The following is a 72,089-nucleotide window of genomic DNA, read 5'->3' on the forward strand; positions in this document are numbered from 1 at the left end:
GGAGTCAGAGTTGATAGAAATCAAATATGGCAGTCCCCTTTTGTGCGACTTCCATGCCAAGGAATAAAGAAGCCCTAATTTGGAACGGACAGATCCAAGTTTTCATTACCTGTACCTGTAAGAGTGCTCTGGAATGGGTTCCAGGCAGGTTCCGCTGAGGCTAAGAGAAGACTGGATGTGGAACTGGTAAACTGGGGGACCAGCAGTGGTGGGCTGAGGACTAAACAACAATCTCAGAGTTCTGTTCTGCTCACAAAGCGCTTCACAGCTTTTGCTGTTGTCCCTACCACCTGTAGTTCATTCACATAGTGTTAGGGAGACATCTGAGACCAACCCTGGGCTACAGTGCTTTGGAAGTGTTGTCTCTTTCCTGTCTTTGTAGCTCAGACTGAGACTGTAAAGGAGAAAGGAAAGGAGATGCCTGGCCAATGTCAGGGCTCTGCTTGCTAAAGTCTCTGGGTCCATTTGCCAACCCCCCCATTTTTTTTTTTAAGATTTTATTTATTTATTTGACAGAGATAGAGACAGCCAGCGAGAGAGGCAACACAAGCAGGGGGAGTGGGAGAGGAAGAAGCAGGCTCATAGCAGAGGAGCCTGATGTGGGGCTCAATCCCATAACGCCAGGATCACGCCCTGAGCTGAAGGCAGACGCTTAACCGCTGTGCCACCCAGGCACCCCAACCCCCCCCCCCATTTTAGTCAAAGAGAAAGCTAAAAGGAGTGTGAGAAGAATACATTCTCTTAAGAATTATCCTACTCTCCGACCATGCTTTCAGCCATCCTTCCTTCCTCTGTACCGCAGCCCTCTCTGCTCCCCACTCCTGCATCAACCCACCTGGTCACAAGTGTGCTCATTAAGCCTAAGTTCCATTCTGCGTGGTTAATACCATGTACAGCCCCTGTCTAAAATGCTCTCAGGAAGCCTAACATCTTGGTGCAAGCTGCAGTACTGGGAAGGTGCAATATTATATTAATATAAAATATAAAGTGCTCCTACAGTATTGTCTCTCGTATGTGGACTTCTACAGAAATAGAAACCAGGGTATTAGAGTGGTCATTTACATCTAACACTGCTTTGTTGGGTGTTTATACTCAAGCTAATTACTTCCTAGTAACCAGGTTTTAGAAGCAGTGGTAAGACTGCTTCTACAGTGGCCTATAGACTCATTCTCATTGGTTTATGGTTGGATCCTCTGTGTGGAAATGAGATTGAAAGACCTTCTTAGAGCTGCAGAGTTTAGGCCCTTGCATCCTATAATAATAGGTAACACGTCCTGAATTTGAGGAAAGGTAGGCAGTCTTCCAAGTGCTGTTCATACTTCATCTCTTTTAATCATCACAGCAATCCAGTAACTTCGATGCCATTCTAGTCGCTGGCCTTTTACAGATAAGAAAACTCATTCAACTACAGGCCCAGTTGCCTAGCTCCTAAATGGCAGAACTGGGATTCAAACCCAGGTTTCTTGCTCCCAGAGTCCCCTCAACCACTGCCATAGAGCCTCTCCTCAACTGTACTCCTTGTGGTTTCTAACAGCCGTGCTCACTGTCTATAAGAACTCTTCATCTGAGGACTGACGTCCACTGTGGGCCCCAGATGAACGCACAGTGGAGGCAGGCAATTTTAAACACTCTCATATTCTCATTTAATAGGACTTAGTATTAGCTTCCACACCACATTCAAGCTCTGGGTGTGCACTGAAGACCCCTGAGCTGCCTGACCCCTCACTGAAGCCCAAGTCTCCTTTTCCACAAGGGAGGACCACAGAGCCTTGCCATGTCCTCGGCATCCTTGTTGATGACCATACTCTGCCTTTATTCCACAGAGGACCTCAGGCCCCATTCCCCTTCATGGGCCCTGACATTCCTCTCGGCCATTAGCATATACACTCCTTAGGAGAGGGACCTACTAGACTCAGTTACCATTGCAGCATCAGTACTGAGCACGCTGCTTGGCACAGAGGAGGCACGCACCACACATTTGTTTGCTGAATGAATTAATATGAAGACTTTCTATCTTCTGTTTCACCTTACAGGGTGTATCTTGGGCCAGGCTCCATCTCCTCCACCTTCACTATTTGCTCCTTAGCACTGAGAATTAACCATCTCTCTTGGACCTAAGTTTTAATACATGACAACTGATAGAATGTGCCAACATTTAAACCTTCCCATTTACCCAGACGACGCAGAGACTAAGGGTCTACTCCCCTGATCAGATGCCTTCATGTTTTAAATATGTGATCTACCTGATTTTATGCAATGCATAAACAGACATCAGAATGACATTAACGATGACATTTACATAAACAGCCTATCAATATTAAACTAACATGATGAAATCTTTAAATGTAACATTAATTGGAAACCTGAACTAATTCTGTTATTAGTCATTAAAACCCTAAGGACATCATCATACTTCCTGAAATGCTGAAAGTTCATGGTATTTTTTTCTGTGCAGAGTAACATGAAAATTTCATAACATAAGGCAATAGTTGACTTTTGAATTTATGCTTTATTTAAAGCAATCACCTCTTTCACTTGGTCATTTTGAATGGCATTTTAAGGCATTATTTACCTAACATAAAATTCACTTGTTTTTTGTGTACACCTCAAGGATTTTTAATAAATTTACAGTTGTGGAATTTTATCACATTCTAAATTCAGAATACAGCATGTCATTCTTAATGTACTTCACACACAAGGTAGTTGCTTATTTTAATTTCTCAATTCATTTTCAGACGTGGTGGTACAAACCACAAAAAGGACACTGAAGATACTGTAAACTAGTGATGAAGAAATTGAACAAAGAACCAGCCCTAGGTATTAGCTAGTACAACCAATACATTGACTTGCTGTGGGGAAACCTCCCTTCTATCATCTTTTCGTTTGCAATTGGGAAGCAAGTGCCTGGTCAGTTTCATTTGCTAGCACCTCAACGGACAATGTCCAAGCAGAGGAAAAGCTGGGGAGGGGAACGGATGGGCAAATTCTTCAAAAATGGTGCCTTTTCAGGTTTTGAGACTCACAGAGAACTTTGCTAAAGGGCAGAACCCGTTTTATGTGCTCATTCCTGATGGTAAAACCTACTCGAAAGGAATGCGGTCTTTTGCAATAGGGAGCAAAGGGTTGTGCCAGACCTTTGTGATAAGAATACTGTGTTGGAAGAAGCTAGATTATGCTACAGAAACAAACGAGCCATAGGTCTCAGATGTTTACAAAAATAAAGCAACGTGATTTTCCTCAGATTACAAATCTAATTACCAGAAAGTAATTTATGTGACTTTCCCCCTTAATCCACTGGTAATTGGCAACATGACCACATAAAATTTCAAGAGGGCAGAGAAGTCCTCCCCTATGTCCAGAAAGAGAGGACAATCGAAAATCAATGAATGGCAGGAAAGATTGTCACGTATATAGTACTATTTCATAAAATGAGGGAAAAGAGGGTCAAGAGACCAGAATTGTAGCATCAGAATTCCTTTTAGTGAGAGAACTCTTCTCACTTGGGAAAAAATTTTGATAAACGTTTTAAGGTGAGGATAGAGAACTACATAATCTGGCAAGAGAAGATTATCCTCAAATCACTCTGAAGGTGATAGGTTTCAGAATTTGCTCTGGTTACAAGAGGAAGAAGAGAAAAGAACAGAAAAAGAATGAAGTGACAGAACTCAGCAAGATGGACAGACTGAGACAAGGTGAGTGAAAGACAGGTGAAAATCTTTAAACCCATAAGTACAGGGACTGGAGTATTTTTAGAATGCTCATGCCTACGGTCCCATTACATAATTTCACATGGTTCTAATTTAACTTCCTCCTTCACCTCTGGCCTCCATTTTCAGTAAATCTATGTTCATTAATGCGTTGCGTGCATAGATTCTTTTCTGTGAAAAAAATGGAGAGTCTTTTCTGGTTTAATATGATGCTACGTGAAGATAGTTTACATGGAAGGAGAACCTGGAGTCAGACATCTTCCTACTCGTTCTGTCCTTTCTGTTCCTAAGAAAACTGTCAAAATAAAGGGAAGACTTTGGATTTTCATAGGCCATAGAATGTAGGGTTAAAGCCCAGTATCTCAGGGGCCAGGAAACCCTCAGTTGGTTCTATCAGCATAGCATCCAGGATTTTTAGCAGATATCTGGGTGTTTAAGAAAGTTCTTTATTGCATTTATTGAGATTATTTGAATGTAGTCCTCAAAACTGGAAATGTAACTTTGTCTTATGGGTTTTAGTTCTTTTGAATTTTTCCATTCTCTTACACTTTTTTTTATTGTTCCTTCTTCATTTCACATGAAGAGACACCAGCTCAGATTTGTGTGAGTGTAGTGTGGTCAGTGGAGGATACAGGAGTTTATGCCACCAATTTTCATTCCTACTTCTGGAACCTTGGGAAATATGAATATTTAGGAATTTATTTTCAGCTCAAGGAAAAAATTCACCAAATATTCTTATGAATGGAGATGTGCATGAGAAACCGGTGACATCAATGGGTGGCACTGTGGAGAGTAGGGGACACCTCTCAGCAATGGCTCTTGATGCTTGGGAAACCAGCATGGCTAGGATGTTCGGAAATGCAAAGACTTGCCAGGTGGTTGTGCCCTCTTCTAACATCAGCTGCAATTATAAGGCTGATAAAATGGAAAAATAAATATTTGTGCAGTGACTGGGAAAAGCCAATTAGTTTTGCACCAATGAGAAATAATACAGAGCTCCTCATGTCCTATAATAAATTGGCTCTCTCCACATATATTTTTAAACGCATATATACTGTCCAAGTGTACTTCGAAGCTTAAATAGCACTAGAATAAAGTATATTCTAGAAGTTTAGTAAGAGAAATAAGCAATAAAGTTTCTGTATTTTAAGAAGATAAAATAAAGTAGCATCTAGTTGTGTGATATTTTAACTAGTAAGTGTCAGGGTTGTCTTTTTTGCTTCCATAATGTGTTGGCTTGCATGATCTTCTCCTCTCTCTTGCTTCTTTTTTCCCCTTCAAGGAAGCATAGATAAAGCTAAGACATGCCAGTTAGCAATGCAATTTCAAGGTTAATACCCCTGCCAACTCCAAATTTTTTTTAAAGGGCAAAAAATCCAGTCTATTATAGTTTTTCTCCTTATAAGTTGACTTGACAACTAGATCTAAAAGTACTTGGTGATTTTTTCCCCATATTTGATGAGGCAGAATTGCCTGTAGGCTGGCTTTATATATGAAGTATTAACATGGATATCCTTTATTTATTTAAGCAGTTACTATTAGGTTTATATGTGAAATGAATCTTACATAAATTACTGCAGTTAATCTTTATAACTATGAGAAAAATATAATTATTCTGATTTTACAGGAAAGAAAACAGAAGGTTCAGAAAGGTTATGATGACCCTGCTGGCAAGTAGATTGATACCCAAGTCTCCATGACTTCAAATGGTTTACCCTGAAATCACTATGTAATACTTCTCGCCAGTATTTTCCATCCGTCCATCCATTCAGCCATTCATTCCTTCATTCATTGATTAAAAAAATGTGTATTAATAACTCATGACATAACACACACTCTATACCCCAAACTGAGGATAGAACAGTGTGGAACAGCAGAACTCGTTCCCACCAAGAGCTTACATCGCACAAGAGCAGATGAAACCAGAAACAAAAACATAGTGAGGGTAACACAGATAGTGATAAGGTCTCTGAAGGAAATGAAGAGTGCAGCGTAGTGTGAAACTAGATGTGGCTGAGATCACATTGCTTTTCACAGGAAGACCTGAGAAGGGCTCCCTGAGGCGGTGATATCTGAGGTGAGACCTTAAGATGAGAAGGTGACATCTGTGTGTGCAGCCAGAGTGAGAAGGGGTATTCCAGAAGGAGGAGGCAGTATTGGGGAAGTATCTAAGAGGGCCATTTCCAGGTGGGAGAAGCTTACTTTTTTGAATGCCTATTCTAAAAAGAAGGTGACTATGATTCTAAAAAGAAGGTAACTAATGATTATACACATGCTACTCTCTAGAAGAGAGGCCGCTGAACATGTCCTCTGGTTTTTTGTTGATTACATTAAGGCCACCATTACATCCTCAGGTGTTCAGTTTAGATAAACAACTCTAAAGTCTGTTTATCATCTGTACCACATTTATTTTTGAAACCTAGGAGGAAGAAGTCTCATGTGGAAGTTCTTAGGGAAAATGATGGGCAAGTCACACTTCTAATTAGTATTTTCACATTAATGTCTTAGTTAAATTACTTTTTTTTGGTAGCCTTCCCATTTCTTCTCATCTACTGAATAATAAGTTGTTGAGTGTTTGTAAACATTATGCTGAAGAGCAAGAGCTAAAACTCTCTGTAAAAGAGATATGCAGTGTAGAGCGACGAGGATGATTTTGCCCTTAGAGTGTTAGAAGAGGTATTATTTCTTGGGCACTGTCATTACTTTCACAATTAGGCTAAGCCAGGAAAGAGTCACCTTCTTGTGACATTTCCCTGAAAGACAGGAAAATATTTGGATTCATGTGACAAAGTAAATGTTTCATTTTAAGTTGTCTAACTCTTCAGAACAATGTTAAAGCCTTCAGTGTCTGTAATTTCAGGCCTTGGAGAGTGAAATTTTCTTTTTAAAGCTGCGAGAAACCATACGATAATGTGTGATGTGTAATGTTTTTGATTGACAGAGCCAGATCTAATAACCCACGGGTCTAAGATAGGAGTTTCTAATTTCTAGTGTTGGCGTTTGAAGGTAACTGGGCTGGGATAGTCACTTTCATCCTCACTCTCTGCTCAGGTTTTGTGAATGAATGCTATATACTTAAGTATAAATACATTGGCAGTACTGTGACATATTTGTTAGTTTGTGATTACTATGATATGTCACCCAGTACCAAATGGATTGCTTTTCAAAGGCAGTCTTCCTTTAGATTATAAATTCTCAGACAGCAGCAATTATGTCTGTCTAAATCACTAGAGCTTAGCATACTCTTAAAGCTTAGCTATTAAAAGTGGGAATCTTATCAAGGCTTGGGAGGAAGAGGAGGATGGGTTGATATGCCAGTTGTTGGGTTGAACAATGGAGCTGAGTTGCCTCTTAGGGCTTCTTGCCTTCTTCTTCACTTCTTTCCCAGGGAAAGCAACTTCTGTGAATTTTAGCCTGTTCAATTTGCTCGTAAACAAGTCATGAGTTGGACGTGGAAGTGTAGTGCTGCTGACTCGTGGGGGAGTTACGGACCAGCAGCCACAACCATCAACTCTTCTTGCTCCAGTAGGTAGAGGACAGGCCTGGGAGTCTCCCAGCAAAAGCAAAGGAAGGAAACTAGCTTCATTATGGATGCTTACCTTAACATTCACTAAACAGCAGCCTCGTAAAACTGGACAAATCTGGTTTAAGAAAGTGCCTGTGAGTGAATTTTAGGGCAGCGAAACGACTGCGCAGGACACTGTAACGGTAGATACGTGTCATTATATGCTTATCCAAACCATGGAACGTACAGCACCAAGAGTGAACCCTAACGTGAACCACGGACGCTGGATGATAATGACGTGTCCATGTAGGTTCATCAGTTGTAACAAACGTACCACTCTGGTGCGGGAACTGAGGTTGTGCATGTGTGGGGACATGGGGTATGTGGAAATCTCTGCACCTTCCACTTAATTTTTCTGTAAACCAAAAACTGTTGTAGAAAATATAGTCTATTAATAATTAAAAATGACATGTAAGTAATTAACTGTTGACAGGCTCATAAGTTATTCCTAAAATATACATTGAATTGGACTGCAAAAGAAAAAAAAAGTGTGTGTGTGTATGTATGTATGTGTGTGTATCCATAAACGCACAAAGAATTCCATGAAGATATTCAGGATATTCTTAAAACTGATTTATTCCCTGGATCTTAGTCTAGGATCCTAGGTGGAAGACATATTGTCCATTGTCTATCTTTCTTTTGAATTTTCAGTGTGTTTTTACTGTGTATATATTTTACTTTTTTAACTAACCATATGTTTAAAATTTTACTTATGTGGTATTTACCTTATGGTACATTTTATTTATTTTATCCATAAATGACTTCTCAAATTTTAATGTGAGTATTTAACAATATTAAATACTTGGAAATAGTTTTGTTACTTTTGAAGGATGATGGGGATTATTTTTACTCACAAGTCTTCTGAGGTAGCTCAGTACTGTCATTCAAAATTTTCTGGTTAGGAAATTGGGGCAGAAAGAAGCAAACTTACTTATTGATTGACATACTGAAAATCAGCAAAAGGAACAGACTTAGATCTTACATCCCCCAAATTTACTAACTGGGTGCACTCAGCGTGATAGCAGTAGTATCAGTTAAAATGGGGGGCTGGACTTGATTCAGGTGTCAAATATGATAGTTCTGAGGAGAAATATCCTCAGAGGAGAATTTAATATGTGGAAGTATACCATATTGCCTGAGCCATTGGGTAGAATTAAATAATCACATCTACCCGACGAAGACTTTGAATTAGTAGCTCATGATCACAGGGGTTAGAGTGGAATGCTCAAAGGCCTATAATCTGGTCAGTCAACAGTGGCAAGGAAATATACAAACAGACAATGAATCCAATGTGTTCAAATCTTAGGATTAATCAGTATATTTCCCTTCAGCTGGGGGGCTAGTCTTTATTAATAAGTGAAGGTAGAAATGGCTACGTAGTATAAAGCAGATTAAAAAGAACAATTCTTCATTTGCTGACAGCAACATCCATAATAATGATGACTCCAATAAGTAATGAAGAATTAATATTCATTGGGACATTACATTAATCATCGAACCAATTTCTCCTTCTGTTTCCTTCAGGAGAAAATGGCCAAGGGGCATCTGACATTACTTATTTACCAGCTTTCTTAGAAACTAACTTGTGAATAGGAAATGCAAGCTATGCCAAATCCCACGCTAACCAACTTCTATCAAACACTGTTCATACTGTTTTGTCATATTGATTTTTGTTGCATAAATAATATTTAAAATATGAGGACACTGTCACTGTGCCTTGGATTTTATTTTTTGTGGCAGTTTAATCTGGGCATTGATAATGTTTAAAATGAAATTTTTATTTCATGAATGATGAATTATCACGATTCTATTGAAGACTGAGAGAAAAATCTTAGTTTTAAATTCTGAAGGGTAAAGGGGACTAATACCCTAGGTATTTAAAGCTTAAAGTAATCCATTATGAAATGTAATACTTTCAATAATGCATTCCATATTTGTCCATGACAATTAAATACATATTTTTGTTCTCTTTTGGAGTCAGCTGCCTTTGAAGGAAATGCAAGCTCCCATCACCCGCTCACTAACCAATATCTGAGTGATTGAGTAGGGAATTTAGGATTGCAAAAGGTAATATGATACCTCACTCATGTGCACTGGATGCAAATTCAAAGAACGCATCCCCTGATGGTGGGAGAGAGACTCGCTGCAATTGGATTGGCGGCATTTTAAAGTGTAGACTCACGGGAAGCAAATCTGCTAATACCCAAAGAAGAGACGAATTAGTTAGCAGTGCCTTGTGGATGTGCTTCCAAGCAGAAAACCCACCTGCCGTCCCTTGATGCATTTTGGGTTTGACGTGAAAAGCAATGGCTGAGTCTTTCAGGGGAAAGCTTCCAGGCGGCTTTTGTCTTGTCTTCTGGACTATCTCCTGAGAGGCAGTCTTGTCAGCCTCGAGTCAAATAAATCCCGACTTCGAGATTCAGAGGAGAAGATGAGCTATGTCTTTGCTCTCCTGGCATTCATCTGGGGACTTGCTGTGAAAATCCTTCTCCTAAGACGAAAGGCCCCTCAAGGCCTTTCACTAAAGGAAAGTAAACTGTCCTCATAAAAATTAAATGGTAGCATTCCAGATAATGACAAGGGGCTCTCTCTCTCTCTCTTTTTAATTCAGGAATTCAGTGCTTTGGCTTTCAGTGATGCTCTGTGCACATATAGACCAAGGAGCTGGAATATTAGAAAGTATGCTTTTGTCTACCTTCTTTTTTTTTTAAGATTCAAATACGGAAGTCATTTTCCAGATAGACCAACACAAGTGTTGTCAGCCACAATAAAAATGCTCAGATAATAGTATCAAACATCCAAGAAACGTCCAAAAGCAATAATAACAGAAATAAAACTCTGGTGAATTGACAAAACAGACCAATGGGATTGTTGTCTTGAAGCCAAAAACAGAATAAAACCTAGCTCGACTGACATTTTCTATGTAAACTGAAACAGACTGACTTTTGGCAGCGGCGTCAGAGACAAATACTCTTCAGCTACTCTGAGGAGCCCCCTCCATAAGCTCCTTCCTTGACAACCAGATACCGTAGTTCCAAGCTCTGTGCCTCCGCTTCTAACACTGTAGAGACAGGCCCAGGGAAAACGAAGTGCAGATGGGTAAGAGATAATCACAAAGTCTCCTGAAAACGTTTGCAAAACTTAATCTGCCAGACACAAGAGCAAAGGGCTGCATGGGCAGAAACTACTTCTAGGTGACACTGCGTATGTCTCCACTAGATGCAAGAAGCAATCAGCGAGGGAAAGAAAAACTAATTAGATGAAAAGGACCAGCTGAAATGACAGAGAAGTGACCCTTCTGGACACGAAGGTCGCTGGCCAGCCATGCACCAGGATCCTCCTCTCAATGCAGAGCTCTTAAGGATCAGCATCCTCAAGACCCTGCCAGCTCACCGCCTCGGGGAGGCTCCCCTGGTAGCCTTGAGTGTTCTCCTTCCCACACCTTCCCCTGGGATTCGAGCTGTTAGTCTTGGTCTCCCTACTGGCAGGGCAGTTCGTTGCAGGGAATTGTGGATCTGTAATCATTCTAGGGAAGAGACTGCTGTGTTTATTAAATCCATCAGTTCTTGGCACAGAGCCTAGCTAAATAAATTCACACACACACACTTCCTGAGATTGTGCCTTTTATCTTCTGTTCTCTAGAGCTTAGTAAGATGCCTGGCATGTAGCAGTCACTTGATACCTTCTAAATAAAATCAAACTATGAATCATGCTAAAGGTCCAATTTTATTTATTTGTTTGTTTATTTAAAATTTATTTATCTCTTGCAAAAAGGCAGTCAAATGATGTATTTTTTCCCTCTGCTAGCCCCCCAAAAAAACATAATAATCTCCTGCCTCACAGAAGTTTGAAATTATAATGGTTTTTCTCAAGTATTTCAATTATATTTTTTCTTTCTGATTAAATTTTTGTCATCCAATGATGATAACTTCAAGCTGATTGGATAAGGATATTTACTATTTTTGCCATTAACACCCTAAATTATCTTTAATTCATCTGCAATCGAACTAGACAGCTAATTCCTTGACCTCCTCAAATGGTATCCCTACATGGTACACATATGCCAAAATGATTGCTAATGTCATTGCTTTTTCTTTGCCATTTTTCAAAAGAAATTACATTTTTTTTTCATCGTTTCCAAGAAACCAGGTGATAACAATTTGGAGGAATATTTAAGGGCGCTTTCTTTTTAAAAATTTTTAAAAATATATTTGAACTAAAAAATAAAAATAGTTCATCCATTTTTCCCAGCTCTGGCAACCACCAATCTGTCCTCTGTATCTATGAACTTAGATTTTTGTATATATATATAAACTTATATATATACATATTTTATTTTATTCCACATACAAGATAGATCATATTATATTTGTCTTTCTCTGACTTATTTCACTCAACATAATGCCCTTGAGTACCATCCATATTGTTACAAATGGCAAGACCTCCTTTTTATGGCTAAATAATATTTCATTGTGTACATATACCACAATTTCTTTATCCATTCACCCACTGATGGACACTTGCATTGTTTTCATAGCTTGGCTATTGTAAGCAATGCTACAAGGAACATGGGGGTGCGCATATCTTTTTGAATTACTATTCCTGCTTTCTTTGGATAAATACCTAAAAGTGAAATTGCTGGACAATAGGTAGTTCTATTTAAAATTTCTTAAGGAACCTCCATACTTTTTTCCGTGGTAGCTGTACCAGTTTGCATTCCCAACAACACTACACAAGAGTTCCTTTTACTCCTACGTTCTTGCCAACACTTGATATTTCTAATCTTTTTGATAATAACCATCTTAACAGGTGTGAGGTGATACTTCACTGTGGCTTTGATTTGCATTTTCTTGATGATTAATGATGTAGAACATCTTTTCATGTACCTGTTGTCCATCTCTATGTCTTCTATGGAAAAATGCCATTCAGATCTTCTACCCATTTTTTAATGATGATGATGATGATGATGATTTTGCTATGGAGTTGCATGATTTCTTTATTCCCTTAGCAGATACATAATGTGCTAATACCTTCTCCCATTCAGCAGGTTGCCTTTTCATTTTGTTGATGGTGTCCTTTGCTGTGCAGTAGGTTTTAAGTCTGATGCAGTCTCGCTTGTTTATTTTTACTTTTGTTCCTTTTGCTTTTGGTGACCAAGACCTATGTCAAAGAGCTTACTGGTTCTGTGTTCTTCTAGGAGTTTCATGGTTTCAGGTCTTTTGTGCAAGTCTGTAATCTATTTTGAGTTAATTTTGTATATAATTTCAGATAGGGGTCCAGTTTCATTCTTTTGCATGTGGCTGTCCAGTTCTCTCTGCACCATTTATTGAAGAGACTGTCTTTTCTCCACTGTATATTCTTGGCTCCTTTGTTGTAAATTAATTGACCATGTATGTGTGGGTTTAATTCTGAACTCTCTATTCTGTTCTACTCTTCTATGTGTCTGTTTTTATGCCAATGCCACAGTATTTTAATTACTATAGATTTATAATGCAGTTTGAGATCTGTATTAGATAGAGTCTAATCTCTATTAGATGAGTGTGATGCCTCCAGCTTTGTTCTTTTTTCTCAAGATGGCTTTAGCTACCTGGAATCTTTTGTGGTTCCAATCAAAGTTTAGGATTTTTTGTTCCATTTCTGTGAAAAATGCCACTGGAATTTTGATAGGGATTATGTCAACTAGATTGCAGTAGGTAGTATGGACATTTTAGCAATATTAATGCTTCCAATCCTTGAGAATGGAATATTTTTTTCATTTATTTGTGTCCTTAATTTCTTTCATTAATGTCTTATAGTTTTCAATATACTGGTCTTCCACCTCCTTGGTTAATTTTTATTCCTGTTGATGCAGTTGTAAATAGGATTTTTTTTAAATTTATTTTTCTGATAGTTCATTATTGGTATATAGGAATACAAAAGATTTTTGTGTAGTGATTCTATATTCTACAACTTTATTGAATTTGTTTATTAGTTCTAACAGTGTTTTTAAAATAAGATTTTTATTTATTTATTTGAGAGACAGAGAGAGCACACAGGGGAAGAGTGAGACGGGAAAGCATACTCCCCTCTGAGCAGGGAGCCCAATGCGAGGTTCAATCCTAGGACCCCTGAGATCATGACCTGAGCTGAAGGCAGATGCTTAACTGACTGAGCCACCCAGATGCCCCAGTTCTAACAGTTTTTTGATGGAGTCTTTAAGATTTTCTATATATAATATCAGGTCCTTTGTAAATAGTGACAGTTTTACTTCTTCCTTTACAATTTAAACGCCTTTTTTTCTTGCCTGATTGCTCTGGTAAGGACTTCCGATACTATGTTGAATAAAAGTGGCAAAGTGAGCATTCTTGTCTTGTTCCTGATCTTAGAGGAATAGCTTTCAGCTTTTCACCACTAATGGGATTATTATATGTGGTCTTTATTATGTTGAGATACAGTCTATGTCCATGTTTTTGAGATTTTTTTTAAATAATATTTTTTATTATATAATGTTAGTCACCATACAGTACATACCTAGTTTTTGATGTAAAGTTGCATGATTCATTACTTGCGTATAACACCCAGTGCACCATGCGATACGTGCCCTCCTTAATACCCATAATACCTATCCCATTCCCCCACCCCCTCCCCTCTGAAGCCCTCAGTTTGTTTCCCAGAGTCCATAGTCTGTCAGAGTTTTTAATCATAAATAGATGTTAAATTTTGTCAAATGCTTTTTCTGAATCTATTAAGATAATCATGATTTTTCCTTTCTTATTCTTTCTTAGAATGCCTTTCTTATTCTAATGCCTTAAATCATGGCTTGGGTCCTTAGAACCCTCTCTTGCTTGTCAAAGTAAATAAAATAAAAAAGAGAGACATATATAGTTGTGAGAATGTGAAGCTAGCAGATAACTACTTTGGAGTTTGCAAGACGAAGTCAACTGTATCTATCTTGGAGAGTGCATTTAAGGGTTAATTAATTTAAGTTTGCAGAGTGCCTGTAAAAGGAATTGTGGAACATGGAGGCTAAGCAATAAAATATATACTTCATAAACATTTTAACCACCTAGTCCCAATATTCCCCCCTACCAAAACAGTGCTAGTTTATTTTTGTATTATTTATTTGCATCAATCAGGCTTAATGAAGTATTTCTTTTATTGTTTTAGTATCAATATTTTATCAAGTGTTTTTTCAACAAATACAAATTGCATTTGCACTGAAACATTTCTATAGCTCAATCTTTTTAAAAATAAAAATGGCAAAAGAAAGAGTTATATAGTCTCAATTTATCAAGGAGAAAATAAAACTCAGATGGCTCAGTCCATTCTCACATAAAGTATGAAATATCAGGAAATGGTTTGTGTTTTATACATGTTTACTTTAGATTAAAATGAAATTCTCACAACGTTCTTTAAAATACAATCCAATTAAATTTTCAATGTCTTTGTTTTCACATTCTGGATGGAACTTTTGAAAAACTCACACTGTAGTAATAACCATAAAACCACCTTGCTAAGGAAATGCCACTGAGCTTAGAAATAATATCTTTATAGTCTGTGTGGGAATACTAAAGTCCAGAATCTTCAGCAGGTGATTACACTGATTGAGTCTCATTTCTTTCCTGTTTGTCCTCTTTACAGAGGACACATTCTGAATGGTACTCGACTGCTTAGCAGGTAGAATGAGGCAGGCACGAGTCCATCTGCGCAATCACAGATCACAGATTATTTGAGAACACTGGACCTAGGGAGCTTGAGGGATTTACCTGAAGTCGTATAGCTGATGGTGGGTTCAAGTCCCCAGGTCTTCTATGCAATAACTTCTACTTCCTTGATGGATTCTTCCATTCATGGGTAATTCTTAGCCTTCTGCTAAGACTGGGGTCAATTTCTCTGGGATAGCCAGGACATTTTATTTAGACATGGCCAAATCCACAGCAACTCACTTCTATAGAACTCTGAATATATGCCAGATGCTAGACTAAGAACTTTTACACACATCATCTCTTTTACTCTTCACAAGCACTCTATAGTGAGGGACTCCATTAATGCACCATTTTACAGACGAGAAATTGAAAACCACAGAGGCCAGGTAACTTGTTCAAGGTCACACATGTAAGGAAATGGTCAAACCAGAAACTGAAATTAAGTCTATTTGATTTGAAAGCCCATGCATTAAGCCACTTTACTATACTGCCTCCCCACACAAACAAGAAAAAGCCAAACAGAATGAAAATCCACATTATTATTTTAAAACAAACACACTTTCATGTATCTTTTTAAAAGATGGCTACATGCAAACAATGGCAATATGAAGTGTTTCTGAAGTATAAGTTTAAATTTTGGGAATGCAAATCTTGAGAACTAAGTACTTTAGTGTCTAGGGATGACCTTGGTGGTTTTCCATAAACACATCCCTTCTGCAAGTAAAATATTAAATAATGTGTAAAACACCTGTGTAAATTAGTTTTGCACAAGTATTAGTTACTGTTTGTAAAATCTTATTAATAAACTATTGCCAACAAAAGCTAGCAGTGGGGAGCTGAACCAGTTCTTTGGTCATGTCAGCGATGTTCTTGTGGCTGACGGGAATATTTATTCCCAGACGTAACTGTTATAAATTTCATTTTGCCCCTTCAGTTGCTACAAGCTTGTGATGGTGAGTGGGCGGAGAGGACAACCTGTAATTCAGGATGGTTTAGAAGCTGGTTGCCTAGGAAACTGGAAAAAGCAGCATAATGCCCACCAAAACCAACTGTCAAAAAGAGAAAGGATTTTCTTTTTTTCGATCCGTGTTGCTCTCCAAGTACATATTTTGTGAATTTTGCCAGACTGATTAAGGCCATTGGTTCTTGCTGGGTGGTGCATGCTGGAGTGGGCCAAAGGTCAGTCAGAGGGGACGGGAAATTCTTCATAAACATTGTACTGACAGAATACTGCGGGGAAGGGGATAATGCTGTAGTTAAAATGAATTTATAAGATGACAAAGTTATCAACAGGTGAACATTTCACACAATATGATGTGCAGATGATTCTTAATCATAATTTATCTACATTTAAATTTATAGCAGCAAAGCTAATTTTTTTAACATAAAAGTTTTATTTGCTGTAATCTCCTCTTTGCTACTCTTACGCTACTTACACCGGAAGTTTTGGGTTATATTAGAGTAGTTATTTTCAAGGGTAGCACTTAGAAATTCATCAAAGTAATTTCTTAATACTTTAAAAATATACATATTTAATTTTTTTATTTTTATATGTGTCACACATATACACATATACATTTTATAGGTTTGTATATATATGTGCACATATATTTAAGTAAATCATAGGAAATTGCTGATTTTAGACTATATTAGGTCTATAAAAATGGCAGTTTTATATATTTCAACTTAAAAATGAATAGCAGAAATCACAGAATACATGTTTTTCTTTTTCTTTGCTGGGGTACCCAGTCCCTCTTTTCTTATCTCCACCTCACCGTATTCTGTATCAGTTCTACCCTACAGTTCCCATATATCCTCACTCTCTTCTTGCCTCACAGGCAATTCACATCAACCACCTAGTATGTATCTCTGTGCTCACAGAATCATGAACAGATGTAAATATGTCTGCGCATCCGTATATGTATTAGTGACAAAACTCATGGTGGAGAATCTCAAACTTCCAGACTTGTTTTTTTCCTGTTGATAGCTATAACTATATATTCTCTTTCCTGCATTTGAATATGGCTTATCTTCTCTTCTTTGCACTTATCCCTAATGGATTTCAGCCTAAGTCCCTTTTCAGCATTCATTCACTTGAGTGTGATTTCTCTCCTATGTGCTACAAACAACTCACGAATGATTCAAGCTGCAAAGTGCTGCAACTCGTCGCACAGATGGATTAGTAATTCTTTTCTGGTTTCCTACTTTGCATCCACAGAATAACCTATTATTTTGTAAAGTTAAGAGTAAGGACATATGCAAAGGAAATGCTTTGGATTATTCTAGTAACTCTAGACCCAGAATTTCTCCTGCGAGGAAAAATGGCTTCCCAGAGCCATTTCTCTGGTTTCCATCAGTCAGAACCAAGTTAATGATTGTTTAGGCAATGGAGTCATATGGAAAGACTTTAGAACTTATGTTATGGATGAGACTGTTTGAAATCCTAAACATGAGGCACAGGTTCAGGGCAGATGTGGTAGGACACCTGATGCTCTCACTGTTAACCAAAGGTGACTTCTGTCACTGCTACTGAAATTGCCATTGAATCCTATTTTCTTCTTCAGAGACAATATTTATCCTATTAGGCCATTGTGGCAGACTTCTGCTCAGTACAATGGGCAGATTCCCAAGATGCTGGGCAACTGGGTTATGCCAGGACTACACTACTCTGTCTGAGTTTTCTCACTAGAAGTGAGTGTTGACAGAGGGAGAAGGAAATGAGGTCTCAGTGGTCAGAGATTTATGGCCTCTTCTCCAGTCTGCACTCATTCCCAACCCCCACGTGCATCTGTACAGGTCTTGGATGCTCTTTGGCCTCCCCACAAATGCCTACCGCAAAGGGCTGCTGCCCTCGGGCTATAGTCCCTTCTCTTATTTGGAAAGGAAAATGCTTTATAATGAAATAAAATGTGAATTCCTAGGAGTTTGGGGGTTGGAGGTTCCTTGGGACCAACTCAGAAGATGCCATTCCTGAATTGTGATTTGTTTGTCTGATAGGGTTTCCTTGGGTGAGTCTTTCATCCTCAGCAGAGGATACCCTAGCCAGGGAGAATATAGATCATCCCAGTTCTTGTAGGTATGACTGAGGGCTGTAATTTATTTAGAAGGTGAGTCTGCCCTTTTCCTAACCTGTCAAAAGGGCTTCAAAGCTGCCACACCAGGAACAGTTTCAGATTACAGACTTGAGCAACTAATAACCTAGTCCTCCCTTCAGTAGTGAAATTCCAAAGTGATCCTAAGAGAGTAAATCCTGACAGCTGCTTAGAGGTCATCTTAGGACTAGATCTCAGGAGAAATGTTTTTAGGTTGAGAGAGAGAATCCCCCACCCCCCTGAAAAAGGAAAGGAAAAGAAAGAGAAAGCATGAGACTAGTGCCCAGAGGCTGTCTGCAGCTCACCCAGGTGTGTTCTGAAGACCAAACCTCTACATCAGCAGTTAGCAGGAAACCCCTGAGCTCCTCTACCTCTCAGGAAACAGTGGAATCAGATAGCATCGGAAGCACACACACACACACACTCTCTCTCTCTCTCTCTCTCCACCTGATCCTTCCTGCAGGTCTCTGTAGGAGGCGAGTTTCTGTGGGTGAGAGAATGAGACCAGGTGATAGTCCAAGGAGGCTGTAATTTTAGCAGAACTACCAAGAACATTTATGTAGGAGGCTCGTTATTCTAAATCCTGGAAACCTTTTTATTTTTTTCTTTGGAAAGTACGTGAATGATTGTAATGCTGCTTTGCTTCCCAAACTGGGCACTGAGGTAAACAGCAGAAGCCACAACAACCACAAACAACAGCAGAAGGTCTTATCCTGACCATGGAGTTCCTTGAAAGAACCTACCTTGTGAATGACAGAGCCACGAAGATGTATGCCTTCACCCTAGACAGGTAACAGACATCTGCTTCTGCCTCACAACTTTCTGTGTCTTGACTATTCAATAAATCCTTAGACCCTACTGCTTCAAAATTGGAAGCTTTTGCTGTGCAACTCAGGGGCATTTTGTAAAATTTGATTAACTGTTGACTGACCTGTATAATTTGTATCCTGAAAAATGCAGGATTTGATTCCTTAAATATCCTAAGTGCACAAAGGATACATTTTATTAATACATTTTCATCTGTAGTTCATCTTCCAGAAAATAGGCATATACGATCTAATCTGTTTACCTTTCTTTTCCTCAATTATTCCCATTTTTAAAGTTCTATGGAAATTTTATTGAATTATATTTAGAAAAAAATTAAGGCTTTTCAACTATGTGACAGAATTGGGGTTACCTTGATTTTTAAACCAACTGCAGTTTTCTTGATCATAAAATCCCATAATCAAATGTACACAACTATAATGAATATAGCTGAGTTTAACGTTCTACGTAGTTCCGTTTACTATCTCCATAGTACCACATGCACAATGCCACATCCATTCATCTTCCCATTATTGAACTATTATTGATGGAACACGCCTGGATATATAACAGGAAAAAAATGCCTACTTTCAGATCTCTGTCCTCTTGAAAATTTGCATCTAATGTGGAATGCACAGAGAAAATAGGCAATTACAAAATAGCATAGAAGTGTTACTCTGGAGGTGTTCAATGAGATCTCAAAGGAACCTAGGCCTTAGCTAGACTTTAGGGGTCAAAGAAAGCATTTCAGAAGTTATAGAGTAAGAACTGAAAAATGAAAAGGAGTTAGAGCAAGGTTAGGAAAACTCCACATAGAAAATACAGGTAGGGGACATTTTCCAGACTGAGATAATTGCCTGGTAAAAACAGAGACATGTAGGGATAAGAGTTTGGTGAGTTTGGGGAATTCAGTCTGAATGAGGAACAAAGAGAAACATGCTTAGTATGTACAGAAGAATGAATAAAAATCTGAAATGATTTCATGGTAGAAGCAGAGCTTAAGGGACTACACACCCATTAATAGTATATGTAATGTTTGTGTTTGTTTCATGGAACCAAATTCATATTTCAAAGAGTAGCAACATTGTGTTTGATAGCACCAAATGTTTGAACAACTGTAAAGGTACTTTTTTTTATAGGATCTTATGATTTTGCTTTAAAATTATATGATAGAATCTAGCACATCAATTATCTCACATTATAAGAATTAGTTTCTATTAGATGTGATTTATTAAGACCACAAATAACAAAACATCATGTTAGGTCAGGCAGAAATTTTAGACAATGACTTATTATTACTATAGACACTATAATAGAGCATCTCTAAATTATTAAAATAACAGTATTTCCCTTTCATTAAAAGAGACCACTAACACTCTGCTACACAAATAAAGTCAACCATTTATAGTTATAGGGTCTCATTCTCTTCCTGAATGAGTATGGTTTTCAGAATATGGTGATAGAAACTATCAAACTCAATTTTATTTTATTTTCACACAAAAACAGTTAAACTGGGGAGAAATGATTTGTGCTAATGCCTCATTTTCACAGTTAGGAACCCGAATGCCAAAGAGAGGAATTACCTTTCTTAAGGTCAGATGTCTAATTACGACAGAGTTGGGATCTGAACCCATGCCTTCTGTTGGCAAATTTAGTGTCTGCTTCCTCCTCCTCCACTTTCCTGCACACACACTTTCATCTTGTGGCCTCCTGAATCCTTCATCTATTTCTCCCTGAGGTCACATGGACCTTGATTTCCTCACTTGTGTACTACTTTTTTATCATCTTCCCCAACCTCCTTTCTCATGTATTTTCTTTTGTCTCTATTTCCCAGACAACTCTGCCTTCTGATATTCCTTCTCTTTTCTCCTTCCTTCTCTCTTTTCTACTATAATCAGCTTTCAATTTACATTGTTACGAGCTATTGAGAAACGTTACCTGAAGGAATCTTTATTCTCTAATTCCACAAAAGGAGTGTTTCATTTATCTACTGCTGGGCTACAAACCAATCTCAGAATGTTGTAGCTTCAACAGCAATCATTTTATGATTCACAATTCTAGGGTCAGTGACGTTTGCTCATGCGGCTGCATTCTGCTGGTGTCTGGGCTGTGCCAAAAGTTCCAAGATGGCTTTACTCACATATCTGGGAGCTTTGTACCAGCTTTTGGCTATTCTTCATTCTCTTTCCCATGGCCTCAAATATTTCCCCCTTAAAGGAGCCTGCTATGGACTGAGTATTTGTGTCCCTCCTTTCCAAATTCATATTTTAGAGCCCAAACTTCCATGTGACTATGCTGGAGATAGAACCTTTAAAAATGTGATTAAGGTTAATTGAAGTCATAAGGATGGAGCCCTGATATGGTAGAATTGGTGTCCCCATAAAAGAGGAAAAGACACCAGAGATCTCTCTCCACCATGTGAGAATACAGCAAGGCAGCCATCTACAGACCAGGAAGAGAGCTTTTGCCAGAAACTGAATTTTCCAGCACCTTAATCATGGACTTCCAGCCTCCAGAACCATGGGAACATAAACTTCTGTTGTTTAAGCTCCCCAGTCTGTGCTTTTTGTTATAGCAGCTTGAGCAGACTAACACAAGATCCAGCTTTAACTGGATCCGATCACAGAGTAATTTATGCCTCAGGGGATTGTTGAAGACAGTAGAGTAATCAATAAGTGATTAAGTAGGTCAGTGGTTGAATGTGATACCCATTTAGGCAGAGCAGGCAGAAGCTTAACAGTGAGACCATGGAAAGAGGCAGTCAAAGCAAACATGATTAAAATGATCAGCATCCCTGGGCTGGAGTGGGGGAGGTAAGCATGACTCTGTGTATGCCAAGGCTGCACCCTCTTGGGAACGATAACAGAAGCTGCATGTGTAGGGGACATCAGAGGAAATGGATTCCACTTAATTAGACAAGCCATTCCTAAACAAATAATAGAGCTAACAAGTAAATGTCAGCAACAATGGGCCCATGGGGATCAGTACCCAGCATTTCTACCATGTATTACCTAAAACATCCAATTGTAAGCTAATTATTACAAGATCTGCAAAGAAAGTGTAAAAATAACCCATACATAATAAGAGCAGGTGATAGAAACTGCCTTTGAAAGACCCCAGATGTTGGACTTAGCATTCAGAGATTTCAGAGTAGTCATTATAAATATGATTAAAGAATTAAATGAAATCATGTTTAAAAAATTAAAGAGAGATATGATGGCACTGTCTCATCAAACAGACAATGTCAATAAAGAGATAGAAATTATATAAAAAGAACCAAACAGAAATTCTGAAGTTGAAAGTACATTAAGTAGAATAAAAAATTTGTTAAAGGGGCTCATCGGTAGATATTAACTGACAGAAGACTCAGTGAACTTGAAGACAGGTCAACAGATATGCAACATAAAGAACGGAGAGAAAAAAATAAGGAGGAAATAGAACCTCAGGGAAATGTACACATCAACAAATGCCCTAACACATGCATAATGTGCAGAAGGAGAGGAGAAAAAGGAGGAGAGAAACATTCAAAGAAATAATGACTAGAATTCTCCAAAATTTGGTGACAATATTAATCTACATATCCACAATGGTCAACAAGAGGAATCATGGAAAACAGATCTACATTCTGACATATCATAGTGAAAATACTAAAAGCAAAACACGCAGAAAAAATCTCGAAAGCAGCAAGAGAGAAAAAAAGGTTTATCGTGTTCAAGAGCATCTCAGGAAGATCAACATCTGACTTCTAGAAGAAACAAAGAAGCTGGAAGACAGTGGAATGACATATTCAAAGGGCTAAAAGAAAAAAAAAAACTGTCAACAAATCATCTTATATCCAGAAAAACTACCTCCTAAAATGAAGGTGAAATGAAGACATCTCCAGGTGAGCAAAAACTGAGAAAATTTTTTGCCAGCAGACTCACTTTTCAAGAAATAAAGGAAAAATTTCAGGCTGCAGATAAATGACACCAGACATTCACTTGAATCAACACAGAAAAACCAAATAGCGTCAGTAAAGTTAAAGGTAATTATAAAAGACAGCATATTTACTCTCCTTTCTTCTCTTCACTGATTTAAAGATAAATTGTATACATAAAATGTATATAATATTAGTTGAAATGTTAAAGTTATAGAAAGATACAAACTACCAAATAACTCAAGAGGAAACAGAAAATCTGAGTGGATCTATAATAAGTAAAAATATTTTCTTAGTAATAAGGAAACTTCATGCAAAGAAAATAGCAAACCCAGATGTCTTTACTGGTGCTTTTTACCAAACGTATAAAGCAGAATTAATACCAATTCTTCACAAATTCTTCCAAAAAATAAAAAGGAATGAACATTTTCCAACTCATTCTATATTTCAATATTTCACTGATAGCAAAACAAGAAGATATCACAAGAAAATAAAACTATAGGTCAATATGCCTTATAAATAAATATAGATTCAAAACTCCCTCCACTCAATACTAACAAACTGAACACAGCAAGATATAAAAAAATTACGACTATGGTGAAGTTGGATTTATCCCAGTAATGCATATTTGATTTAACATTTGAAATACAATCAAAGTAATACTACATTAATAGAATAAAGGACAAAACCCAAATATGATTATCTCACTAGATACAGAAAAAGCATTCAACAAAACTCAACAGCCTTTCATTATGGTGACGTCCACCAAACAAGGAATAGAAGGGAACTTCTTCAACTTGATAAAAAGCATCTATGGAAAACATGAAACTAACATTAAACTTAGTGGTAAAGGCCTGAAAGCTTTCCCTTAACATCAGGAATAAGACAAGAATGCCCATTGTCACCATTTCCACACAGCACTTTACTCTATATTCTAGCCAGGGCAAGATAAAAATAAAAATAAAAATAAAAATAAAAATAAAAATAAAAATAAAAATAAAAGGCATCCAGATTGGAAAGGAAGATATAACTTAACACCGTTTGCAGACAACATCAACTAGTATATAAAAATCCGAAGGGATCTACTGAAAATCTTTAGAGCTAATGAACAAGTTCAGTAAGGCTTTAGGTAGCAAGATCAATATCCAAATAATAATTGTATTTTCATTTGATAGCAACAACTAATCTGACAATACAATTAAGAAAACAATTCAACTTAACAATAGCATGAGAAAGAATAAAATACCTGGGAATAAATTCAACAAAGTACCAAACTTGTACACTGAAAATAAACAACGTCAAAATTAAAGATTTAGATCCTTATTTAGATAAATTAATAAATATCCCATGTTTGTGGATTGAAAGACAATTTTAAGAAGGCAATATTCTCCAAATTAATGTATATTTTCAATGCAATCACTAACTGCTTTTTGAAGAAATTGACAAGCTAATCCCACAATTCATATGGACACAAAAGGGGCCTAGAAAAGGCAAAACACGCTTGGAAAAAAAAACATACTTGGAAGGTTTACACTTCCTGATTTCAAAAGTTAATATAAAGCTACAATAAATGGTACTCAGCTAATTAAGAGCTAAAAGTATAAAACCCTTAAAAGAAAACATAGACATAAAACTTTATGACCTTGGGTTAGGCTATAGTTTTTTAATAGGACACCAAAAGCCTAAGTGATAAAATAGATAAATTACAGAGCATCAAAATTAAGATCTTTTGTTCTGCAAACAATACAATGAAGAAAATGAAAATGCAACGTTGGGAGGAAATATTTGCAAATGATGTATGTGATATGGGATGTGTATGGGAATATATAGAGGACAATTACAACTTAATAAAGATAAATTGGCCAATTTAAGAATAGGTGAAGGATATGGACAGACATTTCTCCAAGAAAATATACAAATGTGTAATAAACACACGAAGATGTCAGCATCATTAGCCATCAGGGCTAATGATGCAAGTCAAAACCACAATGAGATAGCACTTCATCCCCACTAGGATGGCTATAATCAGAAACCAAAAACAAGCATTGGCGAGGCTATAGAGAAATGAGAGTGCTCAAATATTGTGTGTGGGAATGGAAAATGGCATAGTGCTTTGAAAAACATTTTGTAAGTTTTTATAAAATGTTAAGCATAGAGTTACCTTATGGGTCCAGGAATTCTATTGCTAGGTATTTATTCAATAAAAATGAAAACACACTTCCACAAAAGCTTGTATACAAATTTTCATAGCAGCATTCTTCATATAGTCCCCAAATAAAAACAACATAAATGCCTGTCAACTGATAAACCAGATAAATAAAATGTTGTATATCCATACAATGGAGTATTATTTGAAAATAAAAAGCAATGAAGTACTGATGTATTGATATTTGCTACAACATGGATAAACCTTGAAAACATTATGCTAAGTGAAAGAAGTCATTAATAAAAAAAAAATCCACATGTATGATTCCATTTATATGAAATGTCCAGAATAGGAAAATTTATGGAGGCAGAAAGTAAATTGGTGGTTGCCTGGGCTAGGGTTGTATGTAAGGAGATTGGGGATTTACTGCTAATGGGTACAATGTTTCTTTTTTGGGCAGACAGAAATGTTCTACCTTAGATTGTGGTAATGGTCACACAACTCTGCAAATTTGCTAAAACCCATTAAATTGTCTACATTAAATGGATCACTTGTGTGGTATATGAATTATATATTAATAAAGCTGTTTTAAAAGGAGAGGGGAAATGGACACCTGTTCTAGGATGAGAAATTACATCTGATTGTGCAAACATTCCTATTTCCCCACTCCCTGTAGCTCTCTCCCCTCAAAACACTTCTTCACATTACTCATTTGTTTCACAAACATTTAATCAAGTATAAGCTCAACAAATTTGTACTGAATGGTTCCTGTGTTCCAGACAAGGTCCCAGGCACTGAATACATAGGACTCATTCTAGTGCAGACAAAGGTAAGTGGTTGAGTAGGGGAAACAGGCCAGGAACTAAGGGATTTATGGATGTTTTCTCCCTCTTTGATATTTATCCTTTCCTTAAGAAGAGAGGGTCAATTCCCAGGGTTAATTCATACAAAACTGATGATTTGTATGCCTTATTGTCACTGGAGTAGAATCTAGAATAATGGATATGGACAAAGGGGAAACAAAAGAAAAGCTTGCTTTTTGCTTATTCAAGCTCTGTCATAAAAATGCTTAGCTTAGAGTTCTTAAACATTTTTTTCTTAAAGTTGCCAATTTCTTTTTAAAAGATTTTATTTATTATTTATTTGAGAAAGAGTGAGTGAGAGGGGGAAGAGAGAATATGAAGCAGACTCCGCCCTGAGTGCGAGCCCTACTAGGGCTCAATCCCAGGACCATGAGATCATAACCTGAGTAGAAACCAAGAGGCAGACCCCAAGAGTCCCATGCTTAACCAACTGAGACACCCAGGCACCCCTAGCCTTAAGTTATTTCACAGTGCAACTTCCTTTATTGCTTCTGAAGAACCATGATAATCATGTAATGTGAAAATGGTAGGCTAAAAAATTCACATTTTTTGTGCATTTATCTTTTTCCAAACACACTCTGAAGTGTTTATATGAATTAGCTAAAATCTCAAAAAGCTACCCTATGAGAAAGGTGTTATCATTATCCCCATTTTGCAGGTGAGGAAATTGAGGCACAGAGAGGTTATGCTGTTTTCTTACTGTCATACAATTAGTGAGTGGTAAAGCTGGCATCGACTTAGCAATGGGATGTCAGCCCAAATTCTCAACTTTCTCGCTGTACTGTCATCCACTCAGCCCATCTCGGAAACTGGCATGCCCTTCACCTAGCTGTTGTCACCAGAAATCCATGAGGAATCCTTGAGTCCCACCCTTCCCTTATTCCCCCCTAACTAATGCTATTAATTAGTATGTCCCGTTGATGCTACCTCCCAAACAACCCTCAGATATGGATACTTCTTCCCATTTTCCTTGTCACTGCACTGGTCCAAATCGCCACCATCTATGCTTCAGCCACCTCCTAAATGGTCTCTATGTTTTGCCTCTTTATACTCAAGCCTTCCAAGCATCACCCGAAGTGATCATTTTAGAAATGTGAACCACATAATGTTTCTTCCCTGCTTAAAACTTTCCAACTTCCTTCCTGCAGACTTGGAAGTAAAAGGAAACCCTTTCTAATGGTTCATATTTCTGTATGATCTAATTTCTGCCTACTTCTCTGACGTCACCCAATGTCACTCTTTCTTCATCCCACAGTGGCCACCTACGTAGTTCCCTTTCTGTCAAAGTGAGCTTTTGAACAGGACAATCTCTTTCTCGCCTTTGTGCCTTTGCACCAGCAATACCGTCCACTTGAGATGTTTCTCTTCCATGTCGGTCTACTCCTGGTTATCTTTGAACTCACTGCAGAGTTATCTCTACAGAGGTGCCTCCCGTTAAGGCTCTATTTAAAGTAGCCCCATCTTCTATCCCCGATCACTGACCATTATACTACACAGCCTCTGTGATTATCGGCTGGCTTACTGTTTGTCCCCCTCTGCTAAGATACAAGCTTCTGAGGTCAGGAACGTTGTCTCAGAGACCACGGTATCCACTAGCACCTCTGATAGTGCAGACACATTGCAGGCGTGCAGTACAAATTTGCTGAATGAATGAACACATGAGGTACTGGATATGCATGGTGGGACCTGAGCTTTCGTCGCCTCTTCTCACAGCAATACAGATTTGAGGTTCTTGGGAGAAGTGATGTGAAAGCACAAAATAGAAGTGATTTTATTTAGTCAACATATGAAATAAGAGGGTGAAAAGTATTACCAGCTCTACTTTAGAGACACAGAAACAAAGGGGTTTAACTTCTACCATCAAAAAAAAAAAAAAAAAAAAAAAAAAAAAAAAAAAAAAAAAAAAGAAAAGAAAAAAGAAAAGCTTCTCCAAGATCACAAAACAAAGCTCCATTCTCTAATTAGTATTTTAAGAAATGAGCTCAAAGTTGTAGGCTATTGCAAGAAAATGTTTGAATATTTCCCTATTTCTCCTGCTAGTCCCCCTTTTTTTCTTTGCTGCTACAGTAACTTCTTCTCCTCTGGCCTATTATTCCTATTCTTCAGAGCTTCAGCCATCTTTGAATTCATGGAATCTATGGTGCTTTATTCACAATTCATTTTTTGATGCATCATAGCATTTGCTTTCTAGAACTTCCTTGAAATTCTTCTCAGAATTCACATCATTTTTTAGATTAAGAGCCTGTTCTGCACGTGTAGGTACCCAGACCACTTTGCTCTAAAGAGGTAATGAGAAATGTATTTTAATTTTAGTTTTTTAAGTTTTGGGGGGATTACAGACCCTTTTAGGAGCCCAGTGAAGACTGTGGGCTCTTGCATCCCTCCCCCATAAAATACACACAAACACACAGATGAACACATTGCATCCAATTTCAATACACTGAGTAAAGATTAACTATAAAGATCAACAGCCCCACTTGTATGAGCAAATAATTGGAAAAGAATGAATTGTTTAATAACAGGAAATCAGCTCATTGTGTCTCACATATTTATATTAAATACAGTGCTCTCTATATGTTAAAAATAATAATGTACAATATTTAATAAATTGAGAAAATGTCAACAATCCATATAGCTAAGAATCAGGTTCCAAAGCTGTATCTTTTGTAGGATCCTTTGGTGACACATCATTTCATCCATAATCCATTCCAGCCCTTCCCCACCGACTTGCAGCCATATGATTTGAGTAGCATCTACCCCAACCTCAGCTCCAGGAGTCAGCATGGTAGGGTTTAGCCAATCTGATTATACAAGGTCTAAGCCAATTAGCCCATCCATATGCCTCTGGCTATAAAGGTTGGTTCTTATTTGGTCAAATCAGCATGCAACTCAGGACTCTTGTTTAGGAGTTGGGAATGGACACTCTCTCTCCCTATATAAGAAAAGGCAGGTGCACAACTCCTGATGACCTTGGGCAACCATTCCACTATCATGAGGAAAACCATCCTGCAGTTGAAGTGCACTTGAGAATGCAGAGTGATGCATCTGGAATCTTCCTAAATCAGGTTAAATCCTGATATATCTTGATGTTTTCAGTTGCAGAACCAGTAATTCCCATTTAATAGCATGAGCTTTGTTTTCAGTTCTTGTAACCAAAAATACCCTAATTTATTATGGACTTTAAGTAAAAAAAAGTGTGTTTATATATTACAAAGCTAAACAACAAAATATCAGTAATAGTTGTCTTTTGGAGGTAAGGTTACCAGTGATTCTTCCCTTTGTTTTGTGCTTTTCTGTAATTCTAGATTTTCTGTAATGAATATATATGTTAGTTTATTCAAGAAAAACACAAATATAATGATAATTAGTGTCATAATAATTATCATCATCTAAGCCAAAACCTTCAGACCTTTAATTCCAGATGGTGATAAGACAAATGAGCTCTTCAAGTGGTGGTGATTTTATTTTTCTTTTTATACGTTTCAAAGTCATGAATGCTAAGTTCATTCTAAGAATCTTATTAATGTCTTCCAATAAGTTTGCTAAAAAAATGAATGTCTGACCAGCGCAAGATCTGTGGACATTGATATTGGCATCAGTAGAGATTGGTTTTAGGTGTTCTGAGGCTCAGGTAGGAGGCAGGGTGGAGCCACGTGGAAAAAACACTGGGCTTAGAATCCCAGTTCTGCTGCTTCCTGGTTATTTGGCCCCAGGCAATTACTTAACCTCTCTGAACCTTGATTACTTCAGCTAAGAAACTATGGAATTGGACTGAATGTTATCTACAATCTTGCCATCCATGAAACTCTAGAGTTCTATACATGGCTCTAAATAATGCTTTATATTTGAGAAGAACGGGTAAGTCCTGCCTGCTTCAGGAAGTGTAAGTAAGTTCAACTCCCAATACAGCTTTGACAGATGGATAGAGATTGTGGGCAAAGCTGTGTTAAGAAGGTTTCTAAGAGCCCACATGGACTCAGCAGGAGAAAGTGCTATGATCTATTAACAGTGTTGCTGTGGAGAAGAAAGGAAGAGTTTTGGCATTTAATAGTGAGTATTTGAATCATCAAGCTGGCTCCTGCACGCATATCCAACATTGCCCTGCCCCTCCCCCATTTAAAATTTGTAACACAGGGTCCAAAATCTTTTCAAAGTGCGGTAATGTGGAAGGAAATGCATCAAAGTGTATCTGCTTCCCTTCTCCTGTTCCTCTGACATCTCTTAATCACTGCTGGTATAGACTGAATAAGACCTTGACCGAATAAAAGCAAAACCTTAGTAGCTGAGAATTCAGAAGGAAATTTCTTGCTTGTTCCTTACACTTGATATTTCTTGTGGAAGGAGCTGTGAACAGCAACTTCCCAGCTCGTTAGCAGATGTCCTACTATCAGTTCTGAGAAGAGGCAGGGCTGTCAGTGAGGTGTTTGTTTGCAACCACGTTCACATCTTGCTTCTGTCAAACTCATCCATAGTGTGGAACTCCAGCAGAAATCCTTGAATAAAGATCAATGTCCTGGAGAGAAGCCAGAAGAGCTGGAGTCAGGAGCCATCTATCACTGCCACAGCAACTCCAAGGCCACAGAGAACAGAGCAAACGAGCAAGTCTATGCCAAGTGGAAACTCTGTGCTGCTTCGGGAATATGCTTCGTTTTCATGATTGCAGAGATCGTGGGTGAGTATTACTTAAAAAGACTTCTCTGATTCAACAAGCAAACACACAAAACCCTGCATCACTGTGGACAGTTATGTAAGTTCTCCTTTGAAAGAAAGATTTCATATTTTTTGTAAGTACTGAGTAACAATATGCTCATTATAGATAAGGTGGAAAATATTAGGAAACAAAATAAAATTCATCACCATCCCACATTTGAGTAATATCCTCTAATAACATTGTGGAGTATTTTTGTACAATATCTTTTTCTATTCATAACTCAGCTTTTTTAAACATAACTGAGGGCATACTGAATGCTTTTGACCATGCCATCAAATATTCTTCAAAACCCTTTTTATGCCTGAATAATATTCTATAATACACTCCACTGTGATTTACATAACCATCTCTCTATTGTTAGAAATTTAGGGAGTTTTTTTTTTTTTTTTCCTGCTATGGACAATGCTCAGTGAAAACTCATGAATAAAAGTCTCCCTGCCTCTCTGGTTAATCCCTTGAAAGAGATTCCTAACAGTGGAAAATATGATTGAAGGACACAAATATTTTTATTACTTCTTGATGCATATTGCCAAACTGCTATCCAGAAAGCTTAAAACAATTCATATGTCTGCCTGCCGTATGTAAGAATGATTCTCCAAATCTTTGCCAGAGCTTATTTTAATCTTTTGAGTATCTTTGTTAATGTATAGGTGAATAGCTTTATTTTATTATTCATTTTTTCGGTTACCATTAGAATATTTTTTGCATGCTTATTAGTAATCCATATTTCCCTTTGTTGATGCATTTCCTGCTTGTCTCTTAATGTCTCCTGTTCACTTGTTTTTTAATACTTTATAATCTCTATATTGATCTCCAGGGACTCTTTATATAGTTAGGATATTGAACTTTTTTATGTTCATTATAAGTACTTTTTCAGTTTATTGTTTACTTTTTAATTTTTGGTTTGATGTGGATAAGTTTTAAATTTTATATATGTAATTGTACCAAACATTCCATTTCGAGCTAACTTCTTTTATTGCTCTTTCACTATGTTAGTGCTTTGGTCCCCATCTACTGAGAAGATAAATACCATTTTGTTCTTCAATTTTTTGCATTTAATTTTAAATCAATGTGGGATTAGATACACTCCAAGGACTAAAAATTCTTTTTCTAAATAACTAAAAAAGTTTTCAGCATTATTTCTGGAATAATTAATTATTCCTTCCATTGATTTTTGATGTTTCTTTAATCATTCATCAATATTTTATAAAGAATAAGGGTTTGGTTCTAAGGTGTTTCATTGATCTGTGTTGTTCTTCTTTGTTACTAGTAACATATTTAATTAATGTAGATTTATATGTTGTAATATCTGTTGTTCTTTTCCCCATTATTCCTTGTTTAACAGAAAAAAGGAAAAGTTCATTTATTTCTGTTTATTACTCTAATTAAACATGAGAACAATTGTGTTTTCTCTCCAAAATCAGATTATGATTTTATTGATATGTAAGTTAATTTGGAAATACAAATCTTTTTAGAATACTCAATTTTCTCCTCTAGGAATATGGTAACTTTCTCCATTTATCTAAAAACTCTATATCTCTCATATGTTTTGTGATTTTAGTTAGTTGGCTTATTTGTTTGTTTTAATATAGGGGCAGCCCATTTCTTGCCAGGGTTATTTAGATATATTTGGTTTATTCCTTCTGGAGGTGAGTGGGGTCTTCCTTTTTGCATGTCCTCTTTTCTAGGTGGTTACTTCTGGTATTCTGGAATGTTTTCCATTTTGCATATTGATTTTATACTCATCAGTGTATTTGCATTATTTTCATTCTAAATGTATCTTAAACCATTTTCTTTGTTCCTCTCTCATCCATCCACCTCCCCCACGAGATAACAATCTCTTGTGCAAAAAACATATTTCTCTTCTTTTTCAATAATTATATCTCTTCTTTTGTATGTTTCATATTTTTATCATGTTAAATAATATCTATGCTAAATCAGTTCTTCTGTTCAACTATTTAACTGTTAAGTGAAATGTTTCCTGAGAGGTTATTTTTTTTTTAGATTTTATTTATTTATTTTATTTTTTTAAATAATGAGGTTAAGTATTTTCATTATGTAAATGAAGTGGGTTTTTCCCCTAGTTTTTAAATGATTAACAAATAATCAAGGAACTTGTTGACCTTTATCAAGTATCTTTTCTTATAAACGTACTCAAAAATTTTTTGACACATTGTTGATATGTTTTCTATTCAGAGATTTCCTTATATAATACGGTCTTTGCATTTCTAGCATTATGATAATAACTAATATCTACTTAATGCTTATTATGTGCCAGGAACTGTGATAAGTGCTTGTCATTGTGTTACTTACTTAATCCTGTTGAAATCCCTGAGAGGTAGGTCCTCCAACTATTAATTGCACTATGTGGATGAAGAACCAGAAATGCAGACTTAAGTACTCTACTTGTAAGAGGGCAGGCAGTCTGAATTCAGGGGCTCAAATTCCTAAAACTGTCATTACAGTGCCTCTCAAATAGATTGTGGTGGACCATTCTTTCAATGCATTGCTCAATCTGGATCACTCATATTTTCATTAGGATTTTTTTATCTTTATTGGTAATTAAAATTGATGGTTTTCTGTTTGGAGCTATTTTTCTAAGTTTTTGAAGTACAGTTATGCATATTAAAATGAAAAGTTTAGTTTTAATATTACCTTTATCTTAAAAAAATGGAAATGATTTATATAACACTGTAATTATCTCTTCCATTTTTTTTAAAGAAGTCCCTGGCAAATTATCTACCTTTGGAGACATTCTTGGAAATAATTTTTAAAATATATTTATTAGCTTCTTCCTCACTTTTTGACGTACTTAAAATTTCTACTTCTCCAGTAAATTTTGGTCATTTATGTTTTTCCAAAATCAGCCATCTCACAGAAATTTTCCAATTTATTACCATACATTGGAACATGACAGTCTCATATTAATATTCTCTTGTTTATTCTAGCTACATTCTCATTTTAATACTGTTTACATATTTTCTTTTCCTTGATTTAACTTGATAGATGTCTAGCTTCTTTATATTATCTATATATGTGTGTGTGTGTGTGTGTGTGTATGTATATATATATATATAGAGAGAGAGAGAGAGAGAGAGAGGGAGGGAATATACTATTATCTAAATTTTTCTTCTGTTTTTAATTCACAATTTTGGCTTTAAAAATATTTGTTGCTTCTTCTATCTTTCCTCAGGGTTGTAGTCTTACTGTATATCTTAATATCTTGAGTTATATCCTTCTCTGATTATTTTTAGCCTTTCTTTTCACTAATAATAAAATTATATTTAGCTGTGAACTCAATCTGAAAGTTTTGATATGCAATGTATCTTATTTATTATTCTCCCCCCAAATAAAAAAAGAACACTAGGAACTACCTGGCATATAGTATCATAAGCTACTATTACTCCATTCCCATAATTAACTGTTACACTCTTACCAATATTTTGGCTTCATTTTCTGTTACCCAAAAGGTGGGCTAAATTAATAATAATCTAAGACTGGAGGAAAACAGAACCTGCTAAGTTTTTGTTTTTGTTTTGCTTTTTGGGTTTTGTTTGTTTGTTTGTTTGTTTGGTTTGGTTAGCCACAATCATGGCTAACAATCAGAATTAATTGGTTTCTTAAACAGCTGGAGTCTTATGGCCTCTATATTCATACTCAGACTTTTATACCTTTTGAAAACTGGAAAAGAACTTAGACTCATCCAGTCCAAGAAAAATCCAGGGTTGACAAATAACTTTCCAGTCAAAGATTATAAAAACAATTGATACCATATAATTTCTAGAGCCAGGGTAAGTCTTTTGAAGGAACCAACATCACAGCTTGATGAAGTTGCAAAGAATTTACTTTGAGTAGTTCCAATTTGAAAATTCACTTGGAAAATCTGGTGTCATTTATGCCAGAGGTATATTCCTTTTTATTAGTTAAATTCCTAAGATTGTGGAGAGTATTCTATTGCTCATGTAAGAGATGGATAAAATGGAAAATAAAAAAAAAAACCTATTCAAAATGTGTCTTAGAAAGGTGATGTTCTGGAAATTCATAGCTTTCCAGACAAAGTCCTGGCACCACTGCATGCAAACACAGCTCCGCAAGATGTAGAAACTGGCTTGTTCTCCCCGCTACTTTCTTCCTCTGCTTTCCCCAGAATCCATGTAGATGCTGAGAACAGATGGCGTCTTCTCCCCAGCTGATGTCTAATCAACAGTCTGAAATGAGATGGTCTCTCATTCATAAAACTCATTTTTCTCCTTGTACCTTTCCTATGCCCTGTCATGTTGCTTTAAAATGACTTATATTTTTAGGGGAGGGGGGATGAAAATCTATTCACTTGGAGTAAGCAAATCAATCTCCCACTTCCCTCTCATTTTTAATCATTAATTAGTCCGTAAGTTCTAATCTGGCTTCAGTTTAGAGCCAGAAGAAAGTAATGTTGTCAGTAAAGGAATTAAGTGGATACTGACAGACTCATTTGGAATTTCAGCTGCATTGGTTTTGAACTGATTTCCCTAAAACATTGCTCTCATCGTGTTAAATCCGTCTTCAGAATTCTTCATTGGCTCCTCTTTGTCGAGTTCAGTGCTTCACAACGTTTCCCCCATCACGGCAAGCACAGAAAACATTACTGAGTACTGGGGTAGACCCACAAGTGTGTTGTGGCTGGGAAAGGCTGCTTCAGGGGCTCCCTCTGTGCTAGGGCCCACTTGGCTACCCTGAGTGAAAAGAGATCAACATATTCGAATGCTCTGGCATTCTGGAAAAAATGAAAAATTCTAATTTTGACTTTCAAATCATTCCACCATGTCGCTGCCAAACCGACCATCAATCTCTTTCTTGTACTACGTCACTACATGACTCTTCTGTTTTGGCTATTTATCCATCCTGTGCAAAATAACCATTGTATCTTAAAGTCTCTGTAGCTTTTGCTTATGTCTTCTTATTTCAATGGAAAAGGCCTCTCCTCAAAAGATCAAAACCCTGATCTTCATTCAGGACCCCAACCAGACCTCACCTGAAGCCATTCTTGACCAGGTCAGAGAAAGCGATTGTGATTCTCAGGTCACTTTTGGGAACCCAGGAGGTCCTCATACAGGGTATGGGATTTGAGACAGGCCTTAAAGTTTGTGTAGGAACTGAAAAGTGGCTAAGAGGGAGACGAAAAAGGCCTTCCAGAGGGAGGGTCCTGAGGAGAAGCACCTGACTACTGCTGCGGTCCAGGGGGTAGAAAATATCAGCCTGGCCTGGGAAGATTTTAAGTGGGTAGGTCGGCAATAGGACAGGAAATCTGTATTCTTAGAAAGCAAATCAAGTGATTCTTGATGTGTAGCTGCATTTGGGGGCCACTGTTTGTAGCGGTCAGGGATTGCCTATTCAGGAAGCTTCCTGCTACTCACTGTGGTCACTGCAGTTCTGGTCCTCCTGGACCAAGAAACTCAATCTCAGAGGCAAGGCTGGGTATGAGATGCCAAGAGAGATTATTCAGTCTCTGGGTCTTTTTTATAGGGAGGCTAGGCGGGGGGCGGGGGAGAACAGTTCTCTATCCTGTACAAACACTCTGCTGAAATGATGTAAACCTGGAGCTTCCAGAGTCCAACCTTTCTTGCTAAGGGTGAGGTAGTCTGTCTTCAGCAAGACAATAAATAGCAATGGTCAGAGACAGAACAAAGCTCCCCAAACGTTTCTGGAACCTTAGGATTAGGCTGCACTTGATCCAGTCCCACCCTGATGTGTTCTCAGTTGTGTGAGCCAATAAATTATCATTCGGGCGTTGTGGTTGAAGCCCGGTTGACTTAGGCATCTATGACCTACAACTGGACCTTTCGAAGATCTATCTAAGTCAGTGATGGAAGATAAAACAGGACGAGTGCAGAATAGAACTAGAGTGGTACTTGGGGTTCAAGAAAGACCATGAGGCCTAGCTGGAGAATCTGGATTAATTCTGCAGGCCTCGCGGAATAACTGACATTTGGAACAGGGGAGAGCCAGGTCATAGGGCTGTGTTTCCAGAGAGAACTGGCCACAGAGCAGGTTGGTGGAAGGAATTAAAGAGGCTCTGAGCATTAGTGTGTCGACTGTCAAGGGGCCTTTGAACCTGTCGAATTGGGACGTCTTCCTGACGACTTGTAAAAATTCCTAATTATGGAAAGGCCTTAACATGCCTATGTAAAAGTGTATCCCTATTTCAAAAGACAGACATAGACACTGAGAGCTCACAAAAATCAGCTCAAGGATGGCCATTACTGGAAGCGATTGGGAATGGTCAGAGAGAGACATCCTGAAGGAGGACTATTTAAAGTGTGAAGCACAGAGGGAGGACGCGGGAGGTGGCTAGACAGGAAAACAGAGCTGGGAGCCGCCTGGGGAAGATAGTAAGTATCTCAGAGTATAAAACTTCCTTAGAGACGGCGATGGCTGGGGGGTTTGATGACCACAAGCTTTACCAGTAAGGAGGCTAACTTTGTCCTACAGTCAGTGTGTCTCAGACGCTTAGGCCACTTATATTTTTTGAGGTTCCTGGTATGAAAAATTTAAGAAGTGTCCAAACACGCCTATGCAAACTGTGGTGTGTTTTAAATACTTGTTAAGTAATAACCCCATGCATTGAGTTTTTGATAGTCTAATTTTGTTTTTATATAGTATAATAATGCTATTACTATATTATTAATATACTATTACAGAGTATAATAATGCTATTCATAAGACAGTTAAAGGGTTTTAAAAATATGAATTAATAGCAGACAGTGGTGTCATCCAGTAATGGGACACAGGCTAATGTTGTCAGGGAGACATTTGCTTCTTTTCTTCCGGTCACTATGTCTCTGTTCTCCACAGAGCATGTCATGTGCACTTAACACCCACTCTGAACCTGAGGGGAGTAGGAGATGCAGGCCCAGTGGCTTCCCTGATGTCCTCTCACCCCACAGGCCCTAAGAAGACTGCGTTTCCAGAACTTAGTCCTTAGTGCCTCTCCTGTCTTGTTACCAGTACACTGCTTTCTCCAGCTTGTCAGTAATCCATAAATGAGCGCTCCTGCCTTCGTTCTTGCCTTCATCGTATTTCCTTGGCTATTACTGCTGTGCCTTAACCCCCAGCTTCTCCTCCCTCCAGGTCAGCCTCCACATTGCCGGCAAAGATCCCTCTCTTCAACACAGATCTGAGTATGTCGCAACCTTGCCTCAAAATCATAGTAGATTCCCTTATCCCGTAGGACAACATTCAAATTCTTTACCCTGACATAGTTTCCGGCAAGTGGGTCCCCCACCCACATGTCCACTCTCATCTCTGGTTATTCCTCCAACACTCCACACCTCTCGCTTTTCCATAAAGGCGCCATCTTCTTTCATTTCCCTCTGTTTTTGTTCCTGCTCTTACCTCTTCCTGAGAAACCCTTCCCTTCTAGCTCAGTCTTATCCCTCCCTGTGCAGAAACCTCCTCATGCTCCCAAGGAGAGTGGTTTTCTGATCCTCTAGCCCACTGCACATGTCTGCAGCCCAGTGAATGTGCGACAATGAGATCACTGAAGACAGAGACTGGGATGTGTTGAACTTTGTTTCTCTTTGTATACCCCACCCCTGTACCGCGCACAGCAAGGGCTCAGTAATACCGGCTGGACGGCTGCGTTCATTGTCAATACTACCCCTGGCTTTCAGAAGCAAACGCAAGATCAGTCAGAAACTACCTCTTGCACACAGTTTTCTCCATAGGATTCAGCATGATTGATCGCAGTTTTCTGGACTGTTCTTATAAGTAGCAATGATGGTTGCAAGATGGTTCTCACTTTCCGGGCCTCCACATAAATATGCTTCTTCCAAAGCAAGTTCTTTTTCTCGCTCAGTTGCCTCCTGATTCAGTTAAGCCTGTTGATGAGCCCCTACAGGACTCCATTTCCTTGACTTAGGCTACAATTTGAGCCCAGCACCTGGAATGGTCACCATCGTTCTTTGCTGCGATGGTGGACGGCTGCTAATCTGCATGTGGCCACTCTTCGTGTAAGAAATAATGCATTATTAACACAGCTTTATTATCAGACCTGAGTTGGCAGATAGAGCAACATCAGAGGATAACTGGAAGAAAAGCTGATTTCTTAGCAAAATGTTGCTTTTTGGCTAATGAATCATTCTGATTTTTTGCACTGACAGCTCAGTAACAAGCTTGAAGACTACTTTGCTTCAGACCATTAAACTCTGACAAACCAGTTATTAACTACAGCTAGAGCCAGTGGTCTGTGGGGATTATTGCAATTATGAGCCATCTATGTAATTTTTAAAAATCATTAGTTGAGACAAGGTGAGTCTGATGATGGAGGGGCTGGTGACTGATAGTCTCTGTCGCCTCGTCGTACACAGGCAATAAACAGCTGCCAGGAGGACAATGGGTCAGCAATAGCTCTTGTTGGGGAAGAAGCATTAAGAGCAATAAATACTGATCTCCAGCAATGAGCCCTGGTTGGGAAGGAAGAGACAGAAATTTCTTCTGATTTCTATTTTGGAGGCTGGAGGTCTTTTCTTGAAGGAGAACTAGAAGGAGGTAGAGAAGGCAAACCAAATACAAAGAAAGGCAAGGCAGGACTGCCACGGCTTGGGTTCTCTTCCTACGCTTTACTGGGTTGTCATTTACACTCAAGGACCCCCGCAGAAGGTGCCTGCCCTTTCTTTTACTGCTCCCCACTACTCATAATAGGGATCTGAACTCGGATAGATAATATAAATTAGTAGAGTAGAAGGAAGTGGTAAAAATGATGGTAAAATCACAAGTCAAATACAGACACAGCTGTGTGCCAGACTGCAACCCCTGGGTTACAAACCAGAAGTCCAGGTCCTCAGCCTCAAGTGCAAGAGTCTTCAAATCCAGCGCCCACCTCTCCAGCCTCATCTTTTTGGATTCTTTTGGAACTCTTATGTCCCCGTCTAACTGTGATGTTCTCTAAATGTGCTCCACACGTTCCAGTCTCTGTACCTTTGCTCTTCCAGGAATGGTGGCTCCCTTGAAATGCATTTCTATATATTCACATCTGATATCAGTTTCTTGTCAAATTGGGAAGAAGAGGTAGACTGAATCCATGTTAAGACCCTTTCTCATAAAGTTTTGTGAGTCTGTGGCATCTTTTACCAACTGTGGTTAGTATGCATGTGAAGCCAGTTGCATTCTCGGGCCCTAGTCCCACGTAACATTCTGCATCCCCTAGGTGGGCACATTGCTGGGAGTCTTGCTGTCATCACAGATGCTGCCCATCTCTTAATTGACCTGACCAGTTTCCTGCTCAGTCTCTTCTCCTTGTGGTTGTCATCGAAGCCCCCTTCGAAGCAGCTGACGTTTGGATGGCACCGGGCAGGTACAGTTCACCCACTGAGCATTCACGGCAAAGCAGTGCTGTACAGTCCAACCACGGATAAAAACAGAAGAGACAAAGCAGAGCCTCATTCAAAAATCCCTTAGAGGCACATCGGCGCACAGAATACAAAGGATGTGTGCATGGGAACACGTGTTCTCAATGTTGATTCGGCAAAAAGCCAGGTTAACTGCACTACCTCTACTCCAATGGGACAAGAACTTTTGTATCACGTTAGCAAACGCCCCAGCCCAAGGGTCTCAGCGTGTGGTAACGGCCAGGATACCATCCGTTAAGCTACTGTGCCTCTGGGAGGGAGGACGGGGATAAGGTTCTACCATTCTGCAAACTAAGGTACAGAGAACCCAAGACAGCTAGAGAGATTGAAGAACTTCTCACAGTAAGTCGAGAATGGAATGCGAAGGAGAATTTAGGGCAGAGCAAGTGTGGCCAGCACGCGGACACAGCCAGCCTTCAATGAAACCTGCCTCTAGATGCAGACCACAGCTTATACACTGACAATGTGGGCTGTGGTTTTTCAAGCTTACACTACTAGAAGTTCTAATTTCACACCAAACAATTTATCATCACAAGTGTTTCGAAATGCCTTTCCTTTAACATTCAGAGAGAAGGAGAGGGAGAGGGAGAGATGAGGCAATAAACATCAATAAAAAGAATTTGTGACAATGTGATCTGAAGATGCTTTTCAGTCCCTGAACAGTGCTACGCTTGGAAAACATGTATCTTGGGCTGAGTACCTGTCATTCTTCTGTACACATTTTTACATGTACTTTCCCCTTTCTGATACTACTGGTCAAAGCTGTTTTGTAAACACAGGATGTTTTGTAAACACAGACAGAACTTAGAATTTAGAATACTGCTTGTATTTTCTCATCCTGGTGATGGAAGCCAATGAGCATTGATGCTCTAAAAGACCGGTGCTGTTCAGCAGAACTCTCTGCTTCAAGAGAAATGTTCTATAATATAGAGTAAAATGTGGCCATAGGACATTTTGTTTTCTTTTTAATTTTATTTATTTTTTTTAAAGTAGGTTCCATGCCCAGTTCAGGGTTTAAGCTCATGACCCTGAGATCAGGACCTGAGCTGAGATCAAGAGTCAGATGCTCAACCCACTGAACCACCCAGGTGCCCTAATATAGAGCACTTTACATGTGGCTACGGCTACTGAAGAGCTGGATTTTTAATTTTACTTAATTTAAATGGAAACAGCCACACGTGAAGACGGTTACCATATGAGGCCGCACCGCTATAGACACATAGGTCAAAACGAACTAGCTTGTCACACATGTAACTTCATGGGTGGTTTGGTTTAGGAAGATGCTAGGTATAAAAAGTGAATTTATTAAAAAATATATTAAGTAGCTAATAAGACAGGTGGTATGCAGATGTGGTAACAATCAGAAAGGTTATGTGTACATGACTCAAGTCTGGGAAACAATAGCCCCACACAAGGAAAGAATACATTACGTTGTTCTGCTTTAAAAGAGGGAAGGCCAAAAGTACCGAATATGCCTGGCCACTGACTCCCAGGGGATTTCTAGACCCTTGTAGGCTTTTAGGACCCACCTACAAGGCTAAGTTAAAGATCAGGGTGAGATGTTAAGGAACGCCTAAGTGAGCAAAGGTGCTTTACTCAGCCTGCAGACTGACCACTATCTTACCTTTAAATATTAATGTAAATGTCTTCACTCATACTTCTTTTCCATACAGTTGCTCTTAAAATGCAGTCAGTGTTGATATACCTCTGAGCTTGCCTCTGTGTTTATAATACATTGGGCTGGCAAATGAAACTCATTTCATCAAGTGCCCTCTGATGACTTCCCTTTTTACTATTTTATTCCACACAAGGTACCAGTACTGGCAAATTGTAAGTGTTTTATGGTGGAATTAAGAATTTCTAAACACATTTTACTCTTTGTGTCTCATTATTTCATCTCCTAATAAGTTTCAATCATTTTAGCACCTGTTTAAATTAAAATCCCCGAGGAAAACAGCAATGGCAGATAGCAATTAATATGCTTTAAAAATTTGCTAGAAATTACTTAGTAATATGGAGCATAATGAACTCAGATGCTGCTGTTTTATGAATGCAACATTAAAGTGTCTCATCTTAGTGCTAAAACCCACCCACACTTTTGCTTTGTGAATCACTGAGTGAACCAGTTTAAAGCCTCTTTGGGAGGGGGGGGTGCGTCAAGGTTATGACTCTTGGGAGGTTAAAGTGATTCACAAATTCTTTGTTTGCGGGTATCTGTGTGCTTGAATCCCTAGAGATCCTTGGTGCCCTGCTGTCCATCTTGTGTGTCTGGGTGGTGACTGGGGTGTTGGTGTACCTGGCATGTGAACGCCTGCTGTACCCTGATTACCAGATCCAGGCGACTGTGATGATGGTGGTTTCAGGCTGTGCTGTGGCAGCCAACATCATGTAAGTTACCCCCCACGCTGCCCGTAAAACTTGTCTTCAACCCTGTGTGGACGCAGATTGTGGGGTTTTTGCTGATGTTGTTTTTGTTTTATTCCTCCACTTGGGAAGATGGTAAATTGAATAAATTGCCGATGAGGCAGTGCAGAGCCAGGATCTGAATCTAGATCCACTAGGCCCAGAATCGAGCTCCCAGCCAGTCCGCTCTCTCATGCATACTGATGGTTCCTACAGGATATGACTTATTCCTAATTAGTTTTTGTTACATGAACACATTATGGGTTCCCAGAGGGCTGTGTTGGAAGGGATATTAAATTTTATTTACTTCAGTTCCCTTTCTACTTTTCAATTCTCTTTTGCACCATCCCTATAAAATAGTCATTAGTGTCATATAATTTAACAGAACTAATACCAGGGAATTTATTTCTCTCCAAAGCAGTCTATTTTATCTTTGCATCATTGTGACTACATGAAAATTCCTTCTTAAGTTGCATTAGTTAAACTCTCTCTTTAGTTTCCACTTGTTGGTACATTTTCTTATCCAGGCAATCTTAATTCATTCTTATGAGACATATCATGTCTTACTGGATATGTGGTCATTACCATATTGCTCTTCTCTTACCCGAATGAGCTATTTGATTGTTCGTGACACGGGGGTTTTGAGGCCAGGCCTTTGATCTTTTTTGGTTGATTTGCTCCTTCCCATTTAATTGCTTAATTCTGGGCAACCCTACTTAAAACTGTATTATCTATCTATCTATCTGTCTGTCTGTCTGTCTGTCTATCCATCTACCTATCAATCATCTGTGGTAGACAGAATAATGGCCCCTCAAAGATTTCCACATTCTAACCCTTGGAAGTTCTGAGTATGTGAACTTACATGGCAAAAAGAATTTTGCAAATGTGATTAAGTTAAGGACGGATTTTGAGATGGGGAGATTTTCCTGGGTTATCCAGACAGGCACAATGTAACCAGAAAGATCCTTGTAAGAGGGACACTTGAGGTCAGAATGAAGCGAAGAGGCTGCATTGCTGGCTTTGAAAACAGAGAAAGGATCCTGGAGCCAAGGAATGTAAGTGACCTCTCGGAGCTGGAAAAGGTAAGACGATGAATTCTCTCCTGGAGTCTCTATAAGGCATGCAGTCCTGTACACCCAGTTTAGACTTCTGACCTCCAGAACTAGAAGATAATAAATTTATGTTGTTCTAAGCCACAAAAGCTTTGGGGTAACTTGTTATAGCAGCAAAAAAAGAGACTCATACACTATGTATCATCTATCTACCTTGCAATGCAACATGATACATGCTATGAGGTAGGCTTATACAGGAAAGTGAAGAAGACAGTGATAGAAGAATCACATTTTAAAGAGTATCTTTTAAGAGAGGGCACAATGGAATCCCTGGTAGTAGAGGAAAATCTGAACATGTACATTTTGAAAAAGCTCCTCAGGTCACTCTAATCCCCTTACCTTGTGCCTGCCTCAGTTCCTTACCTCTTAGCGTGCAAATCATTGCTCAAAATCTCTAAGCTAAACAATTAGAAGAGTGGTATTTGACTGCTATTACCGAGTGGATCCCTATTTCCATCCAGCTAACTTGAAAATGTGTTTCATACTGGCACTGGGAGAAAAAGTGTGTGGAGATCAATGCAAATCTATCACCACAAGGAGACAAGGCAGAGCACATGTGCTGCTGACTGGGGTCAATACCATTGTCTTTGCATAAGAAGAACAGTATGTCCACAAGACAGCAGGGAAAATGAAAATATTATTAATTTCATGACAGTCATATGTCACATAGGTTATGTCCATGCTACATGAATACGAAGGATACACCTAGCTAACTACCCCATAAATCTAGAATCTTGATGATCAAGTTTGACTTTCTAAATAGATACCATCCAAATTTTCTTTTTACTGAAAGTGCTTTTGAACTTTGACCTTAATGCTGCAGGTGCTTCTCATACTTAGGAAGACAAGGGAATTGAAAAGTGGTGACTTCCCTGTGCAAGTAGGTAGTTATTTATGGATTAAGATACTTAGTGACTATAATGTTTCTTCCCAGAACTGGGATTATAGGTTTCAGTTGTTGCTAGATGCTGTGTTGTCTGAATACAGAAATATCAGAACCATAGTTTGGGAATAAATCTATTCCTCGGAGACCCAAAATCATGACAGAAGGTTCTAACAGAAGTTGCAAAGGGATTCTAGGACAAAGATTACTGATAGAGCCTCTATCTATCTATACTAAGTTTTCTCTGCCTGGAACATTCCCTTCCCTCTAGCCTATAATTTCACTCTAACATAACCTTTTGAATCCGACTCAAGTGCTTTGTCTAACTAGATCAGACTTCCTTATTGTGTTACCCACAGCACCAGTTCTTAGTAGACTTACTAAAATTACAATTTTTATTTATTTGGGTCTTTTTAAAATCTCTGCCATCTCCATCATACTTAAAGCTACTTGGGGGAGGAACCATGTCTATTTCACTCACCTTTATACCCCAAGCATTTAAGAGTGCCTGGCACACAGGAGCCCCTAAGTAAGTTTTTTTTAAATAAAATGAGTAAAAGAATGAATGGCAATATGATAAGCACACATGAACAGACCTAGAAAGGAGTATGTTGAACTGCCAGCCATATCAGGCTGTCTGAAGATTCTTAAGTGGTAACTATTAATTAAGAGTGAATTTCTGCCCTAGCGGCAACCATCTAAAAACGATACATTATATAATGATCAAATCTTGCTGGATAGCAGTCATTCCACTTTGTGGTGATGACCTGAGATTTAACAGACACTTTACCAGCAAATAGACTGAGATATGTGGTACTAAACAATTTTTTTAAACCTTCGTTCCAAAATTAAATCAGGTACATAATTTATGGGGTTTAATACTTATCTCCTTCACTTGGATAAGAGATGTTAAATTTTGCAAGATGTTATATATAGAGAGAGAACGAGGCTGCAGCTCATACTCTTAGGGTGTATAAGATATACTTATGTTTATATATATACATTTCTATGTACATTTGCATGTTAAATTACATAAATATTTACATATATATAATTAAAATACATTAATATATTTTACTTTCTTGTTAATAGCTGCATATATACAAACACATGACTATCATCATTGGCCATTAAGAAATTATTCAGATTTTAAGTTCTCATAGAAATGCACAAAATTAGGTAAAATAAAAGATATTTAAAAATCTGAACTTGGTGACATTTTCTTATTTTGTTTTACCCCTTTCTGAGGCTTTTTGCATTTGAAACCAGTACATTTACTTAGCTCCCACCAAAGCTCAGCTTTAAGCTTAGCTTATTAGTGCCTGACATTCAGTAGACCATCAGTAAATATTTCCCCTCGTCATTGTCAAATAGTTTCATCTAGGAAGTGCTGCTTTCCAGTTTTCATGTGAACCAGAGTAGCATTGGGTAGATGGAAGAGAAAACTGAGGTGAACTTTTGTTGTTTGTCCTTGTGTAAAAATTTAAAATTTTATGATACTTGTGTTTTCAAAATTGGTCCAAAATAGTACATTTTACAGCAATAATATTTCAACTCTCCATGACCCCACATAATACATGCTCTTGCCAACTCTCCATTACGCTGCATAGGTTTTCAAGGGCTAATCCCATGGGTGCCAAGAACACCCTTCTCTCTTTCAGGCTAAGTGTGATTCTGCACCAAGGACGCCCCAGCCACGATCACAAGAACGTGCAAACTAATGCCAGTGTCCGAGCAGCGTTTGTGCACGCCCTTGGAGATCTACTTCAGAGCGTCAGTGTGTTGACCAGCGCGCTCATTATCTACTTTAAGGTGAGGATGTTTGCGTTTACTCACTGGCAAAGTAAGTTTATAGATTAGGTAGTACGGAAGCTGACCTGCCACTATTAACTTAAATGAGGGTGGACAGCCTCTATTGGCCTATACCAATTGCTTTGCAGGGCTCAAACAAACAAACAAACAAACATTCAAAGCCTGAAACCTTGGACTTTCCAAATTCCTAAGTGCTATGTCTTCAACTGTAGGGCTACCAGTCTTTCCAGAAAGTAATTCCTTTTGTCATGGAGTTAAGGTGAACAGCAATGGGACCATGGATCCCTTAGGATTCTTGGATCATAGGCAACAGGAAAGATGTCTAGCTTACTTAAGCAAAAACATATTTATTGGCTGAAATTTACTGGATGTGCTCTTGGACAGAAATCAATGTAGAAATAAGAGCAACGCTGGGTATCTTAGATTTCAGAAACTTATCCACCTTCTGTCCCAGGCACCAGTGCAGAAATGAATGTGACTCAACCCATTTTTTCCCCCCATTTCTTGTCGTTCTGCTGGAGATTCACATTTCTGGGAAAGAGAGGCCAACAGACTAATGTTGGGTCTTATACCTGCTGCTCGGCTAGGGAGGAAGAGCACCTGATTGACTGTCCCACCAATATCATCCACAATGGGGGAAAGATAATTCTCCCCCCAAAATCAGGGTGTTAATAAGAAGTTGGGATGGATCCTGGGTGAACCCGTGGCCCTAGGCAAACATTTACTACAGATCTGTTAGGCTAAGAACTAACCGAAGTGGGTTGGGGTGTAGGTGGGGGGTAACGGAGAAGAAGAGCATTTAGCTCTGCCGTCTGAATCTGGATGATCCAGTTAGCAGGGACTCTTTATCATTTTCACTAAAAAATGAAAACACAGAAATAAAAATTACAAAGGCATATTTGAATTCAATTGAGCAACTAACTACTCATTGACAGCTTTATGTTTAAGGCAAAAGTGTTCAAACTTGTACTGGTTAGTGGAGTTTGAGAGTTTCTCAGAGGTAATGAGTCATGGACTTTTCTGTGGCACAAAACTTCATCAAGGGCAGTGGAGCAGGTGTCTCAGCCTGAGGCTAAGGGCTCCGGTGTTGAGACAGTACAAGAATGAGGTCTCAGCTCATACTCTCAGGACTTAATCAAAGATGCCTGCCTCGAATATGTGTCATCCTGAGGAGAGAAAGAAAGGAACCAACCCCGGTCTGCCAAGACCAAGCTCCAGCTGGACCTTGGTCATATGCAACCTTTGGGCAGGTGATACCCTTTCTTCTCATCATGAGGAAGCCACTGAATATTGTCTAAACTTGTGCATATTTTCATCACATACTCTGTGCTTCTATTAATGTGAGAAAAGTGAAATCAGGCCTTTGGAGGGAACACTCAAGGATACTTTGTACATCTTAAATTTACTTTTTAAATTTCTTCAGTCACTGATAGTTTAAAGCTTAAAAGAAGGATTGAATCTTCAGGAAGTCTTGGCTCTGAGCTGGATGTCAAGTGTCAGGGAGGTGAAAGGGGGATAGTGTGAAAAAGAAGCAGGGACGTTCACTTATTTTATTAATCAGACTTTCTGCATGGAAGGCCCGAATTCAGTTAACTGAAGTCCCTCTCTTTTCTAGCCAGACTATAAAATGGCTGACCCAATCTGCACATTTGTCTTTTCCATCCTGGTTCTGACCAGCACCATCACTGTTTTAAAGGACTTCTCCATCTTACTCATGGAAGGTAGGCGTGATTTTATTATTATTTCCAGGATCAATGTTTTCTCTTCCTTAAAATCACAGAAGGGAATGGCATCAAGGCATGTTTACTGTTAATTTGCATTCCAAGGAAAATATAAATTTATAAGGAATTTTTCTGAAAACAAATATTATGATTTTTATTCATATGGGAATAAATAAAAGGAACTGGCTTCACTTTTCCTCCAGCAACTATTAAATGATATGGCATGGTATAAAAACAATATGTACAAATACTCAGGATAGATATTGCAAAACTGTAAATTCCTACCTAAATATATGGAAAAGACATATGGAAAAGACTTTAGAAAAACTGAACAATCTCTCTCTCAGGCAGCATTATAACTGCTATGAAGGGCTTGCCTAAAACCCTTGTTAGACCAAGCCAGCAGTGCCCCCACCTCAGAGCATCAGAGTCCTTAGGGGTCTGCTGGGCCCACCCCCATATTCCTGAACCAGCAGGTCTAGAGCAGGGCCCAAGAATTTGAATTTCTAAATAGATGCTGGTGCTGCTGGTCCAGGGACCACACTTTGAGAACCACTGGAATAGTCTTTTCACGGCACTTAAAGGGTTACTACATGAGGGCACTGAGAGTGGCACCTAGAAAATTCAATCAGAATTAGAGGTTTGCATCACATCAAGAATTTGGATGATCAAAATATCCAGACCTCGGCTTGAACTTTTCTTTTTTGTCCAGCACATTTTGACAAAAGGCTGACACAGTGTCCGAGGGCAGGTGCCCTGACGAAAGCCCACACTTCCTTAGCGTTCACTGCTGAGTACGTGTTCAAGGGTTTTGTCCCACTGGGCACTGTAACTGTTAGAGTACTTGTACTTAATGAAGTTTTCTAAAAATATGGAAGGGTATAATATTATGTAAAGTCTCCTCATTTTTCTACCTTTGAATTCTCAATCCCATTCTTCAAGCGTAACACCTACTAATAAGTTGATACGCATCTGTCCAAAAATATCTATGCATTTACATATATACGTACCTGAAATATATATGTACCTATATAGTATGTCTTTTTTTATACAAACAGAATTATGCATTGATACCTACTTTGTTCTGCATCTTGCTTTCTTCACTGGGAGGTCTTTCCATATCAGCACATACCGAGATACACCTCATTCCTTTCCATACTACAAAGATTCCATGTACTTGCTTATGATAGACATTAGAAATAACAGTGAATTACCATCCCGTATGTATATACATTTTTAGCACTTGTGTATCTGTAGCATAACTCCTAGAAGTGGTATTGCTGTTTCAAAAGTTATGTGCATTTTAAAATTCGATAGATATTGCCATTTCTACCAAAGATACCATATCAATTTCTTTCCCATCAACAGCATTTCAGAATGCCCTTTTGCTCACATCCTCGCCATCACAGAGTATTATCAAAATGTTGATTCTTGTTTAATCTGATAGGTGAGATATTATAGCTTATTGATTCTGTTTGCAATTCCTTCATTATGAGAGATATTGAGTGATTCTTCATATATTTATTAACCTGGGTAATTATTTTTTAAACACTAATTTGGGTATTTTCCTGGATGCATTGGCATGTCTGCAGGCTCTCCCTCAGGAAAAAAATTTCTAGTATATGATGGAGTACTGGAGCCACTGGGAACATATTCTCTTGCTTGTCAACATTATTTTATAGAGTAAAATAAGTAACAGTGGACTTACGTTCTCCATAAAAGTAAAGAGATAAGCAAGGCAAGAGGGAAGGGGGTAGTGGGATTGTGATTTCATCTCAAGGGTCCTAGATGAGGACAACAAGTCTTCAGAAGGTCACATGAAACTCCTCAGGGATGATACATTAAGCATAATAGTCAACTTTGGGTTGCAAGACTTAGACTCTACCATTTGCATAACATTTCACACTCAGAGCATGGACTTGAGAATCTGATGTCCTCCTTCTCTATGTGGCCTTAGCAATGGTTCTTAACCTCTCTGACTCCCAATTTCCTCTCCCCTAGTTAAACAGGAATTGTGACATTGATAATTAGCTCTTAAAGTTCTCATAACTATTAAGTAAGCTAATCACTATGAAAATCACTATGAATACAGTACTTAGCATAAACCTTGACATGTGGTAGTTTCTCAGTAAAGGTATGTTATTATCATTACAATATAACAATGTCGACCATGACTATGCCATACACATTCTATGGCTAATCTAAGAACTCTTTTAATTTGTTTCTAGTACCCTGAGCTTTGTGTAGCTCACAGAGTAAAAGAACACGCTCTTTGTTACCTCCATGAAACAATATGAAGTGGGATTAAACGGAAATCCCCATAAGCAAGGTTTTTAAATCCTGAAAAAGGAGAGTTAAGGATTCCCTATTCCTTTAAGTAAGTTGTTCTTGACTAGCTGCTCATTACAATCCTTTGGGAAGCTTTTAAAAATACTTATGCCCAGGCCCCATACCCAGAGATTCTGATTTAACTGACTCAGGTGGGGGCTGGTTTTGATGTTTTTTTTAACATGCAGCAAAGCTGAGAATACTGCAAGGTAGAGCTGCCCAGTGGTTCGTAAACGTTAGTGCAATGGTTCTCCAACTTGGCTGTGTGTTACAGTCACCAAATGAGCTATAAAAATAGTGATGCTTCATCTTATCCCCAGAGAGTCTGATTTAATCGGTCTTGGGCATAATCTGGTAATCAGGATTTCTAAAATCTCTTCTGATGGTACTAATGTGCTTTCAAGGTGGAGAGCCACTTTGAAAGCAGGTCGATTTCAGAGCCTCATCCATAGAAATTTTCTTTGGAAGGACTGGAATAGAGCAAAGGCATATTTATTTTTAACAAACAGAGCAGGTGTTCGTGTTGTGTATATATGATGGAAGTAGAAGCTAAAAGGGGGTCAGCCCTAGAAATCTCTTCTACAGCACCCTCTTTGGGTCATCGTTAGTTGGCAGGGATTTAATTATAGCATCAAGTGGCTTTATCAGTGTTATGCTGGTTGAGTTGATTAAAAAAAAAACAAAACCTTATATTAAACTGATGTGTTTTACAATTCCAACTCACCATTGGCTTGCCTTCTCTCTAGCCAAAGCAAGGGCGCTTACACTTTCATATCCTCTCATCTTCCAAATGATAATCCTCACAATGTTTGAAAAAAGTGATCTTTCTGCCCTGAGCTTTCACTTCTTCAGGTTAAAGAAATCTCAGTTTCTTCAGCCCGCAGGAATAGCTGATTGGCTGACAGGTTCCCCACCTTCCTCTGTGTCTCCACATCGTTCCTTTAGAAGCAAGGCTGATGCCAAACCCCGACCTTATATGACCCAGACATTAACCCTGACTAATGCACCTAAATCAATAAAAATTCTATAAACCAAATAATAAGATGGCATTATAATGTTAGTATCAACTATTAACACAGTTCAGTAAGTGACCTGTTGGATAACTGCTATTTACATCGCATTGCAAGTACACAAAGAGCATATATTTTCCCATTTGCTCCTCAAAGAACTCAGTGTACCTATTGCTCTTACCATCCCTATTTTAACCACAGATGTGCTGAGGATCAGAGAAATTCCAAGATTTGGGTAAATTCACGGTAGTTGTGGTCAGAATGTTACCCCGGAATTATCTGATACCAAGTCCCACGTTTCTTCATTTTGCTTTCTAGAGCGTGTGCAAAGATCATTAGAAAAAGCTCAATTGGTTTAATAACACACCCCGAAAACAGAGAATGATTACTACTGATGGTTATTGCATAGTAAAGTCTGCAAACATTCTCTGATGTCAAACCCTTTGGAAGAGTCAGGTGACTCTGAATTGTAAGCATCTGAAGTCAGAAACCAGAAAGGGGAGGGCACGTTGATATTCTGGAGCAGATTTTGCAGCCCCATTCAGCCACGTGGATGAACTGTATTTAGTTAAGTAACAAAGAGCCTCCCTCCCTGTCCTCTCGTCAGGTGTGCCAAAGAACCTGAATTACGATGACGTGAAAGAGCGCATCTTAGCGGTGGACGGAGTAGAGTCTGTGCACAGTTTGCACATCTGGTCTCTAGCAATGAACCAAGTGATTCTCTCGGCTCACGTTGCTGCAGGTCAGTGTGTTCCGCAAACACCCTGCCGAAATTCAGTCCTTGTCCCGCAAACTCAGTAACGTCCCTCCTTTTTGTAGAGCTGCCTTAGTGCCCGTTGTCTATCAAAACAACCGTAGGGTGTCTCCTTTTACCAAAGGCCTTTGAAAACACCCCTTGTCAATGTTATCATAGCGACAATGATACTGACGGCACCCCTCGAGGCAGACTGCAGAGGGCAGCGGGTAGAATAAATGGTTTAAAGGCCACCCAGATGCAAGGCCCTAGACTGTGAAAATTAGATCTCACCTGTTTGACTTGGTGCCCAATCAGTTAAATAATGGGATATATTCAACAATAAATCTTCGTTGAATATCTCCTGTGTCTAAGACGCTCTGCCTATCACTGAAGATAAAAAGATGAAGGAGACATAGGTTCTAACCATCCTTAAGGTTCTAACAAGCGAGAAGACGCACTAGCAGGGTTTAATGGTGGTTCCCCCCCACTGGATGGTTAGGAATTCTGTAATCATGTGAGATAATTCTTAGGATGTTGCGTTTATTCTAAAAACTACTTTCTCAAGTAGAAGGTGATTTGTCTATTATGTGTCCTTGGGATGGGGAAATAGGCAGTGGGGGAGGGGAAGCGAGGGGATCCCTCACTGCCTCAGGAGACAGCTCAGGTGAAATGATATGCCAGGCAGCTAAACAATAACTCAAGAAGTCACTTAGAGGCAGACTACAGCAACAACGGCGACAGGCATCTGAGGACTATGCTTTCTTAGACATCCTCATTTTTGCTGAGAGGCTTAGATCCGGCAGGTAATTTACAGCATCTGCTACACCAATATTTCACTGCAGATGGAAGAAGCTAGTAAACAATCAGGTTACTATGGAGGGAACCTTACAGCCTCCCGATAACATTTGGGACAAAAGAAAAGGTGGCAGTGAGGTTGCTGCTCTAAGAGTCCGTGGGGAGCTCTAAATGCTTCCCGGTTCCCATCACTAGCCTTGTATAAATGCTCATTAGATACAAGGGCTGCGACCCAGAGATCTCTGGGGACTGGTGGAAAGGGCTATATAAGAAATGAATAGCTGTGTCTTAGCTTCCTTCAGGCCTTATCTCTCCTTCCATGCTGAGCTTCTAAGCGTGCCAGACCCCAGAGAGAACCGTGGGTGGGGAGAGTTCCCATAGTGATGGGTACTTGGCTGCACTAGAGTTTCCCGTCTTGTCTGCAAGTGTAGCTGATTGTCAGAGCCAACATGGCTTCTTCTGAGTGCTCTGCCTACGCCCCCCCCCCCCAATCAGGTCAAAGACAAAGTCCTTGAAGCTGGAAATGTAGCAGTCACCCATGTGTGTGCAATCAGTGCCAATCTCACTGTGGTTCTTTCTCAACAGCAGCCAGCCGTGACAGCCAGGATGTTCGGAGAGAGATTGTTAAAGTCCTCAGCAATAGCTTTACTGTGCACTCACTCACCATTCAGATGGAATCTTCAGCTGACCAGGACCCCGACTGTTTTTTCTGTGAAGACCCCCGGGACTAGTTCAGTTACAATGTCAACTTCTCATCAACTTCTCAACTGCTCTGCAGTTTCTAGCACGTAAAAAATAAAGAACCAAAGGAAAAAGTTTGAGAAATTCGTGATGCAGTACAGTGCACATTTTATCCTTCTTTATTTAGCTCCATCCACCATAAATGAAAATCCATTTAGATTCATCAGCCAATTGGATTATCAACTCATCAGTAGCTGTGTTCAATTATGGGAATGTGTGTATAGACTGTTCCTGACTGGGGCTGAAATAACAGATGTTTGTAACTACAGGCAATAAAAAGTTCATCTCCCTTCCATAATGTATCCTCAGGATGAGTGGGTAAAACTGAACTCAGGAAAATCTTATTAGGAATCGGTGCCAAGGAATTCTTCCAAAACATGAGAAGCAAAAGAAGAGCCAAGCGAGGTTAAAAGAAATTCTGGAGACCTAACACCTCACTATACCTTGACTCTCTCACCAAGTTATAATATAATTTGGAGCAGTATCTTTTTGCCCCCTATCCACATCACTATTCACCAAATGGGGCAGAAATGTCCTCTTTCCCTCTTGCTTACAAATTATGTTCTAATATGTCTGACACTATTGAATGATATTTTACTTGTCTGTATAAAAGCTCTGGACAAATGAAGAATGATGAAATCACTGCTTTTTGAGTGTTTTCCTGTAGTGTGACCTAATAATAAAACAAGGAGGCACAGAACATCAGGGTTCTGGGGTGCCTGGGTGGCTCAGTCATTAAGCGTCTGCCTTCGGCTCAGGGCATGATCCCAGTGTTCTGGGACTGAGCCCCGCATCAGGCTCCTCTGCTGGGAGCCTGCTTCTTCCACTCCCACTCCCCCTCCTTGTGTTCCCTCTCTCGCTGGCTGTCTCTCTGTCAAATAAATAAATAAAATCTTAAAAAAAAAAAAAAAAGAACATCAGGGTCCTTATCCCAGGCCACACGGAAAATAATTTAGTCAAAGAATTAAGAACTCCCAGGTCTTGAATAATATTGATGGAGTCCCAACTAATGTCCAGGTATTGTACTAGGCTATTTAGATGTGTCACCTCATTTTATTTGAATGTCAACTTTGGAAAGTTGGAATTAACACCATCATTGTATAGATAAGGACATAGGCTCACAAAGGTTAAGTAACTTAACCAATGTCATTTATTCATTCATTCAAAAATAATTTGTCAATGCAGGCTATGAACCGAGCATTGGTGAATTATGTCAGTATGGCCTTTGTGTTCATGGAGCTCCTTCCCTTTTGTTGGGGAGACAGGCATTCCACTAATAAACACCAGGAATGTACTACAAATAGTGGCAAGTGATGAAAGAAGGGAGCCCGGTTTAGATGGGGGGAGGTCAGTGGAGAGCCTCTCTGAAGAAACAGCATCCAAGTTGAGACCTGAATAGATAAGTAGGTGATAGCCAAATGAATTATAGGAGGAAGTACATTCTAGAAGAAGCAAGAGCATGAGTGGGCACCAAGAAGAAAGAACTTAGTGCATGGGAGGAAATGAGGAACGCCCTCATAGCTGGAGGGTACTAAGTGGGGGGTGAGTTAAAAACATGGAGGATATGAAGGAGGATATGAGCAAGTGCAGTTAGCAAGGCAAGATTCTCTCATTCAATGATTGTATATTCCATGCTTCTAGCACTCATTGTCACTTATCACCTGTAGAGAGTAAAGAGAAATAAAGATGCGCAGACCTACATCCTGAAAATCTGGAGTCAATGGGTCTGGTTTGGAACCTAAACTTCTGTATTTTTTTTTAACATACCCACAGATATTCTAAAGAATAGCTGGAGTCTAAAAGAACTTCAACCAGGAGTGCCTGGGTGACTCAGTCATTAAGCCTCTGCCTTCAGCTCAGGTCATGATCCCAGGATCCTGGGATCCAGTCCCACACCTGGCTCCCAGCTCAGCAGGAAGCCTGCTTCTCCCTCTCCCACTCCCCCTGCTTGTGTTCCCTCTCTCGCTCTCTCTCTGTGTCAAATAAATAAATAAAATCTTAAAAAAAAAAAAATAAAAGAACTTCAACCAAAGGAGATCACTGAGTGGGAGACTCAGACACATACCCAGATACCTAGAGTAATATCTTGAATTGCAAATATGCAGATGGGGTATAAAGGGTCACTGATGTGTGGGCATAGCCACTGAGGCTTCATGTCATTGAAGTGACAGTCACGTCAGACTCTGACTTAGATCTGGAATTTCCCTAGACAGATGAAGAGAAGGGCAATCTAGACAAAGAGAAGACTATATGGAAGATACACTCATGGTCATCTGTTAATTTTTTTTAAAGATTTATTTATTTTAGAGAGAGAGACAGCACAAGCGGGAGGGGCAGAGGGAGAGGGAGAGAGAAACTCAAGCAGACTCCACACTGAGCATGGAGCCCAACCCAGGGCTCAATCTCACGGCCCTGAGATCATGACCTGGGGGAAACCAAGTACCACCTAGGTGCCCCCACCTGTTAATTTTTATTTACATGTGGCAAAGCAAACTTTCAACTCTGATTTTTACAACTATATAATTTTTACTACTTTATCATTATGAATATTGTAGAGAACAAAAGTGTTATGTCTTTGATGATTTTTATGTCATTGTCAGCATCTAGCAGGGTGCTGGAAACCTAGTAGGTATTAAATAATTATTGAGGCAATGATTCTGGGGCTATGTGTGGGCCTTGTCATTATTTTTCATTTACATTTGTATTTTCTGAAATTTTGAGGGCCAAGAAAACATTGACTTTGACTGAGGAGGTCACATCTGTGCCATCTCTGCAAATCAATCAGCACTGCTGAAATAGCTACTCAGCATTCTGCTGACGATTCCCCCTGCTCAGTGGAGACAAATAGACTTGTCCCCGACCTCAGTAAGCACGTTTAGGCAACCAGAAGTAGAGCCACTCAGGTTTCTAATGTGTCCTGCTTCAGCTGGCTCTCAAAATGGAAGGGATAGTTCACGCCAAATCATTTCTCCTGTCTCAAAGGCCATTGAGTGGTTTTGCTTTTCCATATTTTGTGTGGGTCAGAGCCCTTAACACCTGGCAAACACACAAGTTCTCATGTAATTGTTTGCTCTGCTTTCTTTTTATAATCATATTTATCTTTTATTTTATGTCAGGAACATACCAAATGCCAGGTAATCATAAAGTAGGGGGATTTGTATATCAACCAAAGAAATTGCCCCATGGCCCCTAACCATTTCTGCTATTTTCCTGAAATTCGACCTCTTTTGTTGGCTAGATTGAAAACTCTGGATGGTAGATGTTTTGGGGGTAAAGTGCAAGACAATCTGCAATGGGGATTTTAAGGATTTGAAGATGAAAGAGCAGATGACACCAAGAGACTTTAGGCACCATGTGTCAATTTTGAAAGTCGGCTTCTCCCTTTGCCTCTTCCCTGGAGTCCAGGATTGTGAACTCCAGGCCATTGACATTCCTGGAGTAGTGCAGTAGAATTCTTTACTTTGTGGCATTGTATTCTCTCTGGCTGTCAAAACATCTTTCACGTCATTCAAAGAAACACATTTTATTCTTCAGAGGATTGAAATCAGGCCAACTTCATTGCCACCCTCCATCCTTAACATGCTTCTCTGTCATCCAGCACCCAGTCAAGATTTATCTAGGACTCTACGGTGATGTTAGGGCCCATAAAAGAAATTGATGCGTTCCATATGTTTGGTTACAGATGGGAAATGGGAATGTTGAAGGACATGAAGGAGAGAATGTTTGCACTTTGAACATCACGTTTGTAGTTAGATTGCCTGAGTTTGAATCTTAGCTCTTGCTTTTATTAGCTCTGTGACCTCGAGCAAGCTACTTAAATGCTCTGTCCCTCTGTTTCCTGATCAGTAAAAGCTCCCTATTCAGATGTGTGAGAATTTAATACATTAGGACACTTAAATATGTCGGACTTGTGCACAGCATGTCATTAGCACTCAGTAATCTTAACTTTTATTATTATATACGAAGTGAGTGAGCATGTATGTGGGCACCAACACAGACGTTTATATCAACCCCACTTTTAAAAGGTTGTGAGTCTTCAACACAACAAGAGAGTGGCAGAATTATTGGTGAGACTGGAACAGCTCTTTCTCTCATGGAACAATTGAGGCTTGCTGAGATAAAGACGTCTACTGAGAGCATTGCCTAGTGTGCAAGGCATGGCTTCATTACAATAGTTAAGTCCCATTCTGATACACTCCGAAAACTTCTACCTTAATCTTTAAAGTAAACAATGAGTAAGTCACTTTAAGTACGTTTATTAACAAAGTACAGCTGTCGGGTCCAAGAAGGCAGAGTCACGGATCTCCCAGCCCTTTCCCCTGCTCCTGCAAAGGATCCCTTCCTTGGTTTCTCTCTCCTAGCCACAGTTTGTCTTAACCAGGTGCGTTTCCTTCTTCTGGTTTCTAAGTTGTCATTGGCATGGAGGCACCATTTCCTTATCTATTAAATTTTGCAGAGCCAACAAAGGCCTTTTGCACTCAGGTGTCCAGAAAAACACCTGGCATAGAGATTTTATAGATTCTTGGAGAATGTGGCTCTCCAGCTCCAGCTCCGCCTGCTGAACTATGGGGCCAGAGAATCCTGCACAGAGACAAGCCTCATTTTCCACAATTAGCTTAAAGTACCTTCAGGAAATGATTTTCTCAGCTCATCTCCCTGCATTCCCTGTTTTGGATCACAGGGCAATCTGTTTAAATGACTAATTACAGAAATCATTAAAGGCACCAAGCAAATGTCTTTGAATACCCACATCTCAAGTTTTACAAGTCCTGCTTGATGTGACAGTGATGAAACCACTTAATAGTCCAGCGCAGGCGGATATTAAAAAAAAAAAAAAAAAGGTGACCATATGTGGCTCAGTTTCCTAACTTTCAGATTTCACACTTAACGTTTGTCATTCTGTTACTGGACACCTGTTTAAATTCTATTTTAAAATGTTAATGTATGTTGTTTAGAACAAAATCAGGAAAAAGAGTTTGGGTTAAGTCATCATCTTTTTATCACTAAAATCATGGCAGAAAATGTTTCTCATAACACCAATCAGGACTGTAATGAGAATATTCTCCTCTGCTCTCAATCTTTCATTGAAGGAAAGAACCTACTGAGGGAGCAGATTGGGCTAAAGGAGATGGAAGATGATCTAAGAATCAGGGGCACCTCTGAAATCATCTTGGTCATTGGCATGAAACCCCAGTGAAGAAGACGATGGGCGTCAGAGGCAGTGGGAGCCCTTGACAGTTGTAAAAAACAAACACACTTGTGCTTCGTCACCCATAAAGGCCAGGAAGTGAAGAGAGATGTCAAGCTGAATTGCACCCTTTTCAGGTGTGTCAGTCAAGCCCTAGGAGACAACATTTCAGCATAATTGCCCTATATTTCCTTCCTTCAAAGGGATACCCATTTGCTAAAAACATAATTATCCTATTTGAAGCCATTGAAGCCATGTGGTTGTTGTACACAGTCCAATGGCCCCTTCAAGTGTTATTTCCCTAGACTGTAGAGTTTAGGAGGTTCTGGGGGTATTACGGAAGAAGAAAGGGCACCGGTTGTACTGAAGATATTATAAACCACGGTGAGTTAACCTGTACAAAAGAATCAGAATCAGATGTGACTTTGGGGTCTTGTTTGAAGTTGAACTGCATTCTTCACATGGGAATCTGAAGGCACTTAATAAGTTAATACCCTGTTTCTTTTCCATCCCCTCTCTTATTTTTTCAGAGATGAAGAGTGGTTTTTATCTGGCATATACATGAAAATGATGAACAAGAATTTCTGTTACTGTCCCATTCTCCACTCCACATTTGTCTTTGACGTGGCAGAAATCTACAGTCAAAAAAATATGAGTACGCTGTGTTGACATTTCTTTAGAGCAATACTTTCTATGAATAATTAATGGCCTAGAAAGATGAAGTGTCCTTTTCTAGTTTCCACTTTCTCACAGAGTTCAGCACCTTGTATGAATTTGGAATGGGAAAGGACAGTTCAGATTTCTTTGGCTCAGTAAGCTCTGAATTCATAAACAAGAAGCAGATTCTCTTTCAATTCATGTTTAATCCTTTACAAACACAAAGCCGTAAAGAAGATTCTTTAGGGTCTTAGATTAGATCATCTTTAATGTTGACTAAAGAGAAAATTCTGAGGGAGGCACAATGATCAAGACCCGTTGATGAAGACATATAATTGTTTTCCTCCTCCTCCTCTACGTTTCTCCTTTTCTTTCCCTTCCCCTTCACCTCTCCCCCTCCTTTTCCTCCTTCTCTACTATTCGCCTTTCTTTTCTTTCCCTTCCCCTCTCCTCTCCTCTTCGTTTTCTCCTCCTCCTTCTTCTTATCATAATTATTTTGATAGCTTTTAAATACTCTGGAATTTACCCCTTATACTCAAATGATGGAGAATGTTTTACCTGGGTATAAACATCTGCACAATAGTAGAGACATTTCCATATACAGATTTTGAAGAATGTTACTAATCCCCTATCCTGAGACTTTTCATGAATTTGTTAACTCATGTAATTCATTTTTCAACTCATTTTACTAATATTTATTGATCAACTACATGTCAGACACAAGGTCGGGAAGTACAATATTACTTTAGGTATGATTATGTTAGTCTAGAAGACTTCTATTTCTAGTATGGGTTAAGAAATGGCTGCATAACTAAACCCTGGAGGTCCTGAAAAAAATTAATACTCAAATGCTAGGCATCAACTCTGAGAATTAAACACACCTGCATTGCTCCCCTCTTGAAAAATATATTTCATAAAGGTATTGCTCAGGTGTAGTCAAATCATGAAATTAGTCACATTTCCTGAAGCAATCCTACAGATTGTTCCAGAACTTGAAGTATTTCACTTCACTTCTTTCTCCAATTACTGAGATATCAGTGTCTCTAATACAATAGTAAATATTGGGCAATGACTTGAGGATTCGATGAGCTTGGAATGTTAGTGCTGGAACAGGTAAAATTAAATACTTAGGAAAAGAATTAACCAATAAGGGAAAAAATTGTACACTGAAAATGATATGATATTGATGAAAGAATCTGAAGAAGACACACATAAATGGAAAGATATCATTTGTTCAGAGATTGCAAACATTAATATGGTTATAATACCTAAAGTTATCTACAGATTCAATGCAATTCCTACCAAATTTCCAAGGGCATTTTTCACAGAAATAGAAAAAACAATCCTCAAATTCATATGGAACCACAAAAGATACTGAAAAGCCAAAGCAATCTTGAGCAAGAACAGAGATGTAGGCATCGCACTCCCTGATTTCAAAATATATCACAAAGCTACAGTAATTGAAACAGTATGGTATTGGCATAAGAGCAGACGTACAGACCAATGGAGATCTCAAAAATAAACCCATGCATTTATAACCAACTGATCTTTGACAAGGGTGTCAAGAACACACAATTGGAGAAGGACAGTCTCTTCAATAAATGGTGTTGGGAAAACTGGAGCTCCACATGCAGAAGAATGAAACTGGACCCCTATCTCACACCATGTACAAAAATCAACTCATAATGGATTAAAGACATAAAGGTAAGACCTGAAACACCAAAACTACCAAATGAAAACATAGGGGAAGAGCTTCTAGACATTGGCCTGGGCAATAATTTTTTAGATATTACCCCAAAGTACAGGCAGTAATAGCAAAATAGACAAGTGGGATTACATCAAACTAAAAAGTCCTGCACAGCAAAGAAAGCAATCAGTAGAATGAAGAGACAACCTACAGAATAAAAGAAAATATTTGCAAATCATTCATCTGATAAAGGCTCAATATCTAAAATATATAAGGTGCTAACACAGCTCAACAGCAAAAATCAAATAACATGATTTAAAAATGACCAAAGGGCCTGAACAGATATTCCTGAAAAGAAGACATGTAACTATAGGAAACAAACTGAGGGCTGATGGAGGGGAGGTGGGGGGTTGGGATAACTGGGTGATGGGCATTAAGGAGGGCACGTGATGTAACGATGTAACATACACTATATGTTAATTAATTGATTTAAATAAAATAAAATTTAAAAAAAGAAAACACACAAATAGCCAAGAGGTATTCAAAATGGTGCTCAACTCCACTAATCATCAGGGAAATGAAATCAAAACCACAATGAGATATCACCTCACACCTGTTTGAATGACTGTTATCAAAAAGACAAGAGATAACAACTGTTGGTGAGAATGTGGAGGAAAAGGAACACTTGCACACTGTTGGTAGGAATGCAAACTGGTGCAGCCATTGTGCAAAACAGTATGCAAGATCCTCAAAAAGTTAAAAATAGAATAACTATATGATCCAGGAACCCTGATCCCCCTTCTGGATATATATCCAAAGGAAATGAAATCAGTATGTTGAAGGGATATCTGCACTCCGGTGTTCACTGCAGCACTATCAATAGCCAAGATATGGAAACAACCTAAGTTGTCTGTTTACAGATAAATGGATAAAGAAAATATGGTGCGTGCACACGCACACACGGACACAGGAATATTATTCTACCTCAATAAAAGGAAATTTTGCCTTTTGCAACACAGGGATGAACCCTGAAAATTATGCTAAATGAAATAAGCCAGACACAGAAGGACAACGACTGCATGATGCCACTTATACGTGGGATCTAAAAAAGGTGAACTCATAAAAGCAGAGAGCAGAATGGTAACGGCCAGGGGCCGAGGAGTGCGTCAATGGGGAATATTAGTCAAAGGGTACAAAGTCCCCATTTCTGCAGGATATATAAGTTCTGGAGATCTAATGTGCAGCATGGTGGCTATAGTTAAAAACACTGTATTATATATTTGAAATTTGCTAAGAGAGCAGGCCTGAAGTGCTCTCATCACAAACACGCACACACACAAATACACGTACACACGGTAACTACTGAAGTGATGGAGATGTTAATTAGCTTGATCATGGTAATCGTTTCACATAGTCAAAAAATCAAATTGTACATCTTATAGACAATTATTATTTGTCAATTATACCTCAATAAAGCTGGGGGAAAAAAGATAGTGGGGAAAGGTGAGAGGATGGGATGGGGCAGGATTGGGAGTCTGGAATTAGACAAGTTATTAAACAACAGAAAAAGTGAAGATGCCAAATAGGCAGTGTTCATGAGGCTCCGGTTCAGGAGAGAACTCTGAGCTGCGGTTACAAAGGTACGGTTTTGTAGGCCCCACACGGTGATACAGGTGTCCACGGTAATGAAGGCCGGATAACAGCGCGGTCTGGAACATTTAGCCTCTGATGTAAAGGGGGAGAGAGAGAGAAGGAGAGACATGCTGGTTTTCAACCACTTCTTAAACTTGCCACTTGAAATGCCTTTAAACTGACACATCTCATTTCTGCTCAGAGTTCACTGGCCAGAATTAACCCCAGCCTAACTGAAAGGAATCTGGGAAATATAGGTAAGCACATGGATTACTGGTACTAAGAGTCACTAACTCAGAGAGAGGAGAGAATTGCTAGAGCAGTATACATGGATAAGCAGGAGGGGAAGGATTCTATTGTGCAAGTGTTGGGACTGGCTCTAGGGGAGCATGGGTAATTTATCTACAAACCCGAGATTCTACAAGAACAGAACTCTGTGGGTTAGGGGGGCAAGATGTAGTGGAGGCAGCCTGGCATGCTCTTCTGCTTGCTTCATTTTTCTAAGTGAAGGAGGAAGTAAGGTCATCAACAGAGTGTGACAATGGAGGAAGAGGTATTGGGGATTTAAAGAGGAGAAAGAGTGAAATACGCATCTAGGAGAGTGAGCGGTGGGAGAGCAATGATGAGAGGATGACCAGGTGGCTGTGCTAAGTCCTTGTGTCTCAGCTCCCAGCTCTCTATACTTGACTTCATAATGCTGGGGTAGGGATCGTGTTCACTACGCTTCTACTTTGCTGGCTGCTCCCTGGTCAGAGGCCCTAGAGGAAAACCAGAAGCCCAAAGGGAGACGAAGAAGACCTTTTTCTTCTCCGCTTCCTACTTGATCTTCTCCTGATCTGTGTCAACAGCAATGCTTCTTCAGCCTGGCATTGGGAATTCGTTCTGGTTTCAGCAGTATTTCCAGTTTGCAGTTTATCCAGCACTCCCAGAACCAGCATCATCACAAAACTCAGAGCAAAGCACCAGCTTGCTATACTCCTTCCTCAGAGGTCTAGATCGCAGCTCTGTGGTGGCCGCCCCAGCTAAGAAACCAGTATCAGCTGCTCAGTGCCTCCTCCTCGTGGGACGGAGTTTTAGTTCCGTGGGGGTTTACTTCTCCAAGCTTCTGATTTCTATGACTTTCCTAAATCCTAGGAGTGTCAGCTGCTTTCTGCAGTTCTGTGTTTTATATTTTAGTGTTCTCTTTTTGCCTTCTAGTTCTTCAATACCTATTTAAAATATTTATATGAAATATAAAATAATGGAGAATAATTAATGTAGTCTCATTGGACCCTGACTGACACAGTGGCTGTCTGACCATGGGAAGGCTATTCAACCTACCTAAACCTTTGTTCCATTACTGATAAATGGGTTAATAATAGTATAATTTGGTATAATAATTTGGTAGTCATGAGCATTAAATGAGTTGTGGGGATTAAAACACTTAGCACAATGCACTACTCAGAGTAAGTGCTCAGTAAATTTTAGTTATTATTTTTCTCTTTTGGGGGGAACCTGCTCAGGTGGTCCCTCATCTGGAAAGCTTTCCCTGACATTCCACCCAATGCCAGTTATTCCATCTTTGGTGCTACCCTTTCAACCAAATATCTGCTTGTGCTTTTGCTTTTGTCTCTTTGTATTGTGTCTGTTGTGTTTATATGTTTCCCTCCCTATTTATCATATTTATGATGAATAATTACACCTAGCACAACACCTAGCACATGGCCTAGCACAGAACAGTATTCAGTGAATTACCCTATCCAGAGTAGCATGCTCTTGTCTAGCAGACTTTAATAATCATCGATATGATGATGAAGCATTTAATTCTTTCATTTGCTTTGTTTTCAACACTAGGTATGTACATTTAAATTCTAGCCTTGGATTTATTCACCCCTAGTCCTAATCCAGTACATTTTTCTAGCTGCATGGTTTTGGCTACGTCATGAAATAGAGTTAAGCTTCTCATAATAAAATGGGGATACTGAATACTGCCACCCATATCCCAAGGTTGTTGTGATTCTTAGATAACTAATGTGCCGTCCTCATTGAGGCCTGCACATAGCATGGACTAAAAACATAAGAAGTTTCCTTTCTGTGAACCAGATCCCTGCTTTTAAAACATGAAGTTGTTAATAAACACACTGATGTAGTGTCATAGAAGGTATGGGTTCTTTATTTTAAATGAAAGATTAATGGACTCACTCAAAGTATTCAATGATCAAAAATATACCAGGAAAAGATCTCTGGCCCATATCAGGGGACCTTTAAAAATTAGATTAATTCTGTTGAGTACACATATATTTTAAGGAGTTGGTGGAAATAAGTAGGAAATGGAAAAACAGAAGGGAAAAAGGAGCTCCCAAAATAAAGAGGAAGTTAACAATGCAAATTTGTAAGGTCTGACAATATTTGGAAAGTATTTATAGCAAATTGCATTGAGATAATGCATATAAAATGCCCAGCATAAATAAGTGTAAACAAGAGAAGTATAAATCCTTCTCCTTTCCTGTACCAAAACAGAATAGACAGAGAGAGTGGAGAGACATGGGGTGGAGGATTGGGTATGGGGTGAGAGAGAAGGGTAGGATGATGGGGATAATAAAGGAAAACTTATTTACAAGTTACACACATCCTGGATGGGGGACATTGAAATAATGTGATGCAGGCATAAGAAGAGATGGCATTTCCCTCCAGGCTTAGTGATGTCAAATAGAAATGGGGTATTTGAAATACTAATGCTAATGCAGGGCAGAATTTAAGTCACCCTAAAACTGTCTTTGCTTTTTCATCCACTTGTTTATTTAATGAGTGGCAGCCAAGTATGTCCTAGGCCCTGTGGTAGGCATGGGCCTCCAAGAGTGACCATGACACTTGCTCTCTAATGGGGAATACAGGCAACAGATCAATAAATAAAGACTTAAATGAGAAATTTTCAGATTTTGATAAATGGTACAAAAATAAAGAAAATGTCATTTAAAATGGAGTCAGAAAGCCCTGAAGTGGGAGTCCTCATGCATGTGGCCTGCAAAACCAACAGGAAGGAGGAAGATAAGAAATATTTCAGCAAGGGAGGGCCCTTTTCATATAGGAATTCATCCCCCGCCTTTACAAAAAGGCAGGAAGATCCCTCCCTGCCCCAGCAACAACGCAGGACCTGCCCCCGGCAGCCAACGGGAAGCCACACAACCTCAAACTCTTGTTCTCCAATAAACTTTTGTTCAGAATAACCCTCCCCAATTTTCTCCTAAAACCTAGTAGAAGCTGACCCTCCCATTGCCTCTTCGGACTTTCCTATGATTCACCATAGCTTGCTTTTCCTGAATTACAATTCCTCTGTTATGCCCAAATAAACTCATTTTTTTTAACTAAAATAGGATTGCTCTTCACTCTGTTAAAAGTTAGCAGTGGTAAGAAGAAAATCAAACGAGATGATGTGGTAACGAGTGGGGTTGCATTAGAGGGCGGTCACAGCGTGGCATAGCGTGGTCACACAGGTCCTTTAGTAGATGACTTACGGGCTGGGCCTGAACATTAGGAAGGAGCCAGCCACGCAAAGGGGCAGAGGTGAAGGGAGGCCCGCGTGAGCAGAGGCCCGAGGGAGGAAGAACCTGACCTGCTTGAGGAAGAGAAAGGAAGTGGCTGTGCCTGAGCACTGTGAGCACGCCTGGGGGAAGAGGGACGAGCTGGGCCGCTGGGTAAAAGCCTCAGAGGCTGTGGTAAGGAGCAGGGATGTAGGTAAACGCAGAGCTCTCCACAGGTGCGACGGGAAACGGCAGCAGAAGCTTGGCGTGCTGCGCTCTGGCAGGTTTGCATGGTTTGGCAAAACACATTTTCAAACAAATTGATCAAAGATTGACCAAGCACCCCAAAACCCCTCGTGAAGAAATTCTTTGCTTGTAAAACACACACACACACACACACACACACACACACACACACAGAGTGAAGCACCATTCTCACCCATGATCAGTGTCAGGAGAATCACTAGGCGGAGGTGGGTGATGAGGTACCTAGTTGATCTCATTTCCATGCTCCTGAGAGGTATCTCTTCTTTGGAGCCCTTCTACTGTCAGCTATCACCACCATTTACACAAGATAATAATAAGTAAACCCATACTTGGCTATCTTTCCTTTCTGGCTATGATGGCATGGTTTCCTCCTCTGGGTCTGCGGAAGCTGTCCTTTTCCTCCATGTAGCCACGTGGGAAAAGCCATGGTACCCAGACAACCCCCACCACGCACTTCAAGGCCCATTTCCTATCCGGACCTGATCTGGGACAATCTTGGCCTCTGGCCAGAGAAGGAATTTTAAAGTTTATGAAGCAAGTACACAGATATAATGCTTGTGCATAAACCCTGTGCCTTTTCAAAAACTAAGTTCTGAGAAAATACATTGCACACAGCATTAAAAACCAGACTTCTCAATATGGGGTCATCTGGCTTGATTGCATTTTCCAGTTTCATCCACTACCACTCTTCCCAAGCATCCTATACTCACAGCACACTGAGCTCCTCGTCTGTTCCCAAGTGGCCGTACTGGTTCATGGCTCTGCACTCTGGCTCACGTCCCCTAGCTGAATACCCTTCCTTCTCTGCTCCTCCTCCTTAAACACTCATATTCTAACAAACTTCAAGTTATAAGATAAATACATTCCAGGGATGTAATGTACAGCATGGTGACTATAGTTAACAATACTGTATTGTATATTTGAAAGTTGCTAAGATAGATCTTAAAAGTTCTCATCAAAAGAAAAAAATTTTTTGTCTATGTCAGGTAATGGACATTAACTTATTGTGATGATCATTTCACTATATATATATATATATATATATACACCAACCGTTATGTTATACACCTTAAATTTATACAATATTATATGTCAATTGTATCTCAACAAAACTAGAAGACAATAGAAACTCCTATTCATCCTCTAAGGCCTTGCCAAATATCACCTCTCTCCGAAGATTCTCTGACTTCCGCCCTCAGAAGAGTTAGTTCCTGCACCTGTTTTGCTGATTCAACACTTTGTAGGCATTTATCACATTCCACAAAAAAATACTTATTCACAAATTTGACTTTCCCTGTTAGGTTTTGAGTATCTCAAAAGCAATGACCTCTATCTTATTTAGCTTTTTATCCTCCCCCAGAACCCATCCTTACGCCTAGCATCTAAGTAATCACAGGATTGTTTATTGAACAAATAATTATATTAATTTTTCTTTAAAAAAATATTTATTTGAGAGAGAGAGAGAACTGGGGGGTGGAGGGAGAAGGAGAGATTCTTCAAGCAAACTCCCCACTGAGCTCAGAGACCGACGCGGGGCTCGACTGCAGCCTCTGACCCACGAGATCATAACCTGAGCTGAAACCGAGAGCCAGATGCTCCACTGATTGAGCCACCCAGGTGCCCTGCACTATACTGACTTTTAAAATATAGGAGTGGTTCATGGATCCCTGCCTGAGCCTTTAAGGAAGTGGAGTGCAGGGAGCAAGCGTAACAAGACAGGTGTCAACAAAGCCAATTCTGTCATTGTAAATCATTCACAGCCAACTCTGGAGCTGTCTCACTACAAGTAAAACGGGTTAAGAATCTTCTTGACCTTTTTTACCCCCTGCACTGGTTAGGGAGATCAAATGGGAAATCACAGGCAAAAGCACTTTGTAGACTGTAAACTATCATACAATCAGGGCTATTATTATTTTATTTTTATAATTACTACTAACTGCAATGATTACTGCATGGCCCTGTCTTGTAGAAATTGTATTATATAGATTTGCCTCTTTTCATGGGAGTATAGCTACCCTTTCTCTGCTCCCCAACTTCCAACATATCTAAAACACACACAGTCATATACACAATGACTATTTGTTTCTCTGAACTGTGGAGAATTGCATATTGAGGCCTTCCTGTAAGACCACTTGACCATGAGGTTGCAAACACAAATCCATTTAGGCCGAGAAATAATTCTTTTAGTAATTATTACACTCTGTTCAGCAAACACTGACTGAGCAGCTTTTATACACCCGACACTATATTTGAGGAACTCAAAGTAATTCAATGGAAAATGAGGCAGAGGGTCTGATTTGAAGTTTCCCCAGCACTGTAAGTCAAATTTATAACAGGATTTTAATAGGAAGTCTTGCTTAACTTATTGTGGGAATGTGGACACAGTCAGACTTCTTGGGATGCCATTTACCTGGTTGAAGTACATAATAAAGAAAGCTATTACAGTGTGCATTTTGTGACTTAGAATAGAATCCTGTTACTAATTAACACGTTGGAGGAGGCAGCTTCTGTACTGATGTTGTGTTGGAATTCAGGACACCCTTGGCCTTCAGACAATTTTTGGAAGGGTTGGAGGTCAAGGACTGGGTGGTTCTAGAAGGGATGGTTGGACTGAAAAAGCCAACCCAGTTTCCTAACAAGAAAGGGTACCTGGCGTCTCTTTCAGGAGAAGTATTACTGGAGTGGCAAAGCCATACACTCCCAAATGTGTTTAGGCCTCTTAAAGTGAGGGTTTGGCCGTGGTGTTTATTCAAATTAGCATTCTGATTTATTATAAGGGAAAAGTCTCGTTTTCCAGTGGATCAATCCAGCTGACAGGAGCGGGAGGGGCGGAAGAAAAAGCAGCGGCCTGATTGATGCCGGCTCCCATACATCACATGCCTCTCTCTGAGAAATTAGCGTCTTATACAGGAGGGCTTGGAGAATTTTAATGTTAAATTGATTAGAAGCCAAATAATTTGGTTTAGTCAGAGGCCCCACAGGTTTCCTGGGAGCCCTGACTGCACTGGGCCAGATGGTCTTTTTTGGCTGTGCTGTTCTCGGCCACGCTCCCAGCCAGCTCTCAGCTCCCAGCCCTCCTCAGAGCTGGAGAGGCTGCCCCCACGAATGCTGTACCTTCTCAGGGTTCAGTGAATATTAAATAATCAAAATAGCATTAATAGCTCCAGCTTGGTATATTCCTTCCAAAGTCTTGAACAGGGGTCAGGTACTGTCTTGAATTGGCTGCTAGAAGGAAAGAACAGGGCCCAACCTTTCCCTCAGTATAAATGATAATCATGATAGCGATATATTGTTGATATAATATCAATAATAATGAGAACAGTAGGCAGCCAGGTGTCAGGTGCTGGGATAAGAAGTTACATACAGTTTCGTATTTAACCCTCAACAAACTTCATGATACACATATGCTATCCTCCATGTTGCAGATGGGAAACAGCTCAGCGGGGGTGAAGTGACTGATTCAAAGCTAGTAAGTGATAGACCATAGATTCAACCCCAGATTTGTGTCGTTCCTAAATACAGGCTCTAAAACTTTATTCTATACTCCTTATTTCTCATCATGGCTACATGCATAACATGAAAATATAAGTTGAGGGACGAGAGGGAGGCTTCAATTCCCCCATTTGGCACCAAAGGGGCAAAACTACTTGGTAGTCATAGAAGATGAGGTAGTGAGGTAGGGGCTGGAGTAAGAACTCAAAGTAAAGTACTCCTTTTTTTGAGAGAGAGAGAGAGAGCGCACACAAGTGAGCAGCGGGGAGGAGCAGAGGGAGAGGGAGAGAGAGAATCTCAAGCAGGCCCCAAAGAACACATTCGTTGGTCTTAGATAGGCCTCAACTTATTCTACTTAAAGAATGGGGAATTAGAATTTTATATGTATATAAATATGTATATAATTTTTTTAGTAGATTGGGTGGAAAATTGTGTTTGTGTTCTGACTATATTACTTATTTTATTTTAAAATTTTATTTATTTCTTTGAGAGAGAGAGAACACGCACTTGAGGGTGTGTGAGGGGAGATGGGTGGAGGGGGAGGGGAAAAGTAGGAGGGAGAGGGACAAGCAGACTTCCCACTGAGTGCAGAGCCCAATGCTGGGCTCCATCTCTCCACCCTGAGATCATGACCTGAGCCGAAATCAAGAGCTGGGAGCTCTTCTGACTGAGCCACCCAGGGGCCCCTCTATTACTTATTTTAAAAATAAACTTTGAAAGACAATCACCTGCAATGGCATAAAACAATATATACTTAATGTAGAGTTCTACATCTATAGTCTCTGAATTTTCCATATGCAAATATATGCAAAACGAAGTTAAATGATCAGCTTTTTCCACTGTGTTCCCCTCCTTTCTCATACTGTGGATTTGGGTGAGGCAGATTTTTCTTTAGAGCTTCAAAAAAGACACCTTTGGATATGAGGGCAATCAGGGCTCTCTTGTACAAGTCCTCTGAGGGAAAGAAAACGTCCAAATTTTCAATACTTTCTAGCCATCATTAAAGGTTGGTTGCAGCTGCTACATGATTCACAACCGCCCGAGAGCCCAAGACCTGGGTTTGACCTTGTGCATCTCACATTAAGGTAATTAGACTGTGCCATCAAGAGCAGACTACAGGATGGCTCGGCAGGGGTGGAGGGGGAACTTCCACTCAGGGAAGGAGATATTAATCCAAGGCTTGCTACAAGGCCGGAAACGCAGGGAAGGTATATGACGGCTTAATGGAAGTTGCTGAAATATAGACTGCTTCCCATTTTTGCAGAGCCTCATAAGTGCAAAATGTCTTATAGGTGCAGAAAGTACTTCTGCCAGTGATGTTCACATTTGTCAAAAGGCCTCCTCCAGCAGAATATACCCAAGGCAGGTAGATGACTAGTGATTTCTTCTTGAAATCTTAGTCTGCTTTCATTCACTCATGTATCCAACTGAAAGAACTGATGTATGAAACATGTGTATCCTTCCGCTCTCTTCTGAAACACAAAGCTAATCATTAGAGGCAGCGTTAGGTAACAGTTTGGTGATCTGGAGCCGGACTGCCCCAGGTGTGAATCCCAGTTCAGCTTTTTGCTGGTTGTCTAACATCAGTCACTGAAATGTTGTAAGGCTGAACTTCCCCATCTATAAAAGGGGGGGAGACAGAAAATTATCCACCCACTGGGTTGTAGAGTTAACACATATGAAGTACTTAGAAGAATTCCTGGCTTGTTACTATTATGTCACACCCCAGCTTAAAATCCTTCATGTAACTTCTCAGCGCTCTTAGAATCGAATCTGAAATGCAGACTTGGTCTTCCCTGACCCATCTCTACAGTCTCATGCGCCACCTCTCTTTCTTCCTTCTGTTCTTACTCCAACCACATTCCCCTTCATCAGATGTCCCAACTTTCTCCTTCAGGGACTTGGCATATTCTAATTGTCTGCTTGGAAAATTCCCACCTTCTTCCTTACAGAATAAGGGCTAAATTCTCGTTCAGTCTTGATTTAAATGACACACAATTAGGCCTGGCTTAGATCCCTATGTTGCACTCCCACAGCATCCCGGACCCCTCCTTTGTAGCACCAATCACATTTATAATTAAACATAGATTTTCTGCATTTTTAAAATGTCTCCTCCTCCACCCTATATTGACTGTAAGTACTTGTCAGGGATGAATGCAATCACTGACATTTAACAGAGGCGGAAGAAATATTGGGTAAACGAATGAATAAATGCAAGCCTACCATGGGTAACGGTTGGTACCTTGTGTT

At 39.3% G+C, this 72,089-nt stretch overlaps 1 protein-coding gene across 1 annotated transcript; it reads left to right on the plus strand.

The window, feature by feature from the left end:
• The first annotated feature begins 18,768 nt into the window (after positions 1-18,768).
• On the plus strand, positions 18,769-53,406 carry SLC30A8 (solute carrier family 30 member 8). Its single transcript, XM_026495532.2, has 8 exons — positions 18,769-18,839; positions 30,251-30,450; positions 39,674-39,820; positions 42,110-42,263; positions 45,935-46,085; positions 47,701-47,806; positions 51,752-51,886; positions 53,261-53,406. The coding sequence occupies exons 1-8, from the start codon at positions 18,769-18,771 to the stop codon at positions 53,404-53,406; spliced, it is 1,110 nt and encodes a 369-aa protein (XP_026351317.1).
• The last annotated feature ends 18,683 nt before the right edge of the window (positions 53,407-72,089 follow it).

Source organism: Ursus arctos, unplaced genomic scaffold (genome assembly GCF_023065955.2).
Source record: "Ursus arctos isolate Adak ecotype North America unplaced genomic scaffold, UrsArc2.0 scaffold_6, whole genome shotgun sequence".
Lineage (NCBI taxonomy): Eukaryota > Metazoa > Chordata > Mammalia > Carnivora > Ursidae > Ursus > Ursus arctos.

What these genes read in the sequence shown, in the direction of transcription:
- SLC30A8 (XM_026495532.2), top strand. Translation starts at nt 18,769, where the DNA reads ATGGAGTTCCTTGAAAGAACCTACCTTGTGAATGACAGAGCCACGAAG. An exon ending in CATGATTGCAGAGATCGTGG is followed by an intron (nt 30,451 to 39,673) that starts GTGAGTATTACT and finishes TGCATCCCCTAG; the next exon opens with GTGGGCACATTGCTGGGAGT. An exon ending in CGCTCATTATCTACTTTAAG is followed by an intron (nt 46,086 to 47,700) that starts GTGAGGATGTTT and finishes TCTCTTTTCTAG; the next exon opens with CCAGACTATAAAATGGCTGA.